This window comes from Lepidochelys kempii, chromosome 7, assembly GCF_965140285.1.
Source record: "Lepidochelys kempii isolate rLepKem1 chromosome 7, rLepKem1.hap1, whole genome shotgun sequence".
Taxonomy (NCBI): domain Eukaryota; kingdom Metazoa; phylum Chordata; order Testudines; family Cheloniidae; genus Lepidochelys; species Lepidochelys kempii.
In genome coordinates, this window is record NC_136386.1 from 99970533 (window position 1) to 100031480 (window position 60948).

Genomic DNA, 60948 nt, shown 5'->3' on the forward strand with positions numbered 1-60948 from the left:
TTTAAGAAAGAGGGGAGAACCTATAGACTGGGTTAATTGAAATTTTATGGTCATAATTGAAAAAGTCCAATAAAATAAAATATGGATATGCACTGATCCATTTGATTTAATTTAATCCATAAAACAATTATCCAATGGAAACTATTGAAGAGGTGGTAGCTAAAGGCTCAGATGCAAAAATTTTCTTGCAAAGCCTTTGTCAATTTATGATTGTATTACTACAGTGCATTCCGCAATGAAGCTACAAATGGAAACCATTTGGAAACTAAAGTGAGTGCAGAATGCAGCTAATTTCTCATTAAGTGGGGTTTTGTGCCATGAGCACTCAAGATTGGGCCCCTGGGATATAAACTAGTTACCAACTGGTTGCTGGGTAGAATTTGAAGAGTTATTTTTAACCCATGATCCCTAATACTAAACTCCTATTTGTGAGTCTAGTGAAATAGCATAATGGACACCACTCTTTGGGGCAGGGACTCTTTGTTTTATGTCTGTACAGCACCTAGCACACTGGGGTCCTGGTCTACAAGTGGGGCTCATAGGTGTTACCACAATACAAAGAATTAAAATGTAGGATAATTTTGATAATATTTAAGAATTTCCAGAATGAACAAGGAACTAAATTTTTCAGGACTAAACAGCACTCATTCAGGCAAAATACCTCAGAGAAGCCATGGTGGTGTCGTGGTCATCCTTCCCCTTCACGGTTTGAGGGAGGCCATGCTGCCTCACTATGTCATTGGGATTGCTGACTAATATCAGGGGGAATTAGCAGACCACTTGCTAGCATCCTAAGCAGTCTAACAGAGCTGAGCCCCAGATAGTCTACAGGCTCTGGCCCTTCAGCAGGAGCAAGGTCACCAAGGAGTCTGTAGGCCCAGCCCTTCAGCAGGAGCAGAGCAAACACAGCAGTCTATCAGCTATGGGCTCTGTTGTCCTGGCTTGGGTGGACAGCAAACAAATGCAGACCTCTTGGGCCTCAGGTGGGGTGGCAGGGAGGATGCTGGCCCACCCAACTCCACCACATCCCAGCCCAAGACCCTAACAGTGGCAGAGCATTCTGCCACTAGGTCAGCAGGGAATCCAACCACAATACGCTGACTATGCTTCAAGCAGCACGACAGCCAGCCTGGAGTCAGCTTGCCCTGGGCCACTTCCTCCCCTCCCCTCGGGGTGTGCCTAGATCCATGGGGTGTCCTCCATCTCCCTAGGGCAAGTGGTAGTCTGGGAAGCTCCCCTGCGGACACAGGTTCTCCAGTGATCTGGGCATCTCTGGACTTGTCAGCAACCTGGAACAAGCAGAATGCATCCATCTCCTTTACTGTCTCTGCCCCAACTGAGTTAGATGCCCCGCCTTTTATACTTCCTGTCCCACCCGTCCACTTCTGGTGGGAGGGCCGAGGTAGGTCTGGCTTTGCCCACCTGGGCACAGAGATTTCCTCCCCTTTAGGGTCAGAGGGAGGTCACTCCACCTCACTACAGAACCCCTTTGAAAGCATCCTATATATAGTAACTTCCCAGCATTTCCACAATGCAAAAAGCTTCAAATAATACTCACGAACCATAGTAATGGTAAACTGGCCTTCTCTCATATGTTAGAGATCTTGCAAAGAGTTAACAAAACAGTCGATCAAGAAGAACCATTGACTATGATTCATTCAGATTCTCAAAAGACTTTTGATAAAGTTCCTCACTAGAAGCTGTTAAGGAAACTGGGTAAGCACAGGGTGAAAGGTAAAGTCCTGTCTTGGGTTAAAAACAAGTTAAGAGATAGAAAACATAGTAGAAATAAATGGCCAATTCTCAGTATGAAAAAAGGTTAATAGAGGAGTGCCCCAGGGATAAGTCTAGGTCTGGTGTTTTTCAATACACTCATTAACAACCTGAAAGAGGTGGTGAATAGTAAGGTGACAACACTTCCTGACAAAATTATTTAGGTCAGTCAAGACTAGGGAAAGCTGTGTGGAAACTCAGAAGGAACTAATGCTAGCAGAGGAATTCATCACAGATAAATTCAAGCTACACATACATATAACGCATACACATTAAATACCATAAAATAATCAATAATCATTGCATAAGGTGTCTGATCTGTCTACAAGGTACTTATCTGACCCCCATAACTGTAATGTCTGAGACCTCACAATCTGTAATATATTTATTGTCACAACACTCCTGTGAAGTCGGGAAGTGCTATTATCCTATTTGACAGATGGAGAACTGAGGCACAAAGCAATTAAGTGACTTGCCCAATCAGGAAATCTATGGTAGAGACACTCGAACCTAGATCTCCCAAGCCCCGAGCTAACCCCCTAACCACTAAACTACCAGACTAAAAGGTAGCCTAAAGCATAACCCAAACTCTCCAGTAAAGAGGGGTTTCAGCCAAGATGCTAGAAATAACAAATCAAGATGCATTAAGGTACTTACAATATATAGTTTGTATATGGCTTACAATCATCTTTAAGTTGATCAGAAGTAAGAATTTTCAGATATTAGCTTTGTCCTTATTTTCTTTATAAAACAGCTACCCCATAGCTGTTTCTGATGTTGCAATGTACAGGACAATATTTTTCATTACTAGTAAAAGAAAATAAATTTCAGATCACAGATAACAGAATCATGAGTAATTGTGGTTTTAATAGGAAGGTAAAGTAAATGTTATGAAATGACACTACTCATGATTTACCTCCCCAACTCCAGAAAAGCAAACAACAGCAGTACAGTGCTGCAATAGCACTCTGTAGGAATTGTGTCAACAGCTTAGCTTTACTCCCTTCTTAACAATTTTTGATTGATTGATCCAGTTAGAATGTTATTACATTCATTGACAAGTATCCTCCTTCCCAGCTGACACCACAGAGCCTTACACCTGTGTCCCTGTTCCCATTCCTGCCCTTAGCAAAACATTATTCCAATTTCCTTACCCCCATTCCCTGTTCCCATTTCCCCTCTTTAGCAAAACATGCTTCCAATTTCTCCACCCCCATTCCCTGTTCCCATCTCCCCCACCCACACACCCACCCCCCTACTTCCTGATTGACTGCAGACTATATAATAAAACTTGACTTCTGCTTTGCTATACCTTAACCAATCATGTTCCTGAAATTTAACTAACCAATCCTAACATATTGTAACATGATTATGTACCCAATTATATCCCACCACTTAATTAGTTTACACCCAGCAAAATTAATTATACAGCAGACAGAAACAATCACAATTCCAGCACAAATGCAGGTTTTCTCACCCTCCAGCCCCCCACACACAAACTCACTCTCCTGCTGGTAATAGCCCATGGCTAAAACCTGGATTTGTGCTGGAAATGGCCCAACTTGATGATCACTTTAGATAAGCTATTACCAGCAGGACAGTGGGGTGGGAGGAGGTATTGTTTTATGATCTCTGTGTGTATATAAAGTCTGCTGCAGTTTCCACGGTATGCATCCGATGAAGTGAGCTGTAGCTCACAAAAGCTCATGCTCAAATAAATTGGTTAGTCTCTAAGGTGCCACAAGTACTCCTTTTCTTTTTTCAGATGCTTAGCACTTCTGAAAAATCAGCCCACTGATTTAGATTTACAAACCTAATTTAAGGCTCTTATTTTTGAAAATCTTGGCCTAATTGTCCATAGCTATGTTCTGACTAGTCGATGGGTCTTGGTAATTTGACATTCACATGTAAAACTAACTTTCTTCCCTCACTCCCATCTGTTTTTCTCTCTCTCTCTCAATCCCTTGGAACACCATCTCAAACAATGTTTATCACCCACCAGCCTCTGCTCTTTTAATCCTCTCCTTTTCAAAAGTGCTGAACACCCAGCAGTTCCCAATGAAGTCAACAACAGCTATCAGCTGTTGAAAGTTAGGCCACTTATATAGAGTGCCTAACTATGGATTTAAGATCCCAAAGGCACCAATTTTTTTAAAATTTGGCCTTTAACTTTGTTTATTAAATTACCTTTCAAAGTGTCTAACAACTTTTTTTTTCTTATAATGCTATTCTGCTTTCATTTCATTATTGTTTCATATAATAATAAATTTGAAGCTGCTCCCTATTTACCTGATAACCATCTCCTGAAATAGTTAATTCCTCTGACTTTGGCACAGTCTACAGTTATTACCTCATAAACAGGAAACCTCCTCAAGTTATAAAACCTCCTGATTGTTCCTATGCATTTCATTATTTATCCTTCCAACCTTCTTCCCTGTAGAACTATTCTATCAAAGTTTCTGACTTGTGGCTCCCATACACAAGGCTGAAATAAGAACAAAGACAGCTGTGGAAATTAATTTTCAAACACAAATAGTTGTTCACTGATCACCACAATATTAAGAAAGGGAGAGGGAATTGGGGATCCCTTTCATGTAGGCTGGTTTGAGCAGTTTAAGGAGAAATCTAGTGTCCCTCAGTTTCACAAGAGCTTTTCCTTATTTTCCAAGGCTGGATTAAAGCATAGGCACTCAATGGCCCTGGCTACTGCAGTCACTTGATTACTTTTGAAAAGAAGATGGGGAAATATCCCTAAATGTCTAGCTATCGTGGTTGTAAGGAAAAGCTTGAAAACCTGCCTTGAACATGACCGGCACAGTGATCTCAGACTGCGTCTGAAGACTGCCTGAAAGGTGTGAACAGCCCCACCCCAGCCTTTGTGAGAGGAGGGAGAGGGGATTCCTTCTGCTCTTGAGAGCAGGCAGCAGTCACTGCTGCCACTTTTGCGGTAGTCAAAGGGAGCCCCATTCTGCTGCCCCTGCTACCACCTTTTCATGGTATGCTTAGGGTCCCAGACTGCTTCCGTCTGGTCTTTCATTTACCTAGGTAACAGACACAATAGGGAGTTAATTGCCTAGAAAAAGAAAATATGCAGTCTCCAAAGTGCTTCCCTGCTGAATGACTGCTGATGGTTTTATATCTATGACTCAGTAAGGTAAATGCTCTCCCCCTGCCCCCCCCCCCAACCACTGGGCTATCTGCAAATACAAGAAAGAAATAAAAGGTTTTGTATTAGATAATCTGATGGTGGTAAAATGCACCAAAGAAAAAATAGGTGTATTCCCTTAGTTAACATTGATGCATCCATTAGATACATAATCTGTTTTCTCATTAGCTGTTACCTTGGCAAAGCAATACTATTGACAGTAACTCAAGTGATCAAGCTGAAAAGTCATCTATCTATCTTCTTTAGGGCACAAATTAGGCGTGTGTTTGTAATATAGTCTTTTGGTGATATGAATGTTCCTATTCTGACACCTAGTGTTGAAGAACGTTTTTACATGGAAGTGTTTAGTTTTGTGCCTGGTTCAGTTACTGTGGTATGCAGTACCCTCTTGTGGACATCCTGCAGCACTGCGTACTGATGAACAAATAACCAGGCTTTACAAATGGAGAAAAGAAAAAAGAACTTTCTTTCCTCATAGGCCCATGTCTTACAAATCACCAAGAAGGCTGTTTACCATTTGATGTGTATGCACAATTTCCATTAGGTTTAATGAGCACAATGGAAGAATAGACACCAATATTCTTATCTTTCTGTAGACACAACAAATTTTTCTTTGAGAGCAGTGAACTTAAAACACTGATAATCCTGAAACATGTTCTTAACCTTTCAACACACACATACATACATACCAGGAGGTAGCAGTAGACACACCCATCAAATGATATAACCAGTAGTTACTTGTAAAGACTTAATATTTCCTATTCGTGGACATTATTGCTACATTTACACTATTGTCATAAATCTGCAACTATTCCCAGCAATTAGACATTGGTCAAACTACTTTTTGAAACCATGCAATGAAACACTACTTAAAAAAAATAAAAAAGACTACCATAAAGTTTGTTGCCATGTCTGTTGTGTTGCTAAAAGTATTAAACTTAGTTAATCCTAACCTAGAAATACTTAATGATAGTGAAAAGCCACTGCTGGCTACAGTTCAGAACGATGCCACACTCTTAAAAAGAGAAGGCAGAAGTTGAAAAAAATGTTCATCTCAAGAAACCATCTAGTTTCTTTGCAAATTATCTATTTCCTAGTCTACCTTTCCTGGAAAAGATCAGCGTGAAAGCAGTAGTGAGCCAATGCCACCAACATTTTTATTCTCCAGTGCATTAGATATCAACCAATGAGGCTCCAGACTGGCAAAGCAAGGAGAAGGCTTTAGTCCTGGTAGTCTGTCTTCAGTGGACTGAGGTCAGATATCCTGCTTATTCTGCTACAGCAGTTAGATCTTTCTGCAGTCTGAGGCTTGGACTACACGACCAACTTATGTCGATATAACTACATCACTCAGGGGTGTGAAAAATCCACATCCCTGAGCAACACAGTTATATCAGTCTAGCTCCCCATGTAGACAGCACTATGTTGACAGGAGGATTTCTCCCTTCAACATAGCTACCGCCTTTCAGGGAAGTCGATTACCTACCTCTGCTATCTATGCTAATGGGAGTTCTCCTGTCACCGTAGACAGCGTCTTCACTAAGCGTCTTCAGATGTACCATTGCAGCTGCATCGCTTCAGCGCTTGTAAGCGTAGACTAGCTCTCAGATGCTAACGTACATGGCAGGAGTGACAAGTTCTGTTTTAAATAGTTCATCTCCTTCCTGGAGGAGTGTCCAAATCTGGTGCCCACAATTCAAGAAGGATGTTGATATATTGGAGAGGGTTCAGAGAAGAGCCACAAGAATGATTCATAGAATATCAGGGTTGGAAGGGACCTCAGGAAGTCCAACCCCCTGCTCAAAGCAGGACCAATCCCCAACTAAGGATTAGAAAACATACCTCATAGTAATAGATTCAAAGAGCTCAATCTACTTAGCTTAACTAAGAGAAGGTTAAGGGATGATGATTACAATATATAAGTATCTACAGGGGGAGAAATATTTAATAATAGGGTCTTCAATCTAGCAGAGGAAGATACAACAGGATCCAATGGGTGGAAGCCAAAGCTAGACAAATTCAGACTGGAAATATGGTGTAAATTTTTAAGTGAGAGAGTAATTAACCTTGGAGCTAAAGGTCATGGAAGATTCTCCGTCACTGATCATTTTTAAGTGACAACTGGATGTTTTCCTAAAAGATGTGTTCTAAACATTATTTTAGGAAAGTTTGTGGTCAAACTAGATGATCACAATTGTCACCCTTCTGGCCTTTGAATCTATGAATTGCAGAGGGTAGTGATGGGCTCAATGTTTACATGAAGTTTCTGGAGAAGATGCTATGGGGATATGCTACTGGTACTCAGTTCTGTCTCTTCTCTTCATCATTCCAAGATTTAGGCACCTCCATCCACTCCCAATCTGTAGAAGAGATTGGGACCTGGATAAAAGCCAGTTGCTTTAAGGTCTGGAATAAGATGGGAGTGCTACTCAACGACTTGGAGAAGCATTTTGAGGAAGTGAAGAAGTCTTTTAATAATTCCCTAAAGCAAGGATATCTGTCTACCCACTGTCAAGGATCACAAGCTCAGATCCTGCTAGACTCCTTTGCTACTCATGGATTTCTAAATGCCTTTACTCATTTAACTCCAGCCTGTGCCTAGTACCCACAGCTATTGAAAGTAGACTCCTTCCTGAAACTAAGAGTTTAAAGACAGAAGATTCACACCGCTCAGACTGCAGCTGTCCAGCTTATGAACAAGATGGGCCAACAAAATCATATTATACTTGTTCTCTGCCCCCAGCAATGGCTGCTAGTGAATTCCCAAATTAAATTTGGGTGCTGGGTACCATCCATAAAGCCCTAATGGTCAAGGACCCAGCTACCCTTTTCGTTCTGACCTGGCTTGACTACATTATTTATCCAGAGCACATAGGCTAACTGTCCCAAATGGTGAAGCTCAAGTGAGCACAGCAATGTTGGCAGTGACTCCTTATCTCTGGAATTTCTTCTAAATCAGAAATAGATCTAAGTCTGTATCAAGCTGCAGTCATTAGCCGTTATAAGATGCACCTCTTAGTCCAGGATTTTCTCTAAGAAGAATCTCTGTTACACTGTAGCATTCAGTCTAGTGATAAGGGTTTCCTCACTTCTATCCTACAAACATTGTGGTGCTGCAGTCGGGGGGAGAAGAGCATTTGCTTTCCATGGACCACATTGTGACCCACCTTACTCATATAAGTAGCATCAGTGAAGTCAATAGAACTACTTGTAGGCTTATACATATACTGCTCTCTTGTATTACTAGGGCACTGTCACCAACTGCCTGATACAGAGGAACAAAGTGGGTGAGGTAATATCTTTTATTGGGCCAACTTCTGCTGGTGAGCGAGACAAGCTTTTGAGGTTACACAAAGCTCTTCTTCAGGTCTGGGAAATATTCTGAGTACATTCCCGGAGTACAGACCTGAAGAAGAGCTCTGTGAAAGCTTAAAAGCTTGGCTCCCTCTCCAACAGAAGTTGGGTCCCATAAAAGACACTACCATAAGCGCTGACTCCTTTGGTGCTCCAGGACTGGAGAACCCCTGGAAAAAAATTAGCAGTTTCTTAGCACCCACCGGCAACCAAGTTCCCCTCTCTCACCCCACCACTCCCACCCACCTGCAGCCCCTGCCAATCAACTCCTTCCCCTCTCTCTCAGCACCTCCTACATGCCATGGAACAGCTGTTCAATTGCGTGCAGGAGGCATTTGGAGGGAGAGGGAGGAGCGGGGACAGGGCATGCTCAGGGGAAGAGGCAGGGTGGGGGTGAAGCAAGGGCAGGAAGAGGTGGGGCAGGAGGTGGGGGAGAAGCAGATAAGAGCTTTGCCATCTTAGCCCCCTTTCCATCCTAGTGGTCTTTTAATTAGTCTGCTTTGCCTGCCAAATCTGTGTTTCCTAAATGATCATAATGGTGGTACATTTGAGATTTGGATGACCAGGGGAATGAAGACAAGAGATTCTAATGAATTAATCTCAACAGAAGTGATTATACTACATATTGTGTTTGCTAATGGTGCTAGCGAGTAAACTTTATTCAAACTGAAAAGTGGGGGGGGGGACAGGACTGGAAAAGAGTAAGTTAAAAGAAAGGCTCTTTAAAATAGACTTGGCATCCATCTTATAATTGCTCATTCAGTAACATAATAGCCTGTTTTCCTAAACTCACTGCCTAGAGAAACTTCCCACTCTGATCTTGAAACCCATTTTATTTCTGAAATAAGACATTTCCAACGGATATTGATCATGTAAGGGCATAAAATAGGGAAGGTCTCATTTCTTAACAGAGGAACAGTCCTGCAAGAGGACCTTTGTCCTCCTCCCAGATAGACACAGGAAAAGAGAGGAAAAGGAAAAGTCAAGCTTGAGCGCACATCATAGTCTGTGTAAAGTGGTGATATTAGAGCCCCTGGCTACTGTTCATGGAGAGAGAAGTCTCAGACTGGACCTTTGACGGAATTTGCAGAAAAGAGGGGCAGTGTAAACGTCACTAGGATATTTTTTAAACCCAATATGCATGAAGTCAAAAATGATCCTTTGATTAAGAAAGTGTTCCCTTTGCTACACATCTCCCGTCGGCTTTGAAGGTGAAAAGATGGCAAAATATAATCCAGAACCCACACAAAGGCAGAAAAAGTGAGTGTTCTCTATGGGGCTCTTGATAATTGAATTTGGGAGACAAATTAAGATAAATTAAATTAAGAAAAATGTGTTTGAAAGTTAAAATATTAATGTCAATTTAAGACTGATTTTTTTCACATCTTCTTGCAAGTATACAGATTTGTACTTTTGGCCTTACCAAGTCATTCGGTATCCTAAACAAACAATTCTAGTTAGGTGAGTTCACCACCATGGTGAGTCGACTGCTGCTGCTCCTCCATCCACTCTGCCTGCACCTCTTGCAGCGGTGAAGTACAGGAGTTGATGGGAGAGTGCTCAGGGGTCAATTTATCACGTCTAGATGCTACACGATAAATCAATCTCCGCTGGATCGATCGCTGCCCACTGATCTGGTGGGTAGTGAAGACATACCCTAAGAGTAGAGAGGGTTCAGATATTGTTACTGCCCTCTCATATAGAACACAGTTATCATTTAAAATAGCACTCCACCACTTTATAATAGTGCAGGAAGTGAAGGATGTAATTGAAACTGTTCAGGGGACAGTGGGAAATTCCAAGTTTGATTTGATCCAAACACCATCATCAAACTAATCACTGCTTGTAAAAAAAATATTCGGGCATCTTTAGTGACATAAATGTTCAAGATCTCACTTTAGGTCTCATCAAGAAGACTGCACCTCCAGCAACTTGGTGTTGCACAAAGGAAAGAGACATTGAGGTTTTCTTTGCAGGTATGTCTACACAGCAATTAAACATACATAGTTGGCTCAAGTCAGCTGACTTGGGCTCACAGGGCTTGGGTTGCGAGGCTGTAAATTGCTGTGTGGACATTCAGGCTTGGGCTGGAGCCTGAGCTCTTGGCCTCTGTGAGGGAGGGGGGTCCCAGATGTCTACCCAGCAATTTTTAGCCCCACAACCAGAGTCCTGTGACCCCAAGTCAGTTGACCTGGGCCAGCCACAGATCTTTTATTCTAGTGTAGATGTACCCTAGGTGTCTCTCACATCAATGCTGAAAACCAGGCCTGACACCGATTAGCTTTGGAGATCTGACATGATTACCGCACAAGTTAATATTGTCAGTCTTTCCCAGCAAATGAACATTCTGCAGAAAGTCACAACTTTGTCCATCATTTGCACTGAAAGACTAATTTAAGCATGTATGAAAACAACATGACAAAGGAAATACAGGTTGAACCTCCATAGTCTGGCACCCTTGGGACCTGACCAGTGCCGAACCATGGGAGATCAGTATTGTAACGAGCAGGTCTCTTTTTATTTTTATCTTGCCAAGGCAAATAAATGGAACAACGCTTGCAACGCAGCCTAGCCAAGGCTTATCAGCTCTTCATAACAAAGTGTTAGTGATGTTACACAATTTTACTGTATTGGCACAGGAAATAAAGTAGATAAAGCATAAAAAACAAAATAAAATCATGCTGGACCATGGATGTTGCCGCACCAAAGTGCCAGACTAGAGGGGTTCAACCTGTATGTGGTTGGTTGCTGACTTCTACAAATATTTACATATGTAGGGATGTTTGGAGAATATCAAATAAGAACCTATGACTCTGACTAGGGAAACAAATGGCAGGGTTTTTTGAATATTTCCTACCTATTTCTTACTGCTTCACCTCCGCAACCAGTGTCTGCTGTGCTGAAATATTTTTAAACACAAGTATTGTTTGTCCTTTTCATTCTGCGTAAAACCTACACTTGTAATAAAAGCACTCTATTCCCATGACAGCATATTTTATTCCCACATGAAAGGCTCTATTTTAAATGTCAGTTATTGCTGCAAGGCAGACCCAGTGTGTGTGCTGCACCCCTCTGCTGAAAGGAGCCCAGAAGAGATGTTTGCCATTTGGATGAAGTTGCTTTCTTGCACATTTCAAACAGTTATTTGGATTTCACTTTTTTACCCACTCGGGATTTTAGGCCAACTACAGTTGCACAGAGTAGTTTTCTACCACACAGAGACGGCACTTAGATTTATGGGGAATGTGTGTCTAGCCTGATCATTACAGTTCATATCCATGCTGATACTTCTGATTCTGAAGAAGCTTCTACATCCCCTGATGCCACTGACACTGTAGAATATACTAAACTCCATAATGGTTCAAGCACAGTGATTTTTCAGATAAGGTGAGTACTGTCAATTTTGCTCTTCCCAACCACACCAAAACACTACACTGAAGTACAGTTGGAAGAGGGCAATAAACACTACCAGAATTAAATTATTCAAAACACTAAATGTGCAAATCTATGGTTACACCTGAAGTCCTTCATTTCCCACTCCCATGCCTCACTGTAGGAATTACAAAATCCTCACTGTAGGAACCACCACCTAGCTAGTCAAGACTTTTCAATGTTTCCACTATAAATAAGATCAGACTACAGCCATATAGCTATATTTCACCGCCTTCATTAGGATTTGGATTGAGCCATATACTAATTATATGGTTAGAAGTAGAACGTTCATAAGAGTTACTCCTGGTACGAACTGTTTTTGAGATGTTTACCTATCAAAATCTATTCTGTTTGTAAAAGCCTGCTCTTTGGAATTTACCAGAAATTCAATGCAAACCATTTTATTTCTAAGCAATAAATACCAGAAACAGCAAAGCTTTATTAAAATTTGCACTGGTGTCTGGGAGACCCATTGAATTTTGTACATTAGCAATTAAGTGATCAATAAGCAAGGAGAATGAATCGTGCTTTGTTCATGTATTCTGTCAATTGTCAGTTAGTTTTAGAACACAAGAACAGCCATACTGGGTCAGACTCTAGGTCCATCTAGCCCAGTATCTTGTATTCCAACAGTGGCCAATGCCAGGTGCCCCAGAGGGAATGAACAGAATAGGTAATCATCAAGTGATCCATCCCATCGCCCATTCCCAGCTTTTGGCAAACGGAGGCTAGGGACACCATCCCTGTCTATCCTGGCTAAAAACCATTGATGGACCTATCCTCCATGAACTTCAGTTCTTTTTAAAATCATGTTATAGTCTTGGCCCTCACAACATCCTCTGGCAAAGAGTTCTGCAGGTTGACTGTGCGTTGTGTGAAGAAATACTTCCTTTTCTTTGTTTTAAACCTGCTGCCTATTAATTTGATGTGGTGACCCCTAGTTCTTGTGTTATGAGAAGTAGTAAATAACACTTCCTTATTTACTTTCTCCACACCAGTCATAAATTTTATAGATCTCTATCATATCCCGCCTTAGTCATCTCTTTTCCAAGCTGAAAAGTCTCAATCTTATTACTCTCTCCTCATATGGCAGCTGTTCCATACCCCTAATCATTTTTGTTGGCCTTTTCCGAACCTTTTCCAATTCCAATATATCTTTTTTGAGATGGGACGACCACATCTGCACGCAGTATTCAAGATGTGGGCAAACCATGGATTTATATAGAGGCAATATGATATTTTCTGTCTTATTATCTGTCCCTTTCTTAATGATTCCCAACATTCTGTTCGCTTTTTTGACTGCCGCTGCACGTTGAATGGATGTTTTCAGAGAAGTATCCAATGACTCCACGATCTCTTACGCGGTAACAGCTAATTTAGACCCCATCATTTTATATGTATAGTTGGGGTTATGTTTTCCAACGTGCATTACTTTGTATTCATCAACACTGAATTTCATCTGTCATTTTGTTGCCAAGTCACCCAGTTTTGAGAGATCCTTTTGTAGCTCTTCGCAGTCGGCCTGAGACGTAACTATCTTGAATAGTTTTGTATCATCTGCAAATTTTGCCACCTCACTGTTTACCCCTTCTCTCAGATCATTTATGAATATGTTGAATAGTACTGGGCCCAGTACAGACCCCTGGGGGACACCACTATTTACTTCTCTTCATTCTGAAAACTGACCATTTATTCCTACCCTTTGTTTCCTATCTTTTATCCAGTTTCCATTCCATAAGAGGCCCTTCCCTTTTATTCCATGACAGATTACTTTACTTGTCAAAGGCTTTCTGAAAATCTAAGTACACGGTCCACATGCTTGTTGACCCCCTCAAAGAATTCTAGTCGATTCCCGAGGCATGATTTCCTTTCACAAAAACCGTGTTGACTCTTCCCCAACAAATTATATGTTCATCTATGGGTCTGACAATTTTGTTATTTATTATAGTTTCAACCAGTTTGCCCAGTACTGAAGTCAGGCTTACGGGCCTGTAATTGCCAGGATCTCCTCTGGAGCCCTTTTTAAAAATGGGCTTCACATTAGCTATCCTCCTGTCATTTGGAACAGAAGCGGATTTAAGTGATAGGTTACAGACTCGTTAGTTCTGCAATTTCACATTTGAGTTTCTTCAGAACTCTTGTGTGAATACCATCTGGTCCTGGTGACTTATTACTGGTTTAGTTTATCCGCAATGGCCTTATCATCCTTGAGTGCTCCTTTAGCATCTCCATCATTGAGCGGCCCCAATGGTTGTTTAGCAGGCTTCCTGCTTCTGATGTACTTTAAAAAAATGTTGCTATTACATGAGTCTTTGACTAGCTGTTCTTCCAATTCTTTTTTGGCCTTCCTAATTATATTTTTACATTTCATTTGCCAGAGTTTATGCTCTTTTCTATTTTCCTCACTAAGATTCAACTTCCACTTTTTCAAGGATGCCTTTTTGCCTCTCACTGCTTCTTTTACTTTGTTGTTTAGCCACGGTAGCACTTCTTTGGTTCTCTTACTCTGTTTTTTAATTTGCGGTATGCATTTAAGTTGAGCCTCTATTATGGTGCCTTTAAAAAGTTTCATGCAGCTTGCAGGGATTTCACTTTTTGCACTGTACCTTTTAATTTCTGTTTCACTAACTTCCTCATTTTTGTGTAGTCCCCTTTTCTAAAATTAAATGTTACAGTATTGGGCTGCTGTGGTGTTTTCCCCACCACAGGGATGTTAAATTTCACTATTACCAAGCAGTCCAGCTATACTCACCTCTTGGACTATACCCTGTGTTCTTCTTAGGACTAAATCAAGAATTGCCTCTCCTCTTGTGGGTTCCAGGACTAGCTGCTCCAAGAAGCACCTGCCATTTTAGTTCAATAATAATTCACCCTATACTAGTAAAAATAACGTAGCATTTTGTAAAATGATGAAATCTTAATATAAAAATTCAATACATCCGTTAAGTCTTTGCAGAAAAATGGGCAAAGACCACCAATATTTTGTGCAGATTATAAGGTACGCAGTTTAATTAAGCTCTGCTGTATTGAATTTTGAAGGAAATACTAATTTTTTAGAAACACTGCAGAATAAATTGAATTTTGTATTTAATCTTGATTTAGTTAAATCCTAATTTGACCACAGGGATAGTACATTTTGGTATAATTTTCTTTAATGAGGTAGGCAATGATTACTAGCAAGAAATACCTAAGAGATTAATTAAAGATTGTTTTCATGACAAGGACATGATTTCCTGTTATGAGATTAAAACTGATTTTTCCAATAATAAATATATTCTATTTTAAAATAATTGCCAAAATAATTCCAATATTATTCATATTTGGATAGAATTAAACAACCACCATTTTAAAGGATTTAATAATGTAAATAAATACTACTTAGATGCAGCAATAAAAATGTAAACCCACAAATGCTGCCAAGTGGTTTAGACTCAAAATTTGCCCACCTTCTAGGTTGTCAAATCAAATAGAGGCCAGGTTGATAGCGACTGAAAGTTACTACCAGAGACCATCCAACTGCCATTAGGTCGCCTATGTGAAATGAGTTGGTGGTCTCACTTCAATTTCTAGAAGCCATCACAAAATTCACACTACCACGGGAGACAACCTTGATAGTTCCAGCAAACTGACAGGACTGAACTGATCCGGATGCTGAATACTTTTTCACTTGAAGAAGGGGCCCTTTCAGGTCAGCACTGAGATACACTGATGATGCAGATGTAAGGACTCTTGCATTGCCTTTGCTGTATTTTTTTCAGTGGACAAACAGAGGATTTATTTTCCAAGACGATTTGTGAGCATTACATGCAGTACTTCTGGTTTAATGGTAAAGCTGTGCTTAGACACATAGGTTAGTTTCCTGGACTTTTTTCCCCTTACGATTGAGGAAAGAAAGTCTTTTGTCCTTGAATGGAAGAATTGAGACCACGGGTCTCCAAAGGTGGATTAAAACAAGAAAATAAAGAGTCCTCTAGGTACAGAGACTTAAGGTAGAAGAACAAGATGAACTGTTGAGAAATATCTCATAGGAAGGAAGTAGCTACTTTATTTCTAACGGCAGCAGCACTGAGGGTACACCAGAATAGCCTTAACTTCAAGTTTACTGGCTTAAATCTCCATCTTCATTTAAATATGTTTAAAGCAAAAACCAGGATTAACCAGGCTCAAGAACATTGGAAGTTAGCAAACAATTGCTGTAACTGCTAAGACAATGGAGATAAATAATGTACAACTGAAGCTGATTAATAATGACTTCTTAATAGTAGTACTCTGGATAAAGGTTTCGGTACCATTTTTCTTGCTCACCGGACATTAAAAAAACAATTAGAGACACTGACAATAGGTATGCTGCCTGTCACAATATGTGTTCTTCTAATGAGACTTGTATGCCCACAAACTACGTACTGTAAAGGACTAAAATATATCAGATAGGTGAATTGTGGGGTCAGTTTACACTAAACTAAACTGTCTACGTAAAATGAATATACTTATATTTACAAAGAGTGCAATGAAAACAAAAATGTTTAACATTCCATTTTAATTGAAGATGTTGATACAGCTTTGTATTTCTTCTGAAAAATTACTTTAACATAGATCTAGCATGACTTTGTTAAGTATAAAGAGAAAGTCAGAAGCTTTTAATTGCTCCCACTCCATTGCTGATTGCTCCAATGTAATCAATAAATGAATCATTTCTTGCAGTATTTCAGTTCCCACCATTAGCATTCGTGTCCATTTGCATTAATTGTCTCCCTTCAGAATAGATAACAATTCACCATTTTCCTTTAGTTCCTGTAAAGAAATTATAGGATAGTAACTTGGGGCATGTATATTTTGCAATAACCTCTGTCAAATTCAACAGGGATAGTTTTTAGACAAGAAAATGAAACCGTCCACTATTCAGGAGGAGACAGACTAAATAACCCACTAGAGGTCCCTCTCAACCACAAGTAATTTTTGTAATTCTGTATTTAAACAAAGTTTTACAGAACATAAGACACCCAACATGCTACACAAAGGAAAGTAAAAAAATCATGATCCATCAATAGAATTTGTTGAAGTGTAAGACCATGAATTGGTGTAAATTATAATTTAGAAGTACACGTATGCCCTAGTCTGGTTAGTTAACTTCAGTTCAAATTATAAATCATTCAGTTAGTCTGGTTCAGTTAGTGTGAAATGTTTTTCTTAGATGTATACAGAAAATATCTACAAGCAGAATATTTGTGCATATTCAGTCATTTTATAACATATCTTCAAATTACTGTAACATGCATATGTCTGTAGAATACATCACTAAAGCGAGCTCTCAGTAACAGATAATCCAATTCAGCTGTTTATTTTTCAAAAACTACTGCTGAGTAGAACACATTCCAAGTTCTTTGATGCTCAAAATTATACTTATTGATCAATGTACGAGTTAACCCAAAATTGTGGTAAGTAAATAAAATTTTTAAAAATCATCTATATAATTTAAGTAACATCAGCTTATTTTCAGAGCTAAATGAGATGTATCGATTATATCTTCCCAGGAGTTACAATGTGTACTAGCTATAAAACATTCAGAGGAGAATAAACTCAGGAGTATTAGAGGTTTAGAAGACTCTGCCTGCTCTGTTACAAAAATCAAAAACCACAGTAACAAATGCAGATCTATTTTTGTTGCTTCAGGGTCTGTTCAAAATACTACAATAACCTTACTTTTTTTTTTTCAGGAATAAAAGTTTGCTAGAAAAAATGTCTCACCACCTTATTTGAGAAGAGCAATGTCAAAAGTAAAACTAAAAAGAAAATGAAACCTGTAACAATGCACCCACAGGGTAAAAATGGTCTTTACAGTAAAGGTAGCTGACTGCTGTCAAGAAAATACATTTCATTGTTATATCAGAGTATGTGAGCATGCTGGAGATTTAAAAGCTCCTTTCAACCATATGTTGAAATGACAGTCACAGTAAAACCAACCAAGTCATTCAATTTCAAAATCTAAGGCCATTACATAGGAGCTTATGTATATGGCAGTTCTAAAAAATATTTTTTTAGAAGTTCACACTAGAAGAGTCAATTTACATTTTAAACAGGAGTCATCGTCCTCCCTCCCCTGCCTTACCTTAACAATATCCAGCCCTCCAACAAGTTCACCTTTCACGTACAATTGAGGGTATGTTGGCCAGTTTGAATATGTTTTTAATCCTTGCCGCACCTAAGGAAAATAATCTTAACTTTAAGGCTCTTCACAGCAGCTTTAGTAGTGTAGTAGACATAACAGTGACATCTGTGGGGCGGAGGGGACGAGATAAAGTATCAGACTTACCTCTTCGTCCTCTAATATGTCAAATGTCTCAAAATCAACACTATAAAGAAAGATGAAAATGAATTATGCATTTTTGCAACATAATACCCACAAAAACATAACCAATTTATTTGTTTTCACACTACCAGATAGCCACCATCCAAAATATAGGAGACACACACAAGATCTTTATTTATAATCTGTAAGCAAGAGACTGCAGAAAGTCAGCTACTTAAACAGGAGACAAATGACATCTGGTAATTAGCTATTAAATACTCCAAGTGACACATACTTATTTTACAGCTACAACATCTTTTTTAGCATCTATATCAAAATCAAAAGTTAGTATAGACCAAAAAGTATCCATTTTCATTGAAAGACTACTTACACTGACTAGACAGAGTGACATGTTACACAAGAAAAACTGAGTGTGCAAAATAAATGTGATATTCAAGATAATTCAGTTCACCAATACAGTGCTTAAGAATGGAAAAAGTTTTAGACACCAAAATAAACTGTATTATACAGACATGTAATGGTCTCAGGCAAAGTTACTGATCCATAATGGTACACTTATTTTGTTAATAATTCCTTGCACTCTGACTAGAGTTAGTTCATAAACACCAGACAGTTGGCAAATTCTTATGCTCTGATTGGCTGAGGGGGATTGACACGCATTTGTATGAGGTGTTTCTGAACTCTACAAACCTCCATTCTCTGATTGGCTACTACTCACAGTTGATTCAGAGGGCCATAAATATAGTTGATTACCCTTGCTAGTCACACATCTAACCAGAAAAATAATACAATATAATTTTTTTAAATGGAATTATTCAAGGGGGGAAGCTGTTAAGCAATTCTCAAGGGACAAGAAGCAGCTGCAAGGGAAGACGGGAAATCAGACATTAGGCATGGCAAAACACTCAGAATCTGAAGCAGCCATGTTTATTGTGGGCAAAAAGGAATTCTAGAAGAAGTTGCTAATCAGAGTGCAAAGATTTTTGTAGTCAATCAGATTGCAAAGAGGAGAGGATGAGAAAGGAATTCACAGTGCTTCCTGTTAGTTAGCCTAGCTACCACCAAGCTAAGTAGTTACTTTTCATTATTATTTCATTATTATTAAATTAATTAATTAATTAGAAAGTAATGTAACATATAGTGCACTCACTGCATTTAGTAGCCAAATAAATTTAAGTCGGGATAGAAGTTCCATTTTTATTACAATTATCAAATGCCAGCTGCTTTTCCATCTCTCTCAGCAGTGATTATTGAGCTAAATAGTCGGCAACAATTATGGATCTGAATTAGCTAGCAACTATTTGCACTACGCAATGTCTCACGCAGAACAAGAGAATTACATGTCCAGCAGTAATCAGGAGGAGTAATTCACTAATATGATTAGACAGTTAACTTGTTCAACAGACCTTTAAGTGTGCTTAAACTGCCTCCCACATTCCAGCAATCACCACTGGCAGATGTTAATCTTATACTAAATGTACTGTGAACTCAGTCACCACACCAGGCATCTCTCCCTCTTTCAATTTCACTTTCCACTAAAACCTTCTGTTTTTAGGGCATTAATAAGATGCCTCCTTTAAATGTTTATAAATATAATTTTAGGTGAGGGAAAAAGCCATTCGCCCATTAGAATGATTCAATTTACTATTGCTACCTGGCATTTTTCCACCTTGTAAGTTTACTTATAAACACTGCACTTTTATTCATTACAAAGCTGTTATGTTTTAAATAATACCTACATACCCAGTGCTGTTTAGGATTTCTATAATTTGCTTGCTGAATCCACATTTTGCCATCTAAAGTGAGAGAAAAAAAACTTATTAGACTACAACACTATTTTTCTAGTTTTGTGAAGTTTTAAAGTTCTTAAGCCAAGAAAATTCCAACTTCCAGATTCTCATATCACAACCCAATTAATCTATTTTATTTCAAATAAATAACCCCTCTTGATGTTCACTCTGTCTGCTGTCCTCCTTCCACATTCACCTTTTAACAACTACATTACATTTGCTCTGCCAAGTTTAACTTTGCAGAGCAATTTGTCTCTCCCTCACTTGCAAATACTTCTAAAGTGAATGAAAACACTGAGAATCATCTCCCTCATTTCTTCTGTTCTGAGAGCTACTGTTTTGACAGTTTTCCTTAGTGAAGTCATTTTCCACATTCATCCATTTTGGTCTTGAAAACTGGTTACAGCTAGGATGCAGGTTATTTCTTAAGAGTATTCAAAGAGAGCCAAAGCTAAGAAGTTTCCCAAGAAGTACACTACTTTTAGATCCACACATTTAATAAACATGTAAAAAAGAGAAGCTTATTATTCCCCATAATTTTTTCCCTTTACCCATCACTGTCCATTTTGCAAGACAGGCAGCAGTTTTCTGGACTGAGTTGGTAAATTCTGCATCTGTACAAACACTCATTCTCATTTTGAAAGGGAATTATCTATTTTAGCTTATTCCCAGATGGGACCCTGCTCTAATCAGAATCTACACACATTATTTAGTCCAGACTACCTGCCCCTTCTTCAAGATTGACTTTTTTGGCAGCTCAGATACAAAAAACAAAAAAATTGATCTTTAGGCTACAGAGCCTCTCTACACCTGACTGTTTTTAAGGCTAATGAGTTAGCCTCTCCCTTCAGGATTCCAGCACTTCCTAACATGGTGAATCAGCAGAAGTGCCACAATTATGACACAGAGGTCACAGAATCCATGACTTCCATTGACCTCCGTGCCATTTTCTGCCCTGGGGTGGAGCTCCCAGACACCCCACTCTGCCCACCCTCCGCAGATCCCAGCCCCCGCAAGCAGTGTGGAACCCGCCAGAGCTCCCTGCTGCCATGGACAGCAGGACCCCCAGAGCTGCTCAGCCGCTGCGCTGGGGGACCCTGGAACTCCCACTCACCACAGCGGCAGCAGGGGACCCCAGAGCTCCAGCAGCAGCATGTGCTGAGTTTAACCTGCCTCCCCATTTTGTTAAGGATATTTTTAGAGAAAGTCAGGTCAAAGACTTCAGTGAATTTTTGTTTATTGCCCGTGACCTGTCCATGATTTTTACTAAAAATATCCAAGACAGAATCTGAGCCTTAATTATAAGTAATATGGAAATTGAGCTCATAGAAAAAAGAAGAAATTAAATGAAAAAGAGGGAATCATACATGGAAGAGCCTAGTTCCCCACCTGAAACAGAGCTCCCTCTGTACATATATCAAAACTACTGCATAAACATTTCATGAGATCAGATTAAGCGGGGGAGTCATCACCTAGTATCCATCATTCTGATCGACAGTTTACATTTATTTTCACCCATACCGCTGTACCTGCCTCGTTGTTACAGAGAGGCCAGTTTATGTATGTGACACACTAAGAAACAAGCTAAGCTTTTGAGTTAGTCATTTATTACCATTTCAATCCTAATTATTAAAACTTGTCTGTCTTCAGTCATCACATTTATTTTAGTCTGGGTGGATAAAAAATGGCAGTTCAGAAAGACACCATCTCACACATGTAAAGGAAAACAGTAGATCATTTATGGTATGTGTTGCCATAAAATCATCCAGCATCTTTTTTAAGCTATGCGGAAAATTTACATAACCAAAGCAGAGAAACTAAATTGAATAGGACAACAACTCAGCTAGGCCACGAAGGGGAATACCTAAAGAGATGTCTAGGATTAACATGGCATGTAATAATCGAAGGGTAGGCCTCACCTGTGAGAGTCTGGCTACATAAGCAGCAAGAGAGAACTAAGAGTGATCTATTATCTGCTAAACCCAAAACTATCAGCACAGGGACTTTTGGACTAAAACCAAAAGGAGGAGACAATTAGAACACAAACAGTATAAATGATGTAGATGAAGCTGATGAATGTAACTAAAGTTTTAGTGAGATGATTGCATCACCACAGCAATGTGCTCAGCTGAAGTCCTGATACCTGTCAGATAAATTATAGATTGCTTTGTACGGTCTGTAGAAGCAAGTCAGACAGATAACTTCCTGATATCACTCCAATTTCAGTAGCCAAAAAGAAAAGAGGTTCAACAGTCCCTTCCCTGCAGACGTGAGCATCAAAAGAAATTACTATTAAACCATTTTGGAGATCTTTACCTGCTTGTTTCCTTTCATAAACAGCATCACAGAAGCTTTGTTTGTCAGAACTTTAAGTCTAAAATAGAAAAAAATTATATAAAATATCTCAGTTCAATTATTAACCTATACTTTTGATCTACTTCTTCAGTAACATACATATAAGAAAGATAGGAAGATAATTCATAGGTTTAGAAGATATATTTAAAGCTGTATTATAAACAATTGAATTTATTTATATTCCATTCTATTTCATTCTCTCCTTAAGCCACTGTAAACCATGATATTACTTTTAAAGCAATGATTTATTTTTCAGGATTAAATTGCAAATACCTAGATGCATCAAACTTAAGGGGCAAATTCCAAATTGAATTGGAGATACTTTTAATACAATATCCAGAGCTGTGCGTATCTAATCACAGATATAAGACAGACAAGGTGGGTGAGGTAATCTCTTTTATTGGGCCAACTTCTGTTGGTGAGAGAGACAAGCTTTCGAATTTACACAATAATTCTGTCTCTCTGAAAGACCTGAAGAAGAGCTTTGTGTAAACTCGAAAGCTTGTCTCTCACCAGCAGAAGTTGGCTCAATAAAAGATACTACTGCACCCAGCTTGTCTCTCTAGTAGCAGTGTTGGTCCCAGGATAGAACAATCTTGCACAGTTACAGATATGTAATCTCTACATAATATTTCAAGTGCAGAACCTAGCTATTAGTGGTTCAACCTCTTCTCATACATTAGATAAAGTCTTTGCTAGTATTCTATGAAAAGTTATGACAGACATCCAATAGTCAAACCCATTTCAGTTGAGATGGTATTTTAATATTTTTGGTTGCTTACTTGCTCAGAATTTACTGTTCCATAACATTTTTACAGGTTCATAACAACCTTTCCCCAAATTGTCCAACAGGAATTTTGAGGGGTCATATACAGAACACTGAAGTCCCACAACATCTGATAAAATAGGGCATCACATTTTATGAACTTCTAGGAGAGCTGCCAGGTTCTAGAAAATATGCTCCATTTTATTTTTATTTTTAAATTTCCCATTCAGCTTAATTCTTTGCTTGAATGAGTAGAGAGCAGGGGCCACAGGGAGCCAGCTGCAGCTCTATAATCCTCTAAAGGGGTAGAATTTCATTATAGACACATTAGCAAAGAAAGAGTAGCATGGTCAAACACCTAGGTTGCCATTGTTCTGTTGAACTTTCCCTTCTGCATTGATCACAGAAGTCAATTAGCCAGAGATTCACGAGTGAAAAATGTAAAAAGTTTAATTACAGTGTTGTAAAAATACGCTTTGGTTTTCAAGGGAAAACTGGGAAGCTGGAAGACAGCTACGGAAAGCTGAAAATTAAGATGGGCAACAAGCCCAACTGTTTCAAGATGAGTACAATAATATAATTATACACGGATTGGAGTGGATCTAGAACTTCAAGCCTAGCTCTATGAATAGGAGTTCTATGATTGTCCTGGAGTGAACGGACAATTGCCATTTTGCCAGTGTTAAAGTATCAGAATGAGTGAAGATTTTAAATCCTTGTCTTACAGCTCTCGTTGCTTCTTTAGTGAGACATCCACCTGAACCAATCTTAAGTGACTTAATTAAAACATATTTAGATCCTGTATATGCATCCTTTTCAGGGATGGAAGAAGTGACATCTCATATTATGAGCAATGGAGAAAAGAAACAAATTATTTTTGCTGCAAAGACTAAGCAAAGCAGAAAACAAAGCATGAATTGAATGGTACAAATTCAGAATTAATTTCTGAGCTTGCAGGTTGGCACGGGGGAAGGAAAAGACTAGCAAAAGCACCTCTTGCAGAAAAAATTCAATTTGAAAAAGAAAGTGACTCAGAAGGTATAACTCATCACCCAGTAGAACCAGTCAGTTTTGCTAGAGGGGATGGCTCGCTCAGTAGTCTAAACATTAGGTTTCAAATATTGAGTCACCTTGGAGCTAATGGTTCAAATCTCAACAATGCAGGTTAAGCTCTTTATCCTCAAGATAGTCTGAGTTCCATGTAGTTTGCTGTAAAGAGGTGTTTAGGATTTGGGGGGAGTTGTTTGTTTTTTAAAGATTAAAAATAAAAGGTCTGTTCGCTCTGTGCGGATATTTAAGTGCCCGCAAGCAAGGGTTTGTCCTGGTATTACTGAAATATTTCAGTGCTTATTACCCTTATCCATGACAAAACATAGTGCTGTTCATTATCACAGTATTTTGTTATAGTTTCTGTAGTCTACTGAAGTTTATGTTACTGTGTATTTTCCTACCAATATTTTCAAGTACTTCTACTTGTTACATACACACACCGTAGTACAAAATATAGCCCTTATCCTGTAATCAGATATAGAGGGGTCAGACACTATAATACAGCATAAGACTAAACCTGAATATATTCAACTGCAGAATCAAGGCCAAAATGAGTAACTAAAACTTGAAAAAACCTATTGCATTATCATATTATTTGAATAGTATGAGTATTAAGCACAAAGAGTAAATTAAAGGGTATGCACTCATCTAACTTTTGCATTTTCTGACTTGTAAATATTTAACTGTGTAGTCTAAAAGTGCTTTATTGTAATATAGGTTTCAGGGTAGCAGCCATGTTAGTCTGTATTCGCAAAAAGAAAAGGAGTACTTGTGGCATCTTCGAGACTAACCAATTTATTTGAGCATAAGCTTTCGTGAACTACAGGTCACTTCATGGGATGCATCCAATGAAGTGAGCTGTAGCTCACGAAAGCTTATGCTCAAATAAATTGGTTAGTCTCCAAGGTGCCACAAGTACTCCTTTTCTTATTGTAATACAGTAGACCTTCAGAGTTATGAAAACCAAAGTTATGAACTGACCAGTCCAGCACACATCTCATTTGGAACCAGAAGTATGCAATCAGGCAACAGCAGAGACAAGAAAAAGCAAATACAGTACAATATTGTGTTAAACAAACTACTAAAAAAAATAAAGGAAAAATTTAAAAAAGATTTGACAAGATAAGGAAACTACTTCTGTGCTTGTTCATTTCAATTAAGATCATTAAAAGCAGCATTTTCTTCTGCATGGTAAAGTTTCAGAGCTGTATTAAGTCAATGTTCAGTTGTAAACTTTTGAAAGAACCATAACGTTTTGTTCAGCATTACAAACATTTCAGAGTTATGAACAACCTCCATTCCTGGGATGTTCATAACTCTGAGATTCTATTGTAGTTTGCATAATATGTTATTTCCCAAGTGTGGTTTACCAATGCTTCGGTGGGAGTGGGGATCAGACACTTCCAGAGCTTTATAGATACCCAGTGTCGCCAGCCTCAGACTATGAGTAGGTATTTGTGTGTCAATATTTGCCTTCAGAGAATAGCTGTAACTTGATAATTCAGCTTCCTCTTTAGTGTTTTAATCGTGTGATACATATAAGATGAGAAACAAATTCCCACTACTTGCTAGCTATTGCTATAAAATAGGAAGATGCTTTACATATTTAGAGCTTATGATTTGTTTGGTTACCAGGCTTGGCTTAGCTGACCAGCCAAATTTAAACAGAGCACATGCTCAAAATGGGAAGACTCAAGAGGCCAGACTAGCTTCTAGATACTAGGTGTGCCTTGGGAGATTAAAAACCCACAATGCATCACTAAAAAGTACATAATGTCAACAAAGGAGACAACCGTTGGAACTGAAAAGTGGGGAGCGGGGCTACATAATTATACCATATTGACACCATAGTAATCAAATCTATACCCAATCAGACTCAAAAAACTTTAAAAAGTTACTTGTAGAATTACAACGTTTTCTATAAAAGGATTTACCTATGTTTTCCTTCTTAAAAAACTAGTTGTTATTCAAGAAAGGAGACTGGAGGAAATCTATGTGCCCTATTTTAAATGTAATAAAACTTGTAGTCTAAGTAAATCCTATCAAAACAGCATACCCAAATGTTTACTTCTATATATGATCACCCATGTTATCTACAACTGAAGAGGTAACTAAAAGATTCAATTACTTCAAATGAAAGACTGCAGCATTACAGTAATTTACTTTTTAAGTGCTGATGTATTTCTGAGAGTCAGAATATGGATGTTGCCTCTAAACTATAACACACTGCTAAAATAAAGATATAATGCATCATACTTGTCTTCCAATTTGTGTGTCTTGGGACAAATTGTGTCCAGCTCTCCAGAAGCCTCCAGTTCCTGAAAAATAGGTGTTCACATTTAGAAAGAGATGGTTATATACACACACACACTTTTAAAAATATGCAAAATATTAAAAAAAAATGCAGATTTCTCAATTTCTAACCTTAACAATATCCAGTCCACCTATAAGCTCTCCAGCTACATATAACTGTGGATAAGTAGGCCAATTAGAGTATGTTTTCAGTCCTTGACGTACTTCTTCATCAGAAAATATATCGAAACTGCTAAACAGAATGTTATGTTTGTTAAGAATCTCCACCATTTGTCTGCTGAAACCTGGATATAAAGAGGATATCAATTAGGAGGTGATTACTTTAAATTATATCTATTTTTAAATAAAATGTTCTCGTGGCTTTATGAAAATGTATTTGGTTAAAAAACGTACTACAGATCTTCCAGACAATAACCGCTCCCTACAATGTTCTATGGTGTTTCTTCGTCTTATTTTAGAGTATTAACATGATAAAATAGGCAATGAATAAAAATGGTTTTATTACTGCAATTATTAAACCTCAAAGTATCTAGACAGTACGTATGTCTGAAGTCTGCCTGCATAAACAATTGCATTCAGTAACTTTAGTGTACTACATTTTGGTAGAACGTCTTATGGTTAAACTTCAAAGAAATCTATTTCCCTAGTCTGTGACTTGTCTAGTCCTCCTCCTTCCTTCTGCATCCAAAAGGAAAGATACTCTTTGCCCTTCTCCACATCTTCTGCTCCCCCTTCTCTTTTCCCCCCTCACCTTGTATTCCTGCAGCTCTTCTTGTTTTCTCCCTCCAGCTACTACCAGTCTCCCCCAAACACCAAAATAAAATAGTTGAAACTGACTGACTGAAGAGCATGAAAACTGCTATTCAAGCCTACTGGGTGGCAGTAGTTTGAGTTTTAAAATGGCTTTTTTTCTGGCTCCATTTCAGCTGCCACAGCGTTGACACTGTTTTCCCTCCCACATCACAACAACTTGAGGGTTTTTTAAGTATTTACATTCATAAGCGTACATATTCTATTGTACTTGTCACACTTTTTATTAGGTACTATGAAGTCATGCACTTTTCTTCTGATACTTTCTCATTAGCACATTAAGTACTGGACATTAAATGTATAAAATGGGTTTTTACACCCTATTATGAGTCTGTTTTACAAAAAATGTTTCTTTTCATAATTTGTGTTCTAAGAAAATATACAATAATGAATGTATCCCAGTCTTCACACACACTAACTTTTTACAATTCTGTTCACAAAATTTAACATTCTTTACGCATAATAAACCATTCTTTACACTAAAAAAGGGACACAAGCTAAAGATCATTTTAAAAAAATCTTCTGTCATAACCACCATCATTCTAGATTATTAAAACTGAAAAGTAAATTTTAAACATTTTCACTATTTAGACTTTTTTTTTACATTTCTATAATAAATGGAACAAAAGGAATTCTTAAATAAAAATAACCAGACTGCCACATAAAAATAACTATTTGATTTCAACTTGCAAAATCACCTATTAATTTTTTAAATATGGATTTGCATTACAGTTTTCTACAAGTTTGCATGATCTGCACTTTGTTGAGATGAGGTACTGATATGTATATGTATGACATCTAAGTGTTAAGTTCATGTACAGCCTGAAGTAAAAACATGGATTCTGAAATTTCTCATTCATCTGGGAGTTCATTAGTAAACAGCTAAAGGGTGATTGCTGATGGTTATTCTGTTACCAATACATTAACTCATTTCTATTGAACAAGGCTGACAAAAAGCTTCATTTTAGCTATAGGCAATTACATGCAGACTAGAAAGATTGATTGGTTGTGTTTCATTTTTAAGGGTTAAGTAAAAGAATGGAAATGTTATGCTTAGGGGGATAAAGTACCAATACAGACTTACTTTCATAACAAAAGATTTAGGTAGAATTTCTGAAAAAGACACCATACATGTAATACAAAGAATTAAAGTGTGATCAAAATGTAAGTGTGTATCCAGACAGCCATAAATACCACTATATACTTTATACTGTTAATGAGAATAAATAAAATTGTAATAGCCATGAAACAAGCAAACCAATGCACTCACAGCCCAAAAATCTCCTGAAACAAGATTACATGTGTAGCAACAAGATACAACAGCCAGTGAACACATGGCCAAGGGAACAGACTTCACTCAGCACTATACTGGAGTTGTCTCTCTCAATGAAGTAATGATTAATTACAAAAAAAAAAAAAAAAAAAAGATTCCATATCCCACCATAGGAGAGGGTTCCACACCAGTAGCCAAGTGCACTCATCTACCAATTCAAATCTGTTGTGTCTATCAAAATAGAGTTTGTTCACAACTATATTCATCCTTAGATAACCACATGGAGCATCCTGTAATTATTTTACATTCTTTTTACTTATCTAATGCCATTGTCATAACAGACCAGTTTTATCTTTGACAATTTAGCCTTTTTAATATGGTAAGCTCTCTTCTCATTAAAAGGTATGCATATTTTAATAACTCTGCCAGCGCCAGCATACTATAGATTTTTCTCTCCAAGCAACACCACATTCTATCTTAAGTATCTTATCTGCAGAATTGGACTAACTACTAAATTAACCTCTCTTCAATCTAAGTTACAAACTCAGGCAATCCTATATACAACTGCAAATTTTCACTGATAATCTATGTTTTAATACATAAATCTGTACTATGTAAGTAAACAGAGCTCACTGTGTATTTTTCATAGAATGTGTGACAGTAGTAAAGTACAAAATCTGTGCAAGTTTGAAAAATATTGTATGATATTACAGTGCATGGTTGTATAATTAGAGATTTTATGCAAAAGCACCAAAGAGCCAAAACTGTGTGCGTAACTTTGATTTAGGCTTTTCCTGTTTTTTTGAGCACTTAACTATGCAATCTCAATGATCACTTAATCTTACGTTTAAACTTGGTTCAGTCCCCTCTGTGAAATAACGAACCTCTGCCTCTGCCCACATACACATTCAGTACACTTCATTATGTTGTTAAAATTAGCCTCACATACATGTACAGATATAGCCTTTACAAGTTCAGCATGCAATTTGCAAAAGCTCATGCCTAGCTTCCTGTTTTGATACAGGGGTGTTCTTATAAAAATTTCAAAGTTTCACGAAGTTCTCAAAGCAGAAGGGTTAAAGTGAAAACTTTTACTTAACCTACACTACAGTGGTAACTGTCTCTGACACTACTATTATGAAAACTAAGACATTTCACTGTCATATTGAGTATATGCAAATTAAATACAAAAACACTAAGAAATTGAGATTTTTTTTTTAAAAAAACACACAAACAAAAAAACAGTCCTAATCTATATTCTCCCATCAGAGTGAATTAAAACAAATGTATTTACTCTAAATTAAATACATTTTTCTCTATAAAAAAGCCTATTTAAAGTTACATTTGAAATGACAACCTATGGTAAAACCTAAACTATGGTTGCCACCCATCCAAGTTTTTCTAGGGCAATCCAGTTTTTGGCATCTATGTCCAAGTGTTTTAAAGAAAGTTTAAAATAATGTTTTAAAGGAAGTCAAACCACGGAATTGGTGGAAGTCACTGCCTAAGCACCTGGAACCAGAGTTTGTTCAAACTTCTGATTGCAGTAGCTTCCTCTGCAGGCATTGAGAATATTTTCTTCATTTCAATTTATTCAACTAGTTCAGTCCAATGACTAGTTCATTTGAAACTGGGAAACAGATTGAGAGCTGAGAAAGCAGGAAAGCTTGGCTTCCTCTTTCAAGCTATGAATAAAAAAGGAGGTGTGAGAAGATGACAATTTCTAGTCCGAAATTTCGAACAACATGGCAATCAGAAACAATTAGGTTCAATACACTAACTAAAGATAATAGTTTCTTTGATTAAGAAATGTATGGATAAACTTTTTTGTTCTTCTGTATCCAGCACATTTAAGGTAGTTTTATTTAACGAATAAACTTAAAAGTGCTGTTTGTATATTTAATTGTATTCCAAATTCCATCCAAATGGTGTTCTACACAAACGACATATAATAAAGAAATATCATTTGCCATTTTCTAACATAATAAAAAATGTAAAAACTAAAAATCTGAATAAGTATGTTAAGCTACATAGTTGCTTAAATAAATATCTACAGATATAGTAGATGCTCTGGTTAGCAAAAAGAAGTACCAAATTTAGTGTAAAGGCTACAGATGGTTGCAGATCAACATTTGAATGGTTACTAACCAACGAGAATAAACTTTTCCTTTGGAAAATAAAAAGTACAAATTCAAACCAAAATTAAAATCATTTATTTAAATCAAGGATTCTTTCTTGCTGATTTAAATTACAATTAAAATCTGTGATATAAATCACTGATTTAAATCAATTCACCCTGTCTCCCATTCACTGTAAGTAACATACTTGAGAAAACCAAACTGTATTACAAATGTTTTGCAAAGCAAAAACCACATATTATAGCCAAGGTAAGAAGTTTATGAGTGACAGAAATAAGATTATTGGGAAATAATATGCTATTTGGGATAAAGACACAGGTGCTTAAAACTATCTCAATTCTTTATTGCATATGAAATATGTGTGATGCGTGTGCAAATACTTATGTATGGGCTTGTTTTGTTCACGGTAGGATTTTAAGGTGCACACATAGTTGTACAGTTAACGTATGTGGGGTGGGGTGGGGGTGTTGAATGTTCAGTTTGTTACTTGTTAAACCATTTCTACCTTAACCCATAGGTGCTGGAACTAGGGGTGCTGGCTTAAAGTGGTTTCCATTATATATTGGGTTTACAGTTTTAGTCTATGGCTCAGCATCCTCACTATAAAAACTGTTCCAGCATCCCTGCCATTATGATCTTGTGAGACTTATTAATCTATTAAAATGTAGCAGCATTATAGGAGTTAATAAGGAAAAAGACATCAGATCAGATGTTCGTATTGCATGAACCATCTCTCCGCCCATTTACAGGATCCTGCAGACCACTTAATCAACCATTCATAATCCTGTAACATTCCCACAGCACTCAACAGTTGTTCATATGTAAAAGTAACTTTTTAATTATTTTCTTTTAATTCAATTAGCAGTTGGAGGTGGAGCCAATACCATGTGACCAACCAGCTCTTCACATACAACCAAGCGATCCATAGACAGAATCTGAAAACAGCTTTATGAAATCATGGAGTCTCTCCCTGCCAATGCAGGATTGTTCCTTATAGTACACATTATGTAGTGTTTTGTCTGGTCTTTTTTAAAATCCCAAACAATGGTACTTTCCACCATTACTTTCCTTTTAAGATTGTTTCACAGCCCAATACATTTCATTGGCAAAAAGTTCTTCTTCCTACTCAGATTAAGTTATTTTAATTCCATCACATCACTCCCATTTACTGCACTCAACTACTCTGGTTAATCTTCAGAATACACGGACTTCCTTCCTTCCCCCATCCACAAGTCATTGCTTAGGCAAGATATACATATTTAGCTCTTTAAAATCCTTCTTCAAAAAGGCTCTTGGTCAGTTGTGTTGCTCTTTTCCTAAATCCCTCCGATCTATCACCATCAGGCCAGTTCCAAAGTTCACTGAAGTTGATGGAAAGTATTCCACTGACTTTAGCAAGCTTTGGATCAGACCCATGGTGACTAGAAATGAAAGTACTATTCCAGCTATTATACCACAACTATACCAAGAGGTTCTAGTAACTCCCTGTCCCAGGACACGATGCCTATGTTTGCAGTCCAAAATAGCTTTTTGTAGTTATACATATTGCAAACTCAAATCACTACCACTCCCTCCCACTGAACTTGTGTGTTTTGAATAGCTTTCACCTTCCTTTCCCTCTCTTCTATCCCAGTGTAGTACTGAAGCTTGCATTGTTCCTATTTAATTCTTGTTTTTTATGTACTTGCCATTTTCAGTTTCTCTATGTCCTGTTGTACTTTTCCCTCCATTTTTACTATTTACTCAACTCTTCTCAATTTGGCTTCTTTCATGAATCTCATCAATATGCTCTTATCCTGATCACTAAAGAAGATAGCAATTAAGTATGGTCATCACTTTGGTACCTCATTAGATACCTTTCTCAAACACTGACCCTTCCCTGTTACTTATTGCCTTTTGTTTCCAGTCAGTCAGTTACCCATTTTTCAATCCACATGGGTTCTTATCCAAACTAATTTAATTTTTAAATTATAATTTTGAGGAATTGTATCAAAGTCAGTTTGATTTTTAAACTCATTATATAAATATATACGATTTTATTTAAATTAGAGAAGAGCTAAATTAAAAAAATTTAAAATTAAATTTATATTTTACGATAACCTAGGTTAAGGCCTGAATTTACTATAATCTATTAATATTATTTTCATTTAATTACAATTATTTTAACAGTACATGTTTGCTGCCACGTTTTCAAGAAAGTCAAATCACTGAACTGGTGGAAGTCACTGCCTAAGCACCTGGAACGAGTGTGTGTTGAAGTGCTAAACTGGTTTTTGACAGTAGTAACCTCTTCTGCAGGTACAGAGAATACATTTTTTTCAGTTTATTCAGCTACTTCAATTCAATGACTACTTCACTCAAAGTTAAGAAATCAACTGGGAGTTCAAATAAATAAATAAAGGCAGGACAGCTTGTTTTCTTCCTCTGATCTACAGACAAAAAATGAGGTCGGAGAGGATGAGACCTACTAGTTCTAAAATCTTGAAAAGTATAACGATCAGAAACAATCAGTTCAATATACTAAACAGAAATACTTCCTTTGTTTAATAAATCAGTGAGTTTTAAATGAAAAATGTGTTTTGGTAAACTTTTTAATTGTATGCTGATAAGAAAAAACAAAGTAATTGTTTTTAAGTAACTTAAAAAAAAAACTTGAAAATGCTATTTGTGTTTTAATGTGCCTGAATGTCTCTCCAAACAGAGCAAGCGAAATCACTAGTAAAACCTTCAACATCCAGTAAATAACAAATGCATCATTCACCATTTTCTACCATACTAAAAATGTAAAAATTAAGAATCTGAATAAATGTAAGTTAGGCTATATAACGGTTTAAATAAATACATATAAATTAGCGTATCCTCCTATCAGCAAAAAGAAGCACCATATTTAGCATAAAGGATATATTTAGCTGTAAATCAACATGTTTTAAATGGTTACCAACCAATGAGACTCAAACTTGCTTTAGGAAAATAACTAAAAAATACAAATGCAAACCAAAATTAAAATCAATTATTTCAATCACGGTTTCCTGCTGGCTGATTTAAATCCCAATTCCAATCAATTACTTAAATCATTTTGATTCAAAGCAATCCCCTCCAAACAAAGTATTTTACCATAGGCAGCAGGTGGAGCTCCCCCCCCGGGGAGGCTCGTCCCCAGCTCTGCCGCTTCCCCCAATGCTCTCCCCACAGCCAGACGGAGCCCTGAGACTCCCCCTCCTCGCCTACCCCCCACCACCTGAAGTCAGAACCACAAGCCCTCCTCCGCGCCTGGAGGAGCCCTGGGCTGGCCAAAGCCGCAAGCCTCTCCCCGCCCAGAGGAGCCCCGGCCAGGCTGGCCAAAGCCCTGAGCCGAGCCTCCCCCTGCCCAGAGGAGCCCATAGCTAGCCGCAGCCGCGCCTCCCTTCCCCGGACCCAACCCACCCAGGGGAAAAGCGTCTGTAGAAGACGCTTTTGATATGTCCCATGCAGGTTCCGTGGCGGCTGAGGCGGCAGTTTGTGCTACCTCAGCCACAGCAGAACCTGCAGGGGGCATAATAAAAGCAAAAACTTCGCCGCCAAACCCTACAACTGGGGGTCCAGCGACCACAGCAGTACCTATTATACCCGCTGTTCATGTGTTTTACTAATATCCAGATATTATGGCTGGGATTTACTAACGAGTCTACAAGGCATAGGCGCCCATCTCCCACTGAAACTCATCGCTTCCAACTTCTGTATTCCCTCATTAATTTTGTAATTCTATCAAAAAAGAGCAATAGTACTTGTCTTGCAAGATTAATTCCTTATAAATTCAGGCTATTGCTCAAAGTTGTCTCCTAGATGTTTACTGAGGTCTTATTCTTAATATTTATTCTATTGTTTTACTATAAACAGAAGACATACGGAACATTAATTTACAGCAGTGGTCACCAACAAGTTGATCGCGATCTCCGGCTGCTAAAAGTCTGGCGGTGCAGACTCCCTGGCTGCCCTGGTCCCACACCACTCCTGGAAGCAGTCAGCATGCCCCAGTGGCCCCAAGGGGGGTGGCGGGGGGTGGTCTCCGCACACTGCTCCAGCCTGCAAGCACCACCCCCGCAGCTCCCATTGGCTAGGAACGGAGAACTGTGGCCAATGGGAGCTGTGGAGGCGGTACCTGGAGAGAGGGGCAGCACACAGGGGCACGTTGCTTCACCCCTCCCAGGAGAGGCATGGGGCCAGGGAAGCCAGGAAGCCTGCCTTAGCCCCACTGCGCCGCCAACCGGGAGCCACCTGCGGTAAGTACCACCCAGCAGGAGTCCACACTCCAGCCTTGAGCCTCCTCCTGGAGCCAGCACCCCATATCCCCTCCTGCACTCCAAGCCCCTGCCCCAGCCCTGAGCCCCCTCCCAGAGCCAACACTCTGCCCCCGCCCGGAGCCACCTCCTGCACCCAAACTCTGTCCCAGAACTTGCACCCCTCACCCCTTCCTGCACACCAATCCCCTGCCCCAGGCTCAGACCGGAGCCTCCTCCCATACTTCAAACCCCTCGGCCCCAGCCCAGAGCCCGAACCCCAACCCACTGCCCCAGGCCAGGGAAAGTGAGTGAAGGTGGGGGAGAGGGAATGCAGTGAGTAGGGTGGGGCTTCGGGGAAGGGGCAGAGTAGATCTTGGGTTGCACATAAATTCAGAAAGTGATCTTGTGCATAAAAAGGCTGGAGACCACAGATTTACTGACTCACTCTTGTTGAAAACTGGCACCATGTTGTTTTACTTGAGCCTGTTACCTCCCCTAGCTGACCACAATTTGTCAGCTATAAATGTCAGTAGCCCAATAAGGTTGTAACCCCACACTTTTGATACTCCAGAAATCATGTTATCAGCACTTGCTTTTTTTAGCTTTATGTTCTAATTTTCCCCTCCTTACAATTTGAGATGCAGGGTTTGGACACAGGAGATGGTGAACAGTAGACGGTCTTGTGGTTAACACACTGGACTGACTCAGGAAATCTGGGTCCTCTTCCAAGCTCTGCTACAGATGCATGTGACTTTGGGCAAGTTGCTTAGTCTTTCTATCCCTCTGTTCCCTATCTGGAGTAACGGAATAATAATACTATCTAACTTCATGGGGGGACTGTGAAAATAAATTAGTGTTTTGAGGCGCTCAGATACTTTAATGCAATGGTCCACAAACTGTGGAGGTGTGCCCCCCCCAGGGTGCAGAGGAACGTTAGGGGAGGCACGGTGGGACTCAGGTCAGTTCTCGTGGGGGATGGTGAGGGAGCGCAACCCAGCCCTGCTCTACCCGCAGCTCTGCTCCAGCTCCGCCTCCCAGCCCCGCCCCCAGCCTCAGCCCTCTGACTCCCTTCTGCATCTCCCCTCTGTCCTCCCCTCCCAGAGCTGCGGTCCTGGTTTGGGGGAGGGTGTCACGGACAGGGGTAAAGGGGCCATGACCCCAAAAAGTCTGGGGACCTCTGCTTTAATGATACATGCCACAAACAAACCTATAAATAAATCCTGCAACCAATCCCTACATAAACAAGCCCTGTTACATTAAATAAAATTTCAGGGTCCTTACCACAACGAGGCTCCTGGGGAGATCCTTTTATAAACACCATGCAGGGTGCAGTATTGGTCAATTTCTTTAGACGTACGTTGAGGTCCTCTTTTGCATTATCATTAGGGCCAGCTGAAATAGTACTGCTAGATGCATGGCGCTGGACTTTTTTGGTAAGCTCTGGGGCATGGGCACCATCTAATCTGTCAATTTTCTGAGAATTCTAAATAAACCAAGAGAGTAGCTCAGTTAAGAAGTATTAACTAAAAGCGGTCTTTTAAACTACTAAAAATTGGCAGTTTTAATGTATTCCATCACTACATATTATAGGTTTTCAGATAAGCAGGCACAATGGGTTAGCATACTGACCCTTTACCTCTTTAATCCCAGCAAAATTCTAAAACTGAAACTAGTCTGTTGGCCATAGCATTGTCTGTACCAAATAGACTTCTTAAAGCTTGTTATAAACAAAAAAAAAAATATTAACAAACAGAACCAAACATGCTATTTCTACTAGATAATCACCTTTTAATTGTTCAGAAGCATTCCACTGAATAATTCAAACAGAAAAGTGAATGAATTGTGAACCTCACTAAACCAAGCCTAACACGATACAAGAGAAGAGTGTTTTGTATCTCGGGTATTGTAAAGCCATATATGAATTCCAAGGCATTTCAAGGAGGTTCTGAAATATTAAAACTGGCCATTCTTGTGCCCAGTAAAAAAAAAAAAAAAAAAACACACTCATACACGAGACACACAGACTGTTAACAGCTTCTACGTTAAGTCAACACTAAGAAAAGGGACTTCTGTTCTATTTTTAGCACTGAAAAAAAGAGTAGAATGAACATTTACTAGTACTGAACTGCTGAACTTGACAGACATTCATGTGAGTGATATGCAACCCATTTTCTCTTACCTTAAAAAACAAGAATGTTGGAACAGAACTAATCTCATATTTTTCAGACACTTCAGGCACAGCTTCAGCTTCCAGCTTAAAAGTCAGAGAAAACATGGTTTTATTTTCATAATTTTCTTTAAGTTTTGATTGTGCATGTCAATCCTTTTTTACTGTTCTTCTCAGCATTTTATGTTTAAAAAGGAGTTTGATGCAAAAGTTTGTAAGACATTTGCATTTAAATGAGACTCAGTGGGCTGGCATGTCATCCAGTGAGCCTGCACAGTGTCAAAACAGGTTCAGGGGTTTTTATTTTGTTGCACATTTCAAAAGATGCCTAGAGGCTGTGAATAAAATTTTTGGTGCACTAGTGACCTAGTAAATTTTCAATCATATGCAGCTACTACTATATTGAAATCCATAAATCATTGACCCCAGTTATGTCATGATTACAGTGCTTATTTTCTGCCCACAGCAATTCTTGCTGTTTGCTCTATTGACTAATTTCAAGAGGCAGTACATCATGACTGACATTTGCAGCCTTCTGCAAATTATGAAGCAAAAAGGAGTATTTCTTCAATAAACTATTGATGTCTGCTAAATTTTACTTTTAACTCTTGCAAGACTGCTGGATTCTAAGTAGAAAGCTTATTAGACTATTGGTCCAGAAGCTTGGTTATCATTAAAATGCATATTTGAAATTCCAGAAGATAATTTTTTAGCAGACAAATATAAATCTTTTTATTAACCATATCTGCTGCGTGCATTCTGTCTCAGCTGCTGACTTCAGTGACAAAGTTATTTTTGGGTTGTTTTTTGTTTGTTTATTGTAATAAATGTTGATTTCCTGTTAGCTCTGAAGACATTAAGTGGAAAAATAAAGGTATAAATAAGGTGGTAAAATAGTGAATATAAATACATTTCAAGGACTAGTAAACAGAAACCTTGTGATCCCATTTACAGGTGCACAAAGCCTTGCCAACTACTCTTTCTGCGAACTGTACACTGGGGCTTTATCAACAGCAACTGGAAAACCATTCAGGGTTGCTGATTTCTTGGTCAGAAAATTAACATTTTTAGAAAATGTAATAATTGGCTATTCAGTTTCTGGCTCTCTCCATATAGTTTGAACATTGAACATTTTAGCGTTATTTGTAAAAGTAGATTTTGGTTTGTTACACCCATAAGGCTTTTAATCTTGTTACAACTTTGAATGCAAGACAAATAATTTTACACCTGCTCAACATCCTGTTAGTTAGGGCTAGGGAATCTCCAGCCCGCTGCCTAATTTATCTGGCCCATGGCAAGTCTCTGTACCATGGGCCGGAAGCCCTGAGCCTCAAGCTCCCCCCCAACCCCCTCCCATGGGGCTGGTGCCGCAAGCACTGGATTGTCCCGCTGTGGGGGAAGCTAGGGTTGCCAAGCTGTTAAAAGTCTGGTCGGCTCTGCGCAGCTCCCGGAAGCAGCCGGCATGTCCCTACAGCCCCTAGACGCAGGTGTGATCAGGGAAGCTCCATGCACCACCTCCGCAGCTCCCACTGGCTAGGAACAGCGGCCAGTAGGAATTGCAGATGCGGGCAATGCACAACCATGCAGAGCCTCCTGGCTGCACCTCCGTCTAGGGGTTGGAGTTACTGAATGCTTCCAGGAACAGCATGGAGCCAGGGCAGGCAGGGAGACTGCTTTAGCCCCAGTGCGCCCCTGATGGGGAGCCACCTGAGGTAAGTGCTGCCTGGCCAGAGCCTGCATCCTGAACCCCCTGCCCCAGATCGGAACACCCTCCCGCACCCTAACTCCCTCCCAGACCCTGCACCCCCATCCAGACCCAAACCCCCGCCCACACCCTAACTCCCTCCCAGACCCCGCACCCCAACCCCTTGCCCCAGTCCTGAACCTGCTCCTGCACTCTAAACCCACTGATCCCAGCCAGAAGCCCCCTCCTGCACCCCAAACCCCTCATCCTCAGCCCCACCCCAAAGTCCACACCCCCAGCTGGAGCCCTCACCCCTTCCCACACCTCAACCTCTTGCCCCAGCTCAGAGCCCCCTCCTACAACCTTATCCCCTCATTTCTGGCCCCAATCCGGAGCCTAGGTGAAGCCCCAAGCCTCAGCGCCCCTCCACAGGGCTGAAGCTGCAAGCACTGGCTCGCCCCGCTGCAGGGGGAAGCCCCAAGCCTCCTCCCCACCACAGGGCTGTGTGTGTCCCCATGACTGATTTTTTTTTGTGGGTCAATGGCCCCTAATAGAAAAAAAGGTTCCCCACCCCTGCTGTTCCCCACCAAAAAAATGAAGGTTCCAGAGAAGGATCAACGATCTTCTCTCTCTCAACATGGGCCTGATCCAAAGCCCATTGAAATCAATGGAAGTCTTCAGTGGACTTTGGATCAGGCCCCATAAATTTCTCTTGCTCTCAAGTTAATTCTTGTCAGGTTTGATCCTTCACCAAAACAAGCAGTCATTATGCACTCGGTGATATGAGCATTGTCATCAAGTAGCCATTCAAAATTTCCTTCTCTCAAACATACTTCTAAAGATTTCAGGAAATTATGTGAAGGGAATGGAACTACAGCTTTACTTTATGAACCACAGCCTAAAGAATAAGCCATGACTGGCATTCTGCCAGGCTATCACACAGAGATTTTTGAGAATGGTTTTTAAATAAGCTCCTTTAGGTTCTACCTGCAGCTTTTGATTGAATCATAAGATTGTTTGATGCACACAACAGATCTTTACAGTATCTCCCTCACCTTATTTATCCTGTATTTGGCCAAGCAGCACCAGACTATGACCTTTAATTTTGAGTCTTCTATCCCTACTCAAACCACATAGTCAAATCTCTACACGAATTAACTGAGAAACAAAATCTGTCAATATATTTCTATTTTCTGATCTCCTGCAAATGGCTGAATTATTGTTACATGGTAGTGAACTTTTATTCCTTTTTCTTTTTGTGGCTCATTTCCTATCCACCTTGATGCTTTTGTTGCACTTTAATGAAGTTCATTTACACAACTTCTTTTATAAAATTGAATGTTACTGGTCCACCCACCAAATTTCAGACTATTTTAAGAGAACATCAGTCATATTTTAAACCTCTTGGGTTGGTTAAAATTAAGATTTATTCTGTGGTCATCTAAAAAGGTCTGGGGCACCTGGCATTGGCCACTGTCGGCAGACAGGATACTGGGTTGGATGGACTTTTGGTCAGACCTACTATGGCCATTCTTATGTTATCTTTAAAAAATTAATATAAACTTGTGTTTAAATACTGCAGCTATAATTTTTAAATCACATTTTAAAAGATTGCTCAAGATGTTAATCAAGTTTTGATTGTTATAAACAATGAATTTTAAAACTGATGATGTGACTTACAAGGCACAATTAGGAACCTACATTCCTGATTAGGTACTTAAAATTAACTTGGTAGGTTAGCTAAATTGTTATTGAATGATCTGAAGTTCTAGCTTGGCTATCCCAGAACATGTGACAAAGTTCTATGCTTTTAATTATGAACCCAAAATATTAAATTAGTACCAGTCAAAATTCAAGCTACTGAGTCAATAGACCTATTCAAATCTGTTTATAGCTTATTTTCTTTAATAGCCTCATCTTACATATTGTAGTCGGTATGTATTTACAAGACAGTTGTTGTAATTTTATTTTGCAATGTATTGTCCAATGAACCTTGCCATTAAAATAAATATTCATTAAAGATACACAGTCAAGTGACAGCTGAGACTTCAAAAAAATTTGGCCTACCATAAACTACAGCAGCACTAGAAAAGCAACAAAAACAATGTATAATATTTTGAAAATTGATGTTTTAGAATACTCTAATTAAAATAGCTTTGTAAATTAATACGATTAAAAACAGATCTATCTTTCTGCTTTACAAAAGGAAATGCCAAACTGTGAGATGAGTCATTAAAAACACACAAAACATAAAGGCTGTAAGAAATCAAATTAAAACACACACACACACAAACAGCTGGTTGTTCCATTACTCCTTGCCCTCATAATCACAAAAATGTCTCATTAACAAGAGAAAGTTGTTTTAAAATGAATGACATGCAGATCTAGTGCATTAAATTTTTTTTTCCCCACAGTGATTCTATTCCTGGGATATGCAGATGAACTCTCAAAAATATTGCATCTCATTTACTTACTGCTGTTCAACATGCCATTCTTAGAATGACAACATCACACAGACTTAAATTTATCTTTCTGCAAAGCCTATGCAGATTATCATTCACCCTTAGTAATGGCTGGAAAAACAACTAGAGTATCTAAATGAATCCAGAGGAAAATCTACTTGCCTAACCAGCAGCATCACTGAAACAAATCAAAGTTCTAGCAAATCTTAAAAGAGCAGTTTTGCTACCTTAATCTCAGATGCCTGGGATTAAAGAGATCAGGCTTTTACACAACTAATTACAGTACTTGCTTGGTGAGTCATTCTAAGTCACATCAAGTACACATACAAACTTAAAAACCTATTTACTAGATGAAGTAACATATTCTATTAAAGTGCCAATATAGTGCATTTTTAAATGCAAGAAGATGCAACTAACTTGTTATTTAAATCAGCAATACACCATGAACTTCACTCACAGTTCAATTTATGCGATTTCTGACACTGAAGTTGAACTCATTAGGATTCAAATCAGCACGAAAGCTTTGGTTTCCACCCCATAGAAGTCATCGGAGAAAAAAAATCTGTTTCTGAAGTTCATTTTATGTAGAAATGGTCCCTTCATCTTTGACTTTAGTTTGCATTACTATCTTTAAAATGGCCTTTACTATCTGGACATGAAGACTTACCTTCACAAATGTAACTTGCGAGTGTTCCTTAGCTAACTCAGCCATGACATCGTTCATTTGAATGCACTGAGGAGCCCATGGTGCCCAAAAATGGACAACTACAAGAGACCTATGACAAAACAAAAATACAGATATATGTTAATAGAAATAGATAATTTTTTTAAATAATGGAATTTTGATGAAGAATAACTGACTACAAAAAGCATGGTTAGTTATAATGGAACAATGCAATATTATATGAATTAATATACATTGAAGAATATAAAGACTATAGAAAGAGTAGTATTACTTTGGATACAGAAAAAAGGAAAATAACTGATATAAAATTAACTCTTATAGTAAATAACTAAGTTATGCACTCTAAGGTTATCACAACTCACAAGAAAAAAACACACTAAGAGAACAGAAAACATAGGGATGAAAAAAATAGCATTAAAAAGAAAAAAGTTACAAAGCCTTGCCCAATTTTTAATGTTTTTAGAAGAATGGTGGTTAGAGATGTTTGCTGAAAAACAAATATCACTGGTAAGATATGCAACATAAAAAGAAGAAAGAATAAAATCACAACAGAGTTACAAGGAGCTTGACATTTTGCTACCTAACCTGATTCTAGCAGAATGCAACATCACATACAAAGAATGAGCAACAATTGAAGCAGGCAGAAAGACCTCAATTACTCACTAGGGGGGTCACACACTTTGTTGCCTCTGTTGGCTGAGCTTATTGCACTCACCAGGGGCTCCTTCCATCCCTTCATTACCCCTACAAGCTCTGTGTGCCACCCGCCAATCCCCCTCTATTTCAGGGACTCGTTGCAACCCTCCTCCCCCAGCTCTTCCCATGCCAGGGGCTCTCTGCCCTTGCATTCGCCCATATCTCAGCATTCCTCCCCACCATTCTTATTCTCCTTTGCTCTCTCTTTCAGGATGTCAACAATCTAAAACTGTATTACAAGAATAAGCTTGTCTACAGATGGACTCTTATTCCAGAACAAGCATGTCTATACATAGAGTTTAAAGTTATCATGTTACATCCAAAAAGAGAAAATACCATCAAGTGGATTGTCAAGCCTCGCAAGCTCTGCCAAAAAGGCACTGAAGGCACTAACGATTACACTGACAAAACATTTGGGTTTAACAAATAATCTGGAAAACACACAACACACTTCATTGCTTCTATAAACCAAGTTCATTTCATCCCTCCAAGTTCATTCTCCTCCACAAACTCCCTGAGCACCACCTTCCCACTCGCCACAATTTCAGAGATTCCTTGCAATGCCCCCACACTTCCCTTCATTCCAGGGGCTCTATGTGAAAGCCTTCCCCATAAAGTCCCCTACATTTCCCCCATGCAAAGGGTCCTGTGTGCTCTCCAGGCCCTCCTCTCACCATAGCAGGCTCCCACACTTTCTGCACATGCCAGGGGCTTTGCGTGTACCCCATTCCACCCTGCCAAGGAATCTCTGTGGCTCCCCTTTCCCTCTCCCCCACACCAGGGCTCCTTTCTCCCCCCACACCAAAGGCTCTGTGTGCACACCTATTGTTACACCCCAACGGCCTCCTCTCCCCGTTCTCTGCTCTTCTTCTTTCTGCCCCCCGGCCTCTCGTATTCTGCAAAGAAAACTTCCACTCTCCACTCACACATTTTTAACCCTCCCCAAAATGCTTTAACAATGTTTGCAACAGTGTTAGCCACATTCAATGCTAATCTACCTTCCCTAAAAACTCCTTGGGGGGGGCACCCATTGGGGTGTAACACTATTCCTCCCACAGCAGGGGCCCCCAATTGGCCTTCCTCACCAGAAATTCTGTGTGCTCCCATACCAGAGTCCCCCATTCTCCGCTTCACCCATTATAAGGATTCTGAATCCCCCCAGACAAGGGGCTCTATGTACTCCCTTCCACAGGCCAGGGTCCCCAGTTCTCCACCCACATATGCCAAGGGCTCTACGTGACCTCACTTCCCTCATTAATATTTCTCTTCTTTCTGTCTGGGAGGCCAGATCTACTCTAGGAGCCCTTTATCAGTATACGTATACCACATCAGCAAAGAATTCCTAGCGCAAATGCATCTTTTATTGGCTACACTGTGCTTTTCCCAGTATAGATTATTCCTGCTGCCCTTCAGTTCTCCCCGGGGTGAAATAACCCAAGGCACGAGAATTAAGTTTAGAGGGGACAACAAATAAGAAGGAAGATGAGGGGTATGCAAAACAGCGAATGATACAAAAATGAAATCCCCACACACACACAAAGCTACCCTTTGGACTCAAAGCCACCAGACATCGGGCCCAAGAACTTGTAGGTTTTAAAAAAGTGGGCATGTACATGGATAATGAGAATATTCAGAGTTATCAGCCAGGAAGTTTAACAAAAAGGCATATAAACCCTCATGTTTCAAGACATAAACTAACTTCTAACTAATGAGAACTAGGAAGAAACTTTCTCTGTGGGCCAGTTATTCCTTAATTGTCCACAACAAGATTTCTTACACCTTCCCCAAAAACATCCAGTACAGATCACAGCCAGAGATCTGCTCCAGTATGGTTATTCTATGCTTTACTGTTAGCTTTCTTAAACTATTTTCAGCAGAATAAGTGAATAGTTAAGGAGGATTAATATAGCTGGACAGGACAACTAATCAGGAATATTAGTTCCAAATTCTTTAATGAAGGCTGTGTAATACTACCCAAGATAAAGGACTTCTCCCTTAATATGGATTTCTGAGAAATACTATTGACATCGAAGCTGAAAAACATTAAGATGTCTGTGATATATCCAAAATGCCAATGAGTTCTTAATAATACTCTGAATGTATAAAAATCAGAAGACATACCAAATATTATGCCACTGAAAGCTGTACAACAATTTATAATTTTATTTTATAATAGACAAAATACTAACTCATTAAGGAATTTTAATGATTACTATGTCGGCAGAATACATCTTATTGTTTTACATTTATATTAATACCCAATATAAAACATCATATGTGCAAATCCATACATTATGCTCAAAACTGTTCAATACTCCAACCCTAAACTGACAGTTATTATTTATATTACCATAGCGCCTATGAGCTCTAGTCATAGACCAGAACCTCAATGAGCTAGAAAAAAAAAAGACATAATGTTGTGGAATGACCCATGAGCCCACACAGGTCCCGACTGGAGTCAATGCAGCTCATGCAATTTTGGCACAAGATCAGGGCCCAAATAACGAGTATAAGTACTAAGGCTTAAAGCCAAGGAAAGGTAGTTTTCCTTTCCAACATCTGCTACTCTCAAGTGTATACAAACACTAAGAAGAGGAGAAAACCATAATCACTACTTCCATGACTTTACAGCAAAAGCATTACCAAAAAAAGATTAAAAATAGGAGTAACTTGACTTCAAGTTTCTGTGCTACCACTATATTAGTTATGGAGCAGCATACAGCACAAAGTGTTCTGATCCATTATATTATTAGAATTTGTTTTCTAGAAATTCAATTTACAATGCAGTTGTTCCAGTCTGTATTTGCAACAATAATCCTATGCTTGTTTGGACACCATAAGAAATCTCTGACACACATGTGGTGGATCTTGATCTGCTAAATTGTAAGGGAAAAATGAAGTCCTTCAATTCAGTGTGTAAAAAAATAAATAAAAATCAAAGAAAAAAAGATGTATAGAGCAATATAGCTAGATACTAAACAATGTATTAAGCCCAAAATACTATTTAATAATTTGATACACTTTCTTTCCCACTACTGAAGCACAGCAGAGAATTCATTCTTTCCTGAGCTGCCAAGCAGAATTTCCCACATGTCTAATTTAAATTACTCAGTATGGTAGGGGTACATCTTATCAGATAAGTGTCACTTTGTGAGCAGTACAGGAGTAAGAACCACATGGCTGAGTAATTCTAGCCCCTTTGAATGGAACAGTAATTATTTGACAAGATTATCCTCAACCATATTATTAATATTGCAATATTGTTTTAATTTAATGTGGACTTAATGAAAATATTGTGAAAACAGAATGCTTATTCCCCTCAAATTTTATTTTTCTGTGAATTATTTTTGTTTTAAACAAGGTTGCAATTAATCTGCCTTTCAGTGACTAAACTTTTTAGAAAAGCATAAGAGAATGGCAAGATAGAGTAACTCAAAACATTGGGGAAATCAAGTGGGTCAACTTCCTGAAAGTGCACCAGTGACTCCAGATACAAAGTGCACACTGGACTCAAGGCAGTACATATTTTGACTCTACTGTCATCCAGAGATAACCAGGAAACTTTTTTTTTTTAAATTTTAAATAACGTGTGTCCTTCATAACTTCCTTTCCCTTGCTACGGGAAAAAAAAAAGCCTGCAATGAGGGATGCTTTATGGGGATGACCTACAATATTGTTTTAATATTGGTCTTGGTTTTGTTATTTAGTCTATTTTATATCACAGCTGTTAGTTTAATAGATTCCAGATAAAAATATAGATATATACACCATGTATTGTCTACAAAATTTTTCAGGTATTCACTTAAGGCCAAATACTACAATTACAGCTTCCTCTTAAGTAAGGGAGGGGATGGGAGGGAGTTATGCTTGAGAAAGAACTGCAGAACATAAAACATATGGATTTTGTTCCCTTTATTCCAGAACTAGTACAGAAAGTGATGACGCAACGTTCTCCAAATAGGCAGTTCTAAAGGTGATGGTTCCATCTTCCATTATGATGCTATTTACATTTGTGTTTACCACTGTACTGTGCTACAATATAAAATCTTTAAATTATAAATATTCAAAGTCCCTTTCTAACACAGCACAATATTTTTTCAGCACATAGTGTCACCATTTTAAAATATCATTTAGTCAAAACTAGAATTAAGATGGAGATTTATATGACTTCTTAATTCCTGTTATATCATCATACTAATCCACCACCATTTTTCCACTCTGAAAACAAAGCTTTAATTAAAACTTTTCCAAAAACATATTATGAAGTTTGTGGTTATTCCATAATCTAACTTGTCAGTAAATATAAATATGCATACTCAAATAACCATTTAATCAGTTTCATTAGAATGTTTATCTTTTAAACCTTTTGTGAAATCAATATTTTCCAAAATGTGTTGTTTTGTTCAATCAGTAACTGTTCAAAAAGCAACTGAATTAGTAGTACAAGGCTATGTCTACACTAGAGACCTTACAGTGGCACAGGTGTACTGATGCAGCTGTGCAGTCACTCTATTACAGTGGTTCTCAAACTTTTGAATGGGTGACCCCTTTCATGCAGCAAGCCTGAGTGCGACCCCCCCTTATAAATATAAAAAAGTGTTTTTAATTTAATACTATTATAAATGCTGGAGGTGAAGTGTGGTTTGGAGTAGAGGTTGACACCTCGCAACCCCCTGAGAGGCCATGACGCCCAGTTTGAGAACCTCTGCTCTATAAGAACTGTACAGGTATTTGTTCTATAAAAAAATATTTTTTTTAGGTTAGGGAAACATTTCTATTAATCCTTAAATTTTCTCAGAATTCTGCTGTAAATTTCTCTAGCAAATTGTCTGTTCATTTAGGCTATAAGCTCCACAGAGAGGGGATCATTGGCTAAACACAAAGGAGATGTATGCTCAGTGCTGCTACGCTTAATGCCTAAGGGGGAGAAAGGGAGGGAATGGCGATGGTACCCCCATTACATCCAGTACCCCACTGCCTAGAGCACAGACCAAAACGTAGGAAACAAGTTTAATTTCCCACACCGCCTGATTTGGAGCAAGGATTTCAAGTTGGGTTTCCCATGTGAGTGCACTAACTACTGAGCTATTGGATAGAAGGTGGACACTGCTTCCTCCCTGGCTGTCTTGTATGAAAATCAAGCATGCTCTGAGCACGCCTCCCAGATTGGGCTCCACAGGTGGGGGAACACCCAGTTTTGAATCATACCAAGGCTTTGGCGAAAGCTAGATGGCATCAAGATTGAGACAGCTTTTCACATTTTCACTAGCAAAAATTTAGATGCCTAGGGAATTTAGGCATCTACAGGGCTAGGCAACAGCTGAGCAAGGGTCTAAAGATCTAAATTATGGACTCTGGTGCCTAACGGGGTAGTTCGGCACATAAGTCCTTTTGTGGATCTAGTCCCATGTTTTCTTCTATTTTGTACAGTTCCAGACACACTGCTATGCATCAATCCTACAAGCTTATTCACATGGGCTGACTTTTTTTCCACAAAGAGACAGAGGTCTGCTCATAAAAGTTATCTTCCAGGTTTGTGCTCTCGAAAAAAATCTGTTAATATAAATGTAAATATGCTGCCAGAATTGAGTTGAAAGCGTTCATTTAAAATTCAAGTTTTCACATAGCATGGAAATGGAGAAAAAACCTATTTGGGGCTGTGAGACACCAACACAGTTGTACCATTCCTGCTCACTGTGTGAATGTATACATCCCCATTTTAAGATTAATTTTAAAGATCCATTAACATAACATAGAACAACATTTCTCATGTCTTCAATCTACAAATCTCATACAACTGTACAAAAATTAGAACAGCACTAGAAAAATCAAATTTGCTCCAAAGTTTAGATTCTTTAAAAAAAACTTTTACAGAAACAAAAAAAAAAAAAGCAAACTTGAAATCAGTTGTTTTTAAACACAAGAAATCCCCTTGCAATGTCAGCAGTCCAAACATTTAGAGCCCTGCACGGATACAAAAACTGTATCAACATCCAATCCGTGATCAGCAAAAATGATCCGCAGATGTGGATGTCTGCGGATATCTGCCGATTTGCAGGGCTCTATGAACATTGCAGTGAAGTGAAACTGACTTCACTGATTTTCCTTGTCCAATCTAAGAAAGTTACAAAAAAAACCCTTCAAAAATAAAAGTGTAAACTGGATTTCTAAATTATTTCAATTTAGTAATCAAAAGGTATTATTAATGTAAGGAAATAAGGTTGAAATATGACTGGAGTTGACACTGTCCTTTAAATAGAATGCAAGCATTATGACCCTTTTACAGATGTGCAAACTAAGGGCTTATCTACACTTAAAACGCTGAAGCAGCACAACTACACCACTGCGGTACTTCAGTGAAGATGCTACCTATGCTGATGGGAGGGATTCTCCTGGTGGCATAAATAATCTAGCTCTCTGAGAGCTGTCTTCACAGAGGGTTAGGTAAATTTACCTGCTTCGCTCAGGGGTGTGGATTTTTCATATCCCTGAGCAACACATTTATACCAACCTAATTTCCTAGAGTGGGCCAAGCCTTAGGATAGGTCTACACTTAGTGCAGCTGCATCACTGTAGCGCTTCAGTGTAGATACTACCTACGCCAACAAAAGAGGTTCTCACATCAGCACAGATAATCCACCTCTCTGATAGGCATTAGCAAAGGCTATGTCTACACTAGCACTTTTGTCAATATAATTTCTGTCACTCACGAGTATGAAAAAGTCACCCCTATGAGCAACATAAATTACACCAAAAAGATGCACCACTTTGCACAGCACTATGGCAGTGGGAGATGCTTTCCTGTCAGCACAGAGCTGCTACATAGGAGACCTTACAACAGCACAACTGCATGCGTACAGCTATGCCGCTGTAAGGTCTAATGTAGACATGGCCTAGGTCAACAGAAGAATTTTTCTGTCCATCTAGTGCTGTCTACACCAGGGATTAGGACAGTAGAGCTACATCTTCAGGGGTTTTTGTCTCTCCTGCTGGTAATAGCTCACCTTAACTGATCACTCTCATTATAGTGTGCATGGTAACACCCATTGTTTCATGTTCTCCATGTATATAAAATGGTCCTATTGCATTTTCCATTGAATGCATCCGATGAAGTGGGCTGTAGCCCACGAAAGTTTATGCCCAAATAAATTGGTTAGTCTCTCAGGTGCCACAAGTACTCCTGTTCTTTTTGCGGATACAGACTAACACGGCTGCTACTCTGAAATCTTCAGGGGTGTTGATTTTTTTCAAACCCTGGAGAGATGTAGCTATACCAATGTAAATTACCAGTGTAGACCAGGCCTAAGAAGCAGAGTGGGATTAAGTGTTTTGCCCTAATTCACAAGCAGAGCCAGGAAGGGCAAACCAGGCATCCCAATGCCCAGGCCAATGCATTAGGCTGGGGTGGATGTCCCACAGGGGCAGGGCAAGGAAACGGGGGTAAGCGGGAGAGGAGGTTAGTAACCGAAGGAGGCAGGGCCGGAGGCGGAAGGAATTAACGACGCCCCCAGGGGAGAAGGCGGCAGCAGCGGGTGGTTAGTGGACCCCCCGCCGGGGGGGAGGGTTAGTGACCCCCGCGGGACCGGGCAGGCCTCACCCGCAGAAAGAACGCGCCTCCCCCAGGGAACAACACCCGCCCTCTCCTTCCCCACAGCCTGGCTCCAACTCCCCGATGACAAAGCCGCTGCCTCCCCAACGCGGGCCGGGCCCCCGGGGCCTGACGCTACCGCTCGCCGGAGCCAGCCGCACGTACTTGCCCTTCTGCTGCAGCAGCTCCCGGAAGTGCCCGGCAGAGCCCACCTCGGCCAGCGCAGCCATGGCTAGGACTAGTCTGTGGCCGGCGCTGCGGCCAGGACGGGCACGTGCAACCCGGTCGGCGGAGCGATCCGCCCTGCCTCAGAGCGAACCTTCTCTGCCTCCGCGCATGCTCGACGAGGGGGACCCCCTCCCAGCGCGCGCGCGCACGCGCACGCGCACGCACACTTCCTCCGCCCGTTCCCGTGGGGAGGAAGGCCTGGAGCCCGGTTGTCCTGGGAGGGGGCGGGGCGATCGGCCGCCGGGCCGGGGCGGGGAAGCAGCAGGGAAGAGGGCGGCGCGGGTGCGGGCTGGGGGAGGGGCAGGTCAGCGGCTGTTGAATTTTACAAAACGAAAGAGGAGGGCGCACAGGGTTTGCCCAGCGCCATCCCCCAGCCCGCGTCAGAGCTGGCCGGGGAGCTGGAGTATTGTGTCGGGTTCTGGGCGCCGCGTTTCAGGAAGGACCTGGACAAATTGGGGAAAGTCTGGAGGAGAGCAACTCAACTGACTGAAGGACTAGAAAACATGATCTCTGAGGGAAGATTTAAAAATAGGGTTTATTTAGTTTGGAGAAGACAGAAGGGACACGATACCAGTTTGCAAATATGTAAAAGGTTCTTATAAAGAGGAGGATGAAAAATGATTCTCCTTAACATCAGAGGATAGAACAAGAAGCAATGGGCTTAAATTTCAACAAGGAAGGTTTAGGTTGGACATTAGAAAAAACTTCTTAACTGTCAGGGTCGTTAAGCACTGGGACAAATTGCTGAGGAAGGTTGTGGAATCTCCATCACGGGAGGTTTTCTTTCAGAACAGGTTAGATAAACACCAGTCAGGAGTGGTCTAGTTATTACATAGTCTGGACTAAATTACCTATGGCGGTCCCTTCCACTCCTACACCTCTATGATCCAGCACCATCTCCGTCCCCTCATTATCCTCTCCTGTCCAGCTCTCTCCAAAACGTACGTCATCTCAATGCACCATTCACAGAAGAAAGACACTGTCATGTACAGTACATACCGGATCCTTCTATACAGTGAAATATTCACCTCTCAGATTCCAGATGTTGGGGAACAATTCCCACTTGTCCTGCTTATGGTAATGAGATCTCAATATGTTAAGACTCAAGAACATTGATCCACCGGTCTACATGAAGTTGCATAGGATATTTTAATGACATTTATTGTCATTATCCAATAATGACATTTTAATGCCTCACGTTTCATAGCCACATTTCTGGAGCTGTGTGCATTACATATACACCAACCTGTGTTTTTTTTAGATCAGTACATGTGTAGGTATTTTTCTCTTTGTTGTTCAGCATGGAGAGGTAGGGCTAAGGAGGTACATCATGGTGCCATGAGGAATGTTGGGGGATGTAGGGAGTGCAACCATGGGGATCTTTGGGCATGTAGGTCAATGACACTCTGCAACATTTGAGTTTATTCCCTGAGCAAAGCCATTAGGTTCTGCTTTATTTCCCGATGCATCTCAGTCCTTTTGCCTCTCCTGCAGCAACCATTCTCTCCATTTTTTGGTCCTTCTCCATGGTCATGTTCAGATGGGCTCTCCAAACCCTGCACTTATAGGCTGGAGCTGTAAAGAATTGGAGGATCTTCCAGAACATATCTTCCCTAAACCTCTTATTTCTCCTCCTGATCAGGGTCAGATGTTGAGCAGGCATGGAGAGGGCACCCGACAAGACCATCATGCCAGAGGCTGCTGATTAAAATGTACAGATGCACCATTAGATTTACAATCACAACAATCAAGGAAAGTTAGGTCTCAAAACCCCCAAACATTATTCCCATAAATAGGAAATGCTTATTGATGCTTTAGCTTTTGAGCACCTCATTACAGCACCACTCTGCAGCTCAAACTATGGTGAGTATAGCCTAGTGGGGAGGAATGGAGTTGTTCTGTTCCATGAAAGCTATAAACGTTGGGTGCCCCTCCCTGCGTATGGGCATAAAGAAAGTGTAATGAATACTGGCATTGTTTTCACAGGCAATGGTGATTTTGATGATATCTCACTCCTGGGGGTGACAAAGTCACAGAGGACCCAGCTGCTACTGGTGTCCCAAAGCCACCTGTGGCCATATACTGCTAACTTGTTTACTGACATGGTGCCAGGCAAACTCATCGTAAAGTGGTCTGGGAAATCTCCAATTGCAGTGAAACAAACAAGGCTGCCATCCCTAGAAATCTTCAGGAGAGGACTGCAGAGAATCTCTATTAAAGTTTCATTGAGATCTGTCAACAGGATAAAATGGACATCTCTATTCGGATAAACAAAGTACTCCACATGCCCTTGCCAAGCCCAGCAAGCCGAGTAAGTGAATAACAGATGCTGACTCTGCTGCTGTTTGTTCTACCTCTGCCCAAGCACAGGACACTAGTCTGATGTGGATTGTGTAATCAGATCACCATACCACTCTTTTTTAATTTATTCCCTAATATTTTATTTTGTAGCATTAGATCTATAAAGCAACAAAAACTCAATATGTTTGTTTTCTAAAATTACACGTGGGGTGTGTGCTATTTTTAAATGGGGAGAAAAGATGGTGGGAGGGACATGAGGTTTCATGGGGGAAAAAAACATTATAAGGAACATTGATGTACACACTTACTCAAGCACCTTTCCCCTACATCAGAGGGCTCATCGGCACTCACCTATCAGGACTTCAGCTCTTTTATGGATTTTTTTAAAGGGGAGAAAAGGTATTTGACTGTGTAGAGTGGCCTGGGACACAATTAAGGCCTTTATAAGACCAAACAAATAAATCTGTTTATTAACAGTAATATATGTCTCTCCCTTTTAATCAAATGGAACCTGACAAAGATACTCTGTCCCCACAACTATTTTATCTAGTAATTGGGCCATTTGTGGAAACTATGACATGTTTCAAATTACTGGAAATGAATGTGAGTTAGCAGTGAGATTATAAAATGGCATTTAGTCCAATGAACTCTTGGTGTTTACTATACAATCAAGTCCCTCATTCCCAACTACAACTATCATTTGGCTAGTATTCAGTTTACATACTGAATTTAAACAAATCTGTAGAAGATTTCAACCTGAAATAGTGGTCCAATTTAAATCCCCCCAAGATGGAATAAATATTTGAGGGCTAAAGTGATCTTAAACCTAATTCAAAACTGAAAATTAATCCCATGCTATTAAATTTTAGGAATGACTCTCCCCATAACAGTTATAGGAAGGCTGTTGCTTCTCAGAATAAATATCCTCTCTAATCTCCTATGTCTACCACAACTGTTTCAGAGAATTTAAAACCTCATTCTTTAATAAGCTTCACAAGACCTTTTCAAGGTTCATTTGGTAGGCAAAAAACAAGAATTGCTGTTAAAAATGTATAGGCCCATTGAGACATCGGAGAACTAAATCTCCCTAACTTAGGCTATATTTCTGGGCATCCCATATGGAGTCTTTGGCAGCATGATCCCAGGGAAACCCAGGACTTCAATGGCTCCAGATTGAACAACAGGCAGCAGGCCAAATTAATCTGGCAAACCTCCCATCGTTCCCAGCTGATCTACTACTCCCCTCAAGTCACACACAACCCAATTACAGAGTCAGTATCAAACTCAGAGATAAAAAAAATTAAAGATGCAAAATCTCTTAAAATGGGTAGTTACTCTCGACTGTATTACTAATTTTTCTCTGAGCATGAATAACTCAGTCTACAAAGAATTGTTATTGCAAACATTTACTATTAATAATATTATAGTGCCCTTTGAAGCACTGAAACATATTCCTGACAGACACAGGTTTTATTTTATTATATTCAAGCTAGGAATTCCCCATTAAAAATTAACACAATTAGACAGAATCCTAGTTTTATACACAGCAAGGAATCATTTTTATGTGGAGCAGGTAAATATGATGTATTTCTTTTGGCTGTTAGGTCTTGAAACCACTTCCCTGACACAACCTCAGACAAAAACATCACAATGAACAGAGGTAATACGTAATTCCAGTTCACAGAGGAGAAGAAATAAAAATCCGGGGAGAAATTCATAATGTTATGGTTAACAATAACTCAAGGCAGATACGTTATATTGTGCACAGAAATATTACTTCTCAGTACTTGTATGATAAAATATGTAAAATTAAACTATATAGATGTAAGAAGGTCTCCTATGTAACTCCACTTTTTTTTAATTCTATCATGTTACTTCCTGTTCCAATTCTGGTAAATTATATGAAGCACTAATAGGAACATATTCACTGTCTTACTCCAAAACACCATTTATTAAGCATTAATCTGGGAACTCATTTATACAAACCTATTAAAAACAGTATTTTTGTTAATGTTTTCAAACACACACAAAAGACATCTTGATTTTCTGAACTAGTGAGACTACCTAACTGTACAAACCTTGATCATGCTTATTACAAAATAATAATCACCTTCCACAGGGTGAAAAGAGTACACACTTTCAAAGACAAACAAGTATTTCTTTATAAAAAAATGCTGACTTTTATTGGCAACTTTATTTCCTTGACTTAGGGTCTTGACCTTATATGATACACGGGGCGGGAGGGGGAGATGTGATGAGCATGTAAGGAGCCTTCCCCTCTTGCAAGATCCTCAAGGTAGAACTGCAGTTAGGGGAGTCCATGGGCTGCTCTCTCATTACTTCCCAAAGAAACTTGATACCCCAAAAGGGGCAGAGATGGGTAGGAAAAGGGTGAGACCATGGTCCTGCCCCCTCTCCACAGTGACTCCGGGGTCAGGAACAGTACACAGAATGGTACACAGAGGTTGATAGCAGGGGGCACTCCCCCAGTGTGCTGGGGAATGAACTTGAGGAGGAGGAAAAGGAGAGATGGTGCTGATGGGAGAGGTTCGTGACATGATGGGGATGATGGGCAAAGAGGGTAATCATAGAAGGCACACTATAAATGGACTGGGGGCCGAATCCACGTGGATGTCAGAGGGTGCCAGGGAGAAGACAGTGGCAATAGTCAAAACGAAGATGACAGCAGAGTGAAGAAATCTTTGTTGACAGATGCTATGGAGGAAGGCCATATTTTGACACAGCCTGGACGTTCAAGGTGAGAGAAAGGGAAGTATCAAAGATAATATTTGGTTGTGGGTAGAAGCATGGGCTTCAGTGACTTGGGAAATGGTCTTGCAGTGCACATTGACAGAAAAAGAGAAGAGTGGGAAGATTCTGGAAGAGAAGGCAGGATTTCAGCTTTAGACATACCAGATGAAATCCTGACCCCATTAATGTCAATAGGAATGGGGAGTCAATTCCCATTGACTTCACGGAGGTCAGGATTTCACCCATTAAGTTGAAGTTCCTGACAAAGCATACAGGATGAGATGTCAGAGAGACAAGTGAAGAGGTAGGGTTGGGTGGAAGGAGACAAACCAGAAGCAGAGAAGTAGTTTTGTAAGTCAATGGCATAAAATTGGCAACTGAAGCCATGGGTGGATTGGATAGATGAGTGGATAAGTGGGAACGGATGTGGAGAGAGATAGGAGTGGACCAAGGATGGATCCCTATGAGACCACCCTGGAAAGTGGGACAGCTGAGTAGGAGAACCCACCAAAGAAGAAGGTGCTGAAGGAATGATCAGAGAAGTATAAGAAAAATAGGAGAGGACAAAGTCATCAACGACAAGAACAAGAAAGGGAGGTCAATACACAAAGGAGGAAGATATGAGTGACAATGTCAAAAGCAGTGGCGAAATCAAAAAGGATGAGAATAGAGGTTCTGAGGATTAGCCATGCTGCAGTTGTTAGCCGTCTTGATGACAGCAGTTTTAGTGGAGTGGAGAGGATAGAAGCCAGACTGGAGGGGATCAGAGATGTGAATAGAAAAGAAGAACTCAAATAAATAGTTGTAGGTGGAATATTTGACAAGTTTAGAGATGAGGGAAGTAAAGAACTGAAGTGGCTGAACAGGCAAGAGGGATCATAGGTGGTTTTTTGAGGTTGGGAGAGAACAGATCGTGCTTGTATTGTGAGGGCAAAGAGCCAGAAGAGAGAGGTTAAGGAAAAGTTGAAGGAGGGAGTAAGAGTAAGTGCAAGGGAGATCATGAGTCAACAGGAAATAGGGTAACTGAGACAGATTGATAGATCAGAGGAGAGCAGGTAAGAAACTTCAAAATTAGTAAGTGAAGAGAAGGAAACGGTTGTTGCCCCTTTGGCTGAGTGGTAACCAAAATTCAGAGCTTTACAGGATGGTTTCCATTTGTATGGGATATCAGTGAGATGTACTCAAGGTATTTGCTTCATGCAATTTATTTATTTTTTACAAAAATGTACACCAGTCCTGTTTCCTTGAACAGCATCAGGAACAAACTGCATACAGACAGTCCTCTTCTGCAGAAATCCAAGAGAAGGCACTCCAGCCCTTCTCCTAAGAAACATCTACCTTTTTGCCTTTTCTCTCCAGAGACCCACAGAGACTCCTTCTGTTTGCTCACTCCAACTGCATTCTTCCAGTCTCCGGCCGCTGTGCTTGGAACCTAGAATATCCCATTAGTTCCAGGCTCTTCCATTGGGGCTCTCTGCCTCCAAAATGAGACTGGGCCATAAACCTCACAATACCTCCTAACAACACTCTGGGTGGTTACCTGCATTGCATCCACTATTTCTATAGTTTCTCCTTGAGTGGCTACCTCAATGATTCTTAATAAGAAAGGCATTATATAACAAAGTACAATGGGAGAGGAGGAGGATAGAGGTCAGGACAGATCTGGTCAATCACACTGAAAAGGTTAGCAAGATCTTGCACATGCAGTGGAAAATATACTTTCTAACTATAAGGATAGCTAAGCACTGGAATAGTCTTCCAAAGTGGGTTGTGGAATCCCCATCACTGGAGGTTTTTTTTAACAGGTGAGACAAACAACTGTCAGGGATTGTCTAGGTGTATTGGATCCTCCCTCAGCACACTGGGATGGACTAGATGACCTCTAAAAGTCCTGTCCAGGCCTACATCTTAATGGTTCTGTGCAACACAGGAGGGAAGAATTATAGAAGGAAGTCTAAGGTGGCAAACAGGTCCTGAGATTGTGGGTATAGGATTCATGAGGTTTTCAAAAGTAGTGCTGCTTGACCAAGAAAATGGCAAAACTAAGGTCCTGATCCAAAGCCCACTCTTGTCAGTGGTATCAAGCTCTAAACGAAGAGAGAACAAATTTGTAAATCGAGGAAGTCCACATGATCATGGGAGTTTCTCCACAAGCACTCAGCAATGCAGTCGAAGAAACGGATGTTGTGGGTTATTGCAACAGATTTTGTGGTGGAAGGAGTTAAGGGTAGTGGAGAGATTAAAGAACAGGAATTCAATTGACTGAACCAATGAAGGAGAGGGAGAATACTTTTGGAAAGAGGAGGCAGAGAAGTCATCAACATCGATGGATTGGAGGCCATGGAAATGTTAGGTGGAGGGATGTGGACCAGGAAACTAGTGTGTAATGATGAAGAAAATTATGTGAGTTGCCAGAGATAGGGAACATGGTGATACAAAGATCAGAGACAGAGCAGTGCTTAATGAAGACGGAGGTTAAACTTACATTAAAACATACCTCATGTGACAAATTCATCAGGCCACTTCTTTAAATCCAAAACACTGTTGTAAATCCTTCAGTTCCTCAGAAGTGCACAAAACATCCAAATGTGACAAAGCAAATGCTTTTTGAATACAGCGTATTTTTTTTTAAAAGGCAAAAAGAGCACAGTCCTCTGAGTCAGTGTCAGAATAGGTCTCAGAGACAAAGGTCTCTATATGAGTTTAGAAGCTGTAGAAATAGCTGATAGTCTGTAGGTGGCATCAGCAACCTCTGAAGACTGATGTAAATCTATATCCCTTTGTTGGAATTTTACTTTATTAGAAGCATTATTTAGAATTAGTGCCTGCCTGAGACTCTGACCAAAATATCTGCCTTGTTCTTTTTCTATCAAAGGAAATTAACATCTGTTTAATGGAATAAAAAAGAAAAGTCTATACACAGATATGAAATAGTCATTCATGCTAGTAAGGGGCGCTGATATAAAAATATAGATTTTTTTTGTTATACATGGGATATTGTAACTCTGAGCTTTACTGGTGCATTATTCCCTAATGGCACCTGAGCGGCTGGCTAGTATCATTATCACATGTCCTTGTTATTTCTGTCATTATGCAGCATAAGCTTTAAATACTGATTGAGGGGGGAAGAGTACTTGTTTTGGTCAAATACACAACATGTCCTCTGTTGAAAGGACTACATAATATACTTGCAGGGGTATGGACTTAATGATTTAATGGATCTCTTCCATTTCTAACTTCTTTGTTCCTATGATGTACTGTACCATGTTCACATCTATCAATATTTAAATTGTTTATAAGTTATATATCCTCTACATTTGCTACTGAACACTTTAAATCTTACAACTACAGAGTTTCCATTTATATTTGAGGCAAACAATCCTCTCAGTAGTAGGCAATTAATACTGTGTTATTCATTTTACAGCACTAACATCCTCTGTGGTTGATGCATAAAAACTGCAGGTAGTTTCTGAAACTTTCTGCTGTACTACAAAAAGATTCAATTCTTATCACAACCCCTTTGCAAAATAAACTTCTTTTTGTCTAGTAGAATATCCATGCATGACAAGAAATTACTATTGACTGAATATTTTCAAATAGTTATTGTTTAAGCCACTCTCTACAATTTGTAAGCCAAGTATTTTTCAATGGCTTGGTCTGAAAGAAATATGGAAAAAAGCACCTTTAAACTGAGACCCACAAACCAATCTTGTGGACTTAGAGATGGGATAAAACAAACTAAAGTTGCCATGGCCTTTTGGCTAAGATCTAGAGAGCCCCGTCCATCCAAGACACCGCCAGCTTCCTGAGCGGTTCCCTGGACGGCGAATTCGGCCGAGATGGGGGCGACATCGCTTCGCTGTGGTCCCGCGCCCGCAATGCCACGCGCCGCCTGGGGAAACGCATCGGCTGCCGCTGGGAGTGGTGTGAGGAGCGCCAGGAGCTGGGTGTCCTGGTGCCACAGATCGGGTCCGAGGGCAACACCATCGTCACCCCGAGCGCCAGGGGCCTGCTGGAAAGGACCCTGAAGACAGCCACCCACTCGCTGTACGTAGAAGCCCTGAAGCGCAAGCCGGACCAAGGAAAAGCCTTCGAACTGACCAGCAAGTGGGACGCCAGCAACCACTTCCTCGCCGGGGGCAGCTTCACCCGCTTCGCCGACTGGCGGTTCATCCACCGCGCCCGGCTCAACTGCGTCCCGCTCAACGGAGCCGTCCGCCACGGGAACCGAGACAAGCGTTGCAGGAAGTGCGGCTACTCCAACGAGACCCTGCCCCACGTCCTGTGCAGCTGCAAGCCCCACTCCAGAGCCTGGCAGCTGCGCCACAATGCCATCCAGAACCGCCTGGTGAAAGCCATCTCACCTAGCCTGGGGGAGGTCGCCGTGAACTGCGCCATCCCCGGTACTGACAGCCCGCTACGACCCGACGTGGTCGTCACCAACGAAACCCAGAAAAAGATCATCCTCGTCGACATTACGGTCCCTTTCGAGAACAGGACCCCGACCTTCCGAGAAGCTCGAGCTCGGAAACTGGAAAAGTACACCCCACTGGCCAACACCCTGAGAGCGAAGGGCTACGAGGTGCAGCTGGACGCCCTGATTGTCGGAGCCCTGGGCGCTTGGGACCCCTGCAACGAGCGTGTGCTGCGGACCTGCGGGATCGGTAGACGCTACGCACGACTCATGCGGCGCCTCATGGCCTCGGACACCATCCGATGGTCCAGGGACATCTATATCGAGCACATCACCGGCCACCGACAGTACCAGGAGGAGTGAGCCGGTACGACGCTGTGCACACACTGTGGGAAAGAGACTGAGAGGCCTTCCCCATCGGACCGTATGAACTGGAACCGTAAACCCGCTGAACATTAAACCCCACCAAATGAGGGTAGACCCATCCCCACCCCCGTATTCACTCACTATACCCAGAATACCGAACGTAGCTGTTGTGTGGATAACTTACCCCATATCTCGATGTCTGTACTCTGACCGGTTAAACTTTTCCCCCTGTCGGGGAATTTGCAGATTATTATGTGATCCTTGCTCCACCAGCTCCTAAATCGCATTTTGCACCCCTCGATAATCTGTACCTTATCCCCTGACGACCAGAAACTCCTATGCTTGAACTCTGTACCGTTCCTTATTTCAACATTATCTCAAATAAAATTATTATATCAGGGAGATGGAATAGGAGCTTGCTCTCACTATACTCTGCACCTGAACATAGCCGTTATATGGTAACTTACCCCCATATCTCAATGTCTGTACTCTGACCGGTTAAACTATTACCCCCAGTCGGGGAGATTGCAGATTATTATGTAATCCTTACTCCACCAGCTCCTAAACCGAATTTCGCACCCCTTGATAATCTGTACCTTATTCCCCGACAACCAGAAACTTCTATGCTTAAACTCTGTACCGTTTTTTATTTCAACATTATCTTAATAAAATTATTAAATCAGTTCTTATCAGTTTAACATATAGAACTTGAAGCTTTTCATGTACCTTCTTCTGTTTTCTTAATTCCATTGTGGAATGATGTCTGGCTTATTTCTTTGGAATGATAAATAAGAAAATAAAGCCTCTGTGTTACTGAGGG

At 40.0% G+C, this 60948-nt stretch overlaps 1 protein-coding gene across 3 annotated transcripts; it reads right to left on the minus strand.

Moving 5' to 3' along the window:
• Window positions 1–16245: 16245 nt before the first annotated feature.
• On the minus strand, window positions 16246–50381 carry GLRX3 (glutaredoxin 3). 3 transcript variants are annotated; one of them, XM_073354032.2, is made up of 11 exons: window positions 50234–50381; window positions 41767–41875; window positions 36966–37040; window positions 36068–36269; window positions 26418–26590; window positions 26250–26311; window positions 22139–22196; window positions 19776–19828; window positions 18036–18075; window positions 17832–17924; window positions 16246–16516 (listed from the first exon to the last, which is right to left on the minus strand). In XM_073354032.2, exons 1-11 carry the CDS (start codon window positions 50296–50298, stop codon window positions 16466–16468), a joined length of 981 nt encoding a protein of 326 aa, XP_073210133.1. In that variant the 5' UTR covers window positions 50299–50381; the 3' UTR covers window positions 16246–16465. The 3 variants fall into 3 exon arrangements, with proteins under 3 accessions (XP_073210133.1, XP_073210136.1, XP_073210134.1); XM_073354035.1 differs by having other exon boundaries at window positions 50238–50321; XM_073354033.2 differs by lacking the exon at window positions 36966–37040.
• Between the last annotated feature and the right edge of the window lie 10567 nt (window positions 50382–60948).

Excerpts from the sequence above, each read along its gene's own strand:
- GLRX3 (XM_073354032.2), bottom strand. The coding sequence starts at position 50,298 with ATGGCTGCGCTGGCCGAGGTGGGCTCTGCCGGGCACTTCCGGGAGCTG. Across the intron at positions 36,270-36,965 it reads CAACATTCTTGTTTTTTAAG|AATTCTCAGAAAATTGACAG; the intron begins GTAAGAGAAAAT and ends TGGTTTATTTAG. Across the intron at positions 17,925-18,035 it reads ACATATTAGAGGACGAAGAG|GTGCGGCAAGGATTAAAAAC; the intron begins GTAAGTCTGATA and ends TATTTTCCTTAG.